The sequence below is a fragment of the Oncorhynchus keta genome, chromosome 22 (assembly GCF_023373465.1).
Source record: "Oncorhynchus keta strain PuntledgeMale-10-30-2019 chromosome 22, Oket_V2, whole genome shotgun sequence".
Classification (NCBI taxonomy): domain Eukaryota; kingdom Metazoa; phylum Chordata; class Actinopteri; order Salmoniformes; family Salmonidae; genus Oncorhynchus; species Oncorhynchus keta.
The window spans coordinates 8,951,466-9,023,554 of NC_068442.1; the positions used below are offsets into that span (position 1 = coordinate 8,951,466).

The window sequence follows — 72,089 nt, forward strand, 5'->3', positions numbered from 1 at the left end:
TATTATTATTATATTAACCTACGTCCCGACATGAACGTTTTCGCTCTCTCTCCCACCTCACACCCCCTCCCATTGTGCCTCTCTACCTGTGTGTGCACTGTTGCTGTGACTTCTGTAGCACAGACAACTTCTCCCACTCTTGTTTGCATCAGAAATTAGTGGGAAAAGTCATTAAATGATATAAAAACCATAGAAATAATTTTGTCAATGGGCATTTTCACATGAGATTCGGTATGCTGATTCAGTTCCCTGGAGCATTTGTGAGAATTTTACAGAGTATGTTTTGCTTTCACAAGACCTGAAAATAAAAAGTGCAATTAGTAAGACCCACAAACATTCTACATGTTAGTGAACTAGCTTGTTTACAACGGGCAAAAAAGTTCCATGTGACTCACACTGTGGCGTCACAATACCTGCCACTCTGGTCCTGGACCTTGTACCCACTACTCAAACAGTTCCAGGATTTGTTTCAGCCAGGGTTTGTTTGCGATTTTCACACATGTTTTATAGAGCGGATCAGGGTACCAAACATTGCATAATCCGGATCATAAGGGGATATGTGAAAGCGCCCTCAGACAAATTAATAGGTCATGATGTCTGGGAGTGTCTTCAAGATAGGTCTTCAGTTGTCAGGCTAGCTGCTATTTACAACACTAGTGTATTTACTAGTGTATTTACACTACAGCGTTGCTTTCTATTGTTGCACAAAAACTAAATTCAATTTCAACTTTCTGTGCCAGTGGGCAGGACGGTTGGTCATTAAAATGGGGGAATCTGCTTACCTTCCAAATAAAAATAAAAGTCCTGCACGTTCGCCATATGTGGACAAAAAAGGAATAACTTGTGGGGTACTTTTATTTTGACATGAGGTAAGCAGAGAGGAAATGGGTCGACAACAGACCCAAGTTTGGAAACTGTGTTTAATAATACGTTCCTTTGGATATTTTGTCTCAATCCCCCCCCGTTTTAATGACCAACCATCCAGCCCACTGGCACAGTACGTTGAAATGGAATGTTATTTAACTTCTGGCTTCCCACACTGTTTTTGTGCAAACCAACACAATAGGGTGCTAGTGTAGTGTAAATACACCAGCGTTGCTAGTAGCGAACTAGCTTGAAGTAGAATGGCACCGGAGAGGACGTTTTACATGCTCCTAACCAACTGTGTTATTTTGCTAGTTTTTCTTTTCATTGCTTGTAACTTATTTTTTTCCTTATTTCGTGCATAATGTTGCTGCTACCGTCTCTTATGACCGAAAATAACTTCTGGCCATCAGAACAGTGACTAGTCAAGAGTTTTTATCTGTATTTTTCATAGATGTCTACATACCACCACAGACTGATGCTGGCACTTAGACCGCACTCAATGAGCTGTATATACCGCAGTAAGCAAACTGGAAAATGCTCATCCAGAGGCGGTGCTCCTAGTGGCCGGGGACTTTAACGCAGGAAAACTTAAATCCGTTTTACGAAATTTTCACCAGCATGTGAAATGTGCAACCAGAGGGAAAAAAATCCAGACCACCTTTACTCCACACACAGAGCAGAGTACAAACTCCCTCGACCACCATTTGGCCAATCTGGCCATAATTGTATCCGCCTGATTCCTGCTTACACACAAAAATTAAGACAGGAAGCACCAGGGACTCGGTCAATAAAAAAGTGGTCAGATGAAGCAGATGCTAAGCTACAGGACTGTTTTGATATCACAGACTGGAATTTGTTCCTGGATTTTTTCCGATGGGTACACCACATCCATTGAGTACACCACATCTGTCACTGGCTTCATCAATATGTGCATCGATGATGTCGTCCCCACTATGACGGTACGTTCATACCCCAACCAGAAGCCATTGATTACAGGCAACATCCGCACTGAGTTAAAGGGTAGAGCTGCCGCTTTCAATGAGTGGAACTTTAACCCAGAGGCTTATAAGAAATCCCACTATGCCCTCTGACGAACCATAAAACATGCAAAGCATCAATACAGGACTAAGCTCTTACTACACCGGCTCCGACGCTTGTTGGATGTGGCAGGGCTTGCAAACTATTTCCGAGAGCTGCCCAGTGACACGAACCTACCAGACGGGCTAAGTTCTATGCTCGCTTTGAGGCAAGTAACACTGAAATATACATGAGAGTGTCAGTTGTTCTGGACGACTGTGTGATCACGCTCTCAGCAGCCGATGTCAGTAAGACCTTTAAACAGGTCAACATTCACAAGGCCGCAGGGCAGATTACCAAGACGTATATTCTAAGCTTGCGCTGACCAACTGGCAAGTGTCTTCACTGACATTTTCAACCTCTCCCTGTCTGAGTCTGTAATACCAACATGTTGCATGCAGACCACCATAGTGCCTGTGCCCAAGAACACTAAGGTAACGTGCCAAAATGGCTACCGACTTGTAGCACTCACGCCTGCAGCCATTTAGTGAATGAAGTGGGTTGAAAGTATGGTCATGGCTCACTTCAACACCATTATCCCAGAAACCCTAGACCCACTCCAATTTGCATACCGGCCGAACAGATCCATAGATGATGCAATCTCTATTGCATTCCACACTGCCCTTTCCCACCTGGACAAAAGGAACACCTATGTGAGAATGCTATTCATTGACTACAGCTCAGCATTCAACACCATAGTGCCCTCAAAGCTCATCACTTAGCTTAGGACCCTGGGACTAAACACCTCACTCTGCAATTGGATCCTGGACTTCCTGACGGGCCGCCCCCCAGGTGGTGAGGGTAGGTAACAACACATCGCCACGCTGATCCTTAATATGGGGGTCCCTCAGGGGTGCGTGCTCAGTCCCCTCCTGTACTCCCTGTTCACTCATGACTGCATGGCAAGGCACGACTCCAACACCATCATTAAGTTTGCCGATTACACAACAGTGGTAGGCCTGATCAATGACGAGACAGCCTATAGGGAGGAGGTCAGAGACCTGGCCGTGTGCTGTCAGAACACCAACCTCTCCCTCAAAGTGATGAAGAAAAATGAGAATTATTGTGGACTACAGGAAAAGGAGGACCGAGCACACCAACCTTTCTCATCGACTGGGCTGTAGTGGAGCAGGTTGAGAGCTCCACATCACCAACAAACTAACATGGTCCAAGCACTCCAAGACAGTCGTGAAGAGGGCACGACAAAACCGATTCCCCCACAGGAGACTGAAAAGATTTGGCAAAAGGTTTTACAGCTGCACCATCGAGAGCATCCTGACTGGTTGCATCACTGCCTGGTATGGCAACTGCTCGGCCTCTGACCGCAAGGCACTAACAAAGGGTAGTGCGTATGACCCAGTACATAACTGGGGCCAAGCTTCCTGCCATCCAGGACTTCTATACCAGGCGGTATCAGAGGAAGTTCCTACAAATTGTCAAAGACTCCAGCCACCCTAGTTATAGACTGTTCTCTCTGCTACCGCATGGCAAGCGGTACCGTAGCGCCAAGTCTAGGTCCAAGAGGCTTCTGAACAGTTTCTACCCCCAAGCCATAAGACCCCTGAATATCTAATCAAATGGCTACCCATACTATTTGCATTGCCCCCTCCCCCTTTTACACTGCTGCAACTCTGTTTTTATCTATGCATGGTCACTTTAATAACTCTATCTACATGTACATACACCTTCTCCATGCTTCATGGTGGGAACCACATATGCAGAGATCATCTGTTCATTAACTCTGTGTCTCACAAAGACATGGCGGTTGGAACAAAAAGACTGACATTTGGACTCCAGACCAAAGGACAGATTTCCACCGGTCTAATGTCCATTACTCGTGTTTCTTGGTCCAAGCAAGTCTCTTCTTATTGGTCTCCTTTTGTAGTGGTTTCTTTGCAGCAATTCGACCATTAAGGCCTGATTCACACAGTCTCCTCTGAACAGTTGATGTTGAGATGTGTCTGTTACTTGAACTCTGAAGCATTTATTTGGGCTGAAATCTGAGGTGCATTTAACTCGAATGAACTATCCACTGCAGCAGAGGTAACTATGGGTCCTCCTTTCCTGTAGTGGTCCTCATGAGAGCCAGTTTCATCATAGTGCTTGATGGTTTTTGTGACTGCACTTTCAAAGTTCTTGAAATGTTCCAGATTGACTGACCATATCTTAAAGTAATGATGGACTGTCATTTCTCTTTGCTTATTTGAGCTGTTCTTGCCATAATATGGACCTTCTATTTTACCAAATAGGGGTATTTTCTGTATACCACGCCTACCTTGTCACAACACAACTGATTGACTCAAACGCATTAAGAAGAAAATAAATTCCACAAATTAACTTTTAACGAAGCACACCTGTTAATTGAAATCCATTCCAGGTGACTACCTCATGAAGCTGGCTGAGATAATGCCAAGAGTGTGCAAAGCTGTCATCAAGGCAAAGGGTAGCTACTTTGAAGAATCTCAAATATAACATATTTGGATTTGTTTAACACTTTTTTGGTTGCTACATGATTCCATGTGTTATTTGATAGTTTTGATGTCTTCAATATTGCAAACCGGCTTTTTTATGGCGGTTTTGGAGCAGTGGCTTCTTCTTTGCTGAGCGACCTTTCAAGTTATGTTGATAGAGGACTTGTTTTACTGTGGATATAGATACTTTTGTACCTGTTTCCTCCAGCTTCTTCACAAGGCCCTTTGCTGTTGTTCTGTGATTGATTTGCACTTTTTGCACCAAAGTACGTTCATCTCTAGGAGACAGAACGAGTCTCCTTCCTGAGCGGTATGACGGCTGCTTGGTCCCATGGTGTTTTTACTTGCGTACTATTGTTTGTACAGATGAACGTGGTGCCTTCAGGTGTTTGGAAATTGCTTCCAAGGATGAACCAGACTTGTGGAGGTCTACAAACAAAAATCTGCGGTCTTGGCTGATTTCTTTTGATTTTCCCATGATGTCAAGCAAAGAGGCACTGAGTTTGAAGGTAGGCCTTGAAATACATCCACAGGTACACCTCCAATTGACTCAAATTTTTTCAATTAGCCTATCATAAGCTTCTAAAGGCATGACATAATTTTCTGGAATATTCCAAGCTGTTTGAAGGCACAGTCAACTTAGTGTATGTAAACTTCTGACACACTGGAATTGTGATACTGAAATATAAGTGAAATAATATTTCTGTAAACAATTGTTGGGGTAAATTACTTGTGACATGCACAAAGTAGATGTCCTCACCGACTTGCCAAAACTATAGTTTGTTAACAAGAAATTTGTGGAGTGGTTGAAAAACAAGTTTTAACTTCAACTGTAAATCATTCATATATATGTACAGAAATAAGACAGAGCTTGCTACTGTTGCCCGTTTAAGTGTTTGTTTAATAGCCTACTGATTCCGTGAGCACCAAGCCCCCTGCAATGGCAAAATGTCAAATAAAGCAAATTCACAGATTGGGCTGTTTTTAATCTTTGCTGTGCTTTAATAAAGGCTTCACATTTTGGGGGGTTAGAACAGACTGTTATTACTTATAATTGATTTAGTTTTGTTTACACTGTTCCAAACAGGAAGAAAGATCATATTGTAATCTAACAGCAGCTGTTTGTCACACATAATATGCACACATCTCTTGCTCCTATACCCTCTTTTTCCTTAATCGCCTTCTTATTGTTATTATTACAATAATTATGATCATTATAATAAGTAATGTCATTATCGTTAGTGGTCTTTGTATAGTAGCCTTGTATAACCAAAATCGAGCTGTAGGCTTAAGAGCGCGCCCTGTTTAGTCTTAATACCGTAACTTACTTAGGCCTATATTTCAATATATAGGCTACTGTATCAATCCATCATTCATTCATTCATGCCATCATACAGCATACGAGACATTCATACTTTGAAATGCAATCAAGCATTTTAGTTAGATTTTTAATTTTGATAATTAACCTAAACAATAAATAAACCGCAATTCACGAATGCATGCAACTGTTTTTAGACTGCTGAAATAAAGGCTTTATATATTTTTTATTTTTGTCGTTAGAACAGACTCTCTGGTACACTTCTTTATTTAGTGTAGTTTACTTTGTTCCAAGTGGTCATATTTAAAAAAGGAAAAGTGTAATGAATTTCCTCCTCTTCTTCCGAAGAGGAGAGGCGAAACGGATCAGAGGACCAATACGCGGCGTGGTAATTGTCCATGGTTCTTTTTAATGCGTTAAGGTACACATGAACAACTGACTACAAAAAACAAGAAATGTGAAAACTCAAAACAGTCCTATCTGGTACAGAGACAGGAACAATCACCCCCAAACACACAGTGAAACCCAGGCTACCTAAGTATGATTCTCAATCAGAGACAACCAATGACACCTGCCTCTGATTGAGAACCATACTAGGCCGAAACATAGAAATTCCCAAAACCTAGAAAAACAAACATAGACTGCCCACCCAACTCACGCCCTGACCATACTAACTAAATACAAAACACAGGAAATAAAGGTAAGAACGTGACAAAAAGTAATCTAACAGCAACTGTTTGGCACACATAGTATTCACGCTCCTATACCCTCCATTTTTTCTTGGTCTTCAGTAGTTTCCGCAACTAAGTTAAATGTCTTCCACATATCTGACTTCCCCTTTCCCTCCTGAGCAACCAGTAAACATTTGCCCGTTTTCAAGTTTATTTTTCACGTCCTGTGCATCCATTTTGCTGTCACGTGTTACTGTGTTTGGAGTTTGTTATAACCAATTTATTGATGTGATTATGATAGGCTATAGGTCAGGCCTTATTGGTCACATGCATGCGATGCTTACATGTTTAATGTAAAGAGAGCAAGGGTTGAGGGAATAGGGAATGTTTTTCCTAAACAAATGAGGGATTTTGGTAACAGAACTTTTCAGTTAGAAACAAGTAAGAAACTAAATTGCTGACATGATTTTGCAGCTTCAGCATGGACAGCGTAATAAACACTTGCTGTGCTGTGGTGCCTTTTCGCAGCAGAAGGGAGGAGAGCGAGACGACGTGTGCCAATCAGTCACTGTTATTTTTTCTTAACACAGTGGTACCATCATGGGACCATCGGGCTCTTTCTTCATTTGTGTGTCTTATTTAATCAAACCGTGTGCTTAAAGATTCAGACAAGCTCAGTGCATACATAGGGTGTGTCTATATATGGGAAAATAAGGTTAATCAATTGGTCGAAAGAACCGGAAAAATAAAGAACGGGAAGGAGAGGCGCACCAAAACGCAGAGTGGTTATAGTTTATGGTTTTTTAATAAGAAAACTCAAACATCAAGAAACTACAAAACAATAAACGTGAAAACCGTAACAGTCCTAACTGGTGCATAAAACACAAAGACAGGAAACAATCACCCACAAAATACCCAAAGAATATGGCTGCCTAAATATGGTTCCCAATCAGAGACAACAATAAACACCTGCCTCTGATTGAGAACTAATCTAGGCAACCATAGACTTACCTAGACACCTAAACTGAACACAACCCCATAAATCTACAAAAAACCCTAGACAAGCCAAAACACATAAATCACCCATATCATACCCTGGCCTAACCAAAATAATAAAGAAAACAAAGATAACTAAGGCCAGGGCGTGACATCGATAGAACAGGACGACTCTCGGTTCGACCAAGATTTCTTTTAGTGGGGACAGCCCTACATCTTTGTCATAGGAATCATTGCAAAACCTCTTGCATGATCGTATTTGGAACTTTGTTTTTTTCCAGATATGGGAATTATATTATGATCACTACATCCGATGGGTGTGGATACCGCTTTAGAGCAGATATCTGCAATATTAGTAAAGATGTGATCAATACACATGGATGATTTAGTCCCTGTTCTATTTGTAATTACCCTGGTATGTTGACTTCATCCAGATTGCAGGTGCTGGTTACAGCTTGGAGCTTCTTTATGAGTGGGCAGGTTGGTGACTACCAGTCAATATTTAGGTCACCTAGAAAATGTACTTCTCTGTTGATGTCACATACATTTTCCAACATTTCACACATATGGTCCAAATACTGTCTTTTAGCACTTGATCTATAGCAACTTCCTATGAGAATAGGCTTTAGGTGAGGCAGATGAACCTGTAACCATATTACTTCCACATCATCTGACATGAGATCCTCTCTCAGCCTAACAGGAATATGACTCTGGACATACTGTACATGGCAACACCTCCTCCATTTGCATTTGTATCTGTCCTATATATTCTATAACCATGTATAGCTACTACTGCATCATCAAAGGAATGATCTAAGTGTGTTTCAGAGATGGCCAGAATATTTAATGTTTTCTGATGGTAATAAGTTGTCAATTTCATGAACCTTGTTTCTCAGGCTACATATGGTGATAATATGGGCTATTTTTAGTCATTTTCTGGGTTCTTCCTGGTTGTTAGTACTATTCTCAGTGACATTTACATTTGAGTCAATGGTACTGAATGGGCTGCCCACAAAGGGCTTCTTCCTAAAGCAGACTGCTCCAGTGCAAACTGTGGAATTCAATTCTATCTGCGTGTGATTATTGCAGACATTATCCTCAGAGCTAACAGTTAAAGTAACATTCATTAGGTTACTTACATTTACTGCACATCTATTTCTCAGGGATATCATACGATTTCCATGTCCTCTGCTTCTTATTATGACAGGGAGGACTGGAACGCTACCAAACAGTCTCTTAAGTAGTTCACTATGTTGATGGAGATAATCCTGGAACCCCTGTGGTTAGGGTGAATCCCATCTCTTTTTTAAAGAGTGTTGATTGCTCCCACTCCAAGTCAAAATTGTCACAAAAGGAGAAATTCCTGTCTTTGCATTGTTTCTTTAGGAACTCGTTTAGCGCAGCAAGGCGGTTGTAACGTTACGAAACCCTTCTTTGGCACGGCAGGGGGCCAGAGATGACTGTTCTCTCCCCTGTGCAAACAAGGGTGTTCAAGAGAATGTTGTAGTCCTTCTTCAATTCCTCTGAAAGTGAATGTTGTTAAATCCAACGTGAGTGACAATGGTGCCAATATTAGAGAAGTTGGTTAGAACTGTGGGCAGGAGGAAATTGATGTCTTGGATACGGGCGACTGGTTGAGAGTGGACCTGTCCACAGACCAAAGGCAGGCCAAAATCTCTCATCATCTACCTGCCCATGACAATAATGGTCGTGATGGAATCTGATGGGGAAGGAAGAGGAGGAACCGAACAGGCCTGCCTTCGGGCAGGGGGGAGAAGGTGTGCTTCAACTCATGCCAGCCTGACTCACCAGCAGCAGCGGATGGCGTCTGGAATCCTCGGGTAGATGGAGAGCCCAAGACCTTGTTTCCTTTGGTCAGTGACCGGCTCAGCTGTGGAGGAAGCCCCTGGACGGCTGCTGGCTGTTGGTGTACTCCCAGGATCAGAGCTGACTCCCGGGATTGGTATCTCCATCTCCAGTGGGGCATAGCTGCTTAATAGCTGGGTCTTATCTTCTAGGATATATGGAGGTGAACAAAACTGCCTCCCACCCGACCTCCTTCGCCTTGCTATTGTCCAGTCTCCCACTGGCTGCAAAGTTGAGCTCACCATCTGTCCAGTGGATTGGAGCAGGTCAGTACTGCAGGTCAGTACGGTCACAGCCCCGCCCTGTGCAATTGGGTCCTGGACTTTATGATGGGCCGCACCCAGGTGGTGAAGATAGAAAACAAGATCTCGACTTCACTGATTCTCATTACTAGGGCCCCACAAGGGTGCATGCTCAGCCCTCTCCTGTACTCCCTGTTCACCCATGACTGCTTGGCCATGCACGCCTCCAACTCAATCATCAAGTTTGCAGATGACACAACAGTAGTGGGCTTGATTACCAACAACGGCAAGACAGCCTACAGGGAGGAGGTGAGGGCACTCTGAGTGTGGTGTCAGGAAAACAACCTCTCACTCAACGTCAACAAAACAAAGAAGATGATCATGGACTTCAGGAAACAGCTGGGGGAGCACATTCACATCAACGGGATAGTAGTAGAAAAGGTGGAAAGTTTTAAGTTCCTCGGCATACACATCACGAACAAACTGAAATGGTCCACCCACACAGTCAAAATGGTGAAGAAGGCGCAACAACAGAAGGCACAACAAATTTGGCTTGTCAGCTAAAACCCTCACAAACTTTTACAGATGCACAATCAAGAGCATCCTGTCGGGCTGTATCACCGCCTGGTATGACAGCTGCACTGCCCTCACCCACAAGGCTCTCCAGAGGGTACAACGCATCACCGGCGACAAACTACCTGCCTTCCAGGACACCTACAGCACCCGATGTCACAGGAAGGCCAAAAAGATCATCAAAGACAACAACCACCCGAGCAACTGTCTGTTCACCCCGCTATCATCCAGAAGGCGAGGTCAGTACAGGTGCATCAAAGCTGGGACCGAGAGACTGAAAAACAGCTTCTATTCCAAGGCCATCAGACTGTTAAACAGCCATCACTAACACAGAGGCTGCTGCCAACATACAGACCCAAATCACTGGCCACTTTAATAAATAGATCACTAGTCACTTTAAATAATGCCACTTTAATAATGTTTACATATCCTACATTACTCATCTCATATGTATATACTGTATTTCATACCATCTATTGCATCTTGCCTATGACGCACGGCCATCGCTCATCCATATATTTAAATGTAAATATTATTTTTCCATCCCTCTACATTTGTGTGTATAAGGTAGGGGTTGTGAATTTGTTTGATTACTTGTTAGATATTACTACACTGTCGGAACTAAAAGCACAAGCATTTTGTTACACTCGCATCAACATCTGCTAACAACCATGTGTATGTGACCAATAAAATTAGATTTGATTTGATATCATCTAGCGCATTTGATCCCAGACACAAATACCACTGGTGTTTTGACTCTAGTACTGCTAACGTTATCTTGCTTTGTTGACATGATACCTAACCACTAACTATTTTTTATTTTTTTGCAGGAATCCGGGCCTCAAAGTTGCGGTCCCAGCCGATAAAGCTAACCGCATCTCGGAATCGTTAGTTATCAGAACTTCCGATGGTTAAAGATGTTGTTGATTAAAAATGATTGAATGAAAACCATTTCATAAAAACAGCAGACCGAGTGTAGATCTGTTTTTCTAATTTCAATTAAATTATCCATCTGACATTGTTACATACAAGGATATACCATGACATTTCAAACGATTCATTTAATAAAACAAACAAAATATAGTTTTTATGATGTGCGCCCCATAAAAAGACTGGTAGTGGTAGCCTTCAGGTGTTTAGCTTGTTGTTTATGTTGGCCAATCAAAGCGACACAGAGGCTTAATGTGTAGCAAGTGGAGTGGAAGTTCACTATTGCAATGCAAGACGTAATGAAACTACAGAATTGAAAGTTAACAAGATGAGAAGGAGTAGTCTTCAACGGGGCAACAAACAGGTAGTTGAGGGAAAAGCGCAGCATGTGGCCCTAATTAGCCTAGCTAGACATAGCTAGATAGCTTCTCCAGGCTACTCCAGTCACGACAGGCACTGTTATATGGGATGATTAGCTAGTCTTGGCTGTAGCTGGGTTGCCTTGGCTGCTTCTCTCTCTCCCTCTGTCTGCTCTCTCCCATCTGATCACACACCTCTCAGCAGCTGCAGCAATAAAGCTCCAGCCTCTCGCACAGCAGTGCTCAGGTTAAAAACGTAAGTTTAAAAAAACAACCGCTTGTATTTCGAATATTGGGATATCCAACATAAATGTATGATACTGTTCAAATAGTGAAATTATTTCAAACCCCACCATCCTTGGTGTTCAGGTTACAGTACACATCCCTCCCATTAGGCTCCTCCTGTCACGTCCTGGCCTTAGTTCCTTGATTATGTCTCTATTTTAGTTTGGTCCGGGCGTGAGTTGGGGTGGGCATTCTATGTTTTGTGTTCAATATTTTCTATTTCTATGTGTTTGGCCTGGTATGGTTCCCAATCAGAGGCAGCTGAAGGAGAACCATACTTAGGCAGCCTGTTTTCCCACTATGGGGGTGGATAGTTATTTTCTGTTTAGTGTTTTTGTTGCATCTTGCAGAATTGTTTGTTTGTCGGTTTATTGTTTTTGTTTCCAGTATTCATCTTTATTAAAATCATTATGAATACGTACCACGCTGCTCTTTGGTCCTCTTCTCCTTCTCCCGACGACAATCGTTACACCTCCAATTAGTCCAAGCAAAATTCCTGCTTGAGAAATCGCATTTAGATAAGGAGCTATTTTTTGTATCTTTTTGAACCTTTTAATGGAAAACAATCATAGAAATGATTTGATATTGAGATAAAAACAGCTGCATTGGACCTTTAGTACTTGACAGAAGAGTACAACATACACTAGATTTGTATAATCCAAAACTCTTTTGAATTACTGCAATCACCTATTAACTGCCAAATCAATAATTGTATTCTAATTACTAGGTTATAACTTGGAAGACTCTTATGGTGTTGATGTATAGAATAATGTTTGTCTGAAAGTAGCCTCACAGGGCTTTGAGCAAGAGTAGGAGCAATTTTTAGGTCTAGTAATAAGGAATGTTTATTAGGTCGGTAGGATAGGCCTAGGGCACAGATGCCACCATTAACTAATTACTGGGTATTATTTTGTCAGACTTTTTGGATTCAAGGTGCTATAGGTTTTCACATAAACCACAGGCTCTGTTCTTATCAATTGTAAAAACACCCAACAAACCTCAAGACATTGACCATTGATGTCAACAATAAATCAAATAAAGAGATTATTTCAATCCAGTGTAACTTTGAATCAAACAACCTTGACTTGGCTGGAGGCAGTTTGAACACCAAGCTTTCCACCTTCCCCCCTTAGTAATGCCCGCTGGACTGTCCAGCCTCCCTCAGACATTAGGGGGCAGTAGTGTGATGATGGTGGCCTTTTGCTCTGCCCTCTATTCCTCTGCTTTCCTCTCCCATCCCCTGAATGCCTGCACAGTAGACGCATCAGCCTCGTGGTAGAAACAGGCAAGCTTGATACAGTAGAGCACAGAGGCAGTGAGAGAGAGGGAGATGTATGGTCAGAAGCAAGCACCTAGTGCTCCGAATTGCCAGCCGTTTATATTATGTTTCTGCCTCCAAGCTCCATTAGCCCCAGTAAATTAATATTTTACAGTGCGTGCAAAGAGACAGCAATTAAAGCACGTAACTCCAAGGGGAAAGAGGGTGGGACATTTTATTAGAGCTGGGTTTTTTCATTGGGTTATGTATTTATGACAAATACCTGAGCTGCATAAGGACTCAGAAGTGATGGAGAATAACAGGAAATAGGGTCGTTGCTGTAAAATATAGTTTTTTTATGCAGTAGATTACATTTTTTGTTGAAATCTGACAATCAGAAAATAGCATTGGCAAATAGTTGAAATCACCAGGCTAAAGGGTGATTCCAGGATAGCCCAAAAATATTTTTGGTATCTCAGATTTCTCTGGAAAGGATGTTTGACATACTTTTTACATGTGTGTCACATTTTTTTTTAAATTCATGATGAAATGGCGATAGGTTGTCTGAGGTCCGATACATAACTAAACATACATTACAGACAAAATACACAATTTACATACATTTAAAAACATGAACATGTAGTGTGTATATTTGTGTGTGCATCTATCAGTTACACTTACATGTCAGTACATACACACAAGTAGGTCACATAGGGGGCGGCGTTGTGCCGTGAGGTGGTGCTTTATTTGTTTTTTCAAACCAGGTTTGCTCTTCACTTGCGCAATATAAGATTGAAGGGAGATCCATACACTCATGACTCTGTATAATGTACGTTTCTTTGAATTGGTTCTGGACCAGGGGACTGTGAAAAGACCCCTGGTGGCATGTCTGGTGGGGTAAGTGTGTGTGTCGGAGCTGTTATTAAGTTGATTATGCAAACAATTTGGAATTTCCAACACATAAATGTTTCTTTCTAGTCTTTCCTCAACTCTTAGCCAAGAGAGACTGGCATGCATAGAATTAATATTAGCCCCTGATTACAATTAAGAGCAAGATTTGCGACTGTTCTGGGCCAGCTGCAGCTTAACTAGGTCTTTCTTTGCAGCAGTTGACCATATGACTGGACAATAATCAAGATAAGACAAAACTAGAGCCTGCAGGAATTGCTTTGTGGAGTGTGATGTAAAAAAAGCAGAGCTTCTCTTTATTACGGACAGACCGCTCCCCATCTTTACAACCATTTGAATATAACTGTCGGGACTCGGTAATTTACCGTTAATTACCATAAACACATTTAGCATCTCCTGGCTTCCACACATAGCCACTGATGCAGACCTTCGGAACATCTACATTTTAAAAAGTCTAATAAATCAATTTAATATAGCCTACATCTTCACAATAAATCCATTGTACTTATATTTATTTTAGACAGGTCTAAGAAGCATGATATGAAGAAAATGTAGTCTATTTCAGAAGGACATACTCTGAGTTGTCCTCATGTTAGGTCCTGATCTGGCCATGCCAAATGGCTGTGGGCTACTCTACTGTAGTTCATTTAGCAGACAAGATTTACTTAGAATTCCGCTGCATTATTTTATAGTGTGAAGAATACAATTGAACAAAGATGAATAAAATAGAAAGGATATTTTCTGCAAACAATTTGAGGGAGTGCGCACATGCGGCTATTCTGTGTTGAGCAGTTAACAAAGAAATAGGTACTCCTATATGATTCATTTAGAGTTATTAATGTAACTTTAGTTGTTCTACAATTTTTGGTCTATATGTTTTGATTTTTAATACATTGTAAGGCTGCATGATGCGACTCAAATGATGATTTGAAAGTTGCTTGAAAGACATGAGTTCTGCTTTGTTTTTTGTGCAGGCTGTACACACTACATCAGTCACTCATTCACAATTTGACAAGCACTTGATAATGCCTAGAATTCCACGGCAGCATCCCCTTTGTGTGGCCGTAATCAATGCTTTTTGCAGCCAGTGGCCATGGTGCTGCTTCTCCCTCAGTGCTGTGCGCTCCATCATGTTTCTCACAGGCTACAAGTGGAGACAGACACATCGGGGACATAACTGCATGCCTTATCCAATTCCGAGGTTGAAGATATTGGTAGAACTGTCCCCATTTACTTTTCGTCAGCCAACAATATGAGTAGGTCTAACGAACAGCAAAAGCACTAGCCTATGTCATTCTACTATTCCCCATAGTACAAAGGTCTACCTATTATATTCTGTGCGAGAAATAAATGTTCCAAACATAGTCTGGGACAGTTGTGGGATGTGATAGATCCCAAATTAATACAACCACTAGCATCAAAAAAATTTTTTTAGCTTAAAATGTTGATAAACTATTAGGCTCTTTCTTCACATTATAAGGGCAGCAATGCACACATGGTAGTAGGCTATGAGCGCAAATGTTCTATTAGCGGGAAACACCAAAAGTGACCGCAAATGCAATTATGCATGTAATACTTTTATTATAAAGGTGCATTTTTATGGTGAACATTATTTACCCCAAACTTGAAACTCACACGCTGCTCATGTATGCCAGTTAGGCTCTACACCCTAAAGCGGATTAATGTCCTTAATTTTAAGAACTTATTTGGCCACCTATGGGCTAGGCTACATGATGTGTGCGACTATGACTCGAAAAAGTCACAAAAACAAGGAATTGTTTCTTATACTGAGCATAATTTGCAAGTGCTAATATATAATCCACAAGTGATATGCTAATATTGTCACCCATCAGACTATTCTTGATTTAATCTTGTCTCTACATATACTAAATAATATGTGTGAAATTAGTTTTGATTTATAATGGGTTATTATCATGCACCTGTATGGAAACAGGGTCAGTGGGGAAAAATACATGTCATCTATGCACTTAAATAGAGAATGAAGGACTCTTTTCCCTGTGGTTTATTTTCATGCCAGCCAGGTAGGTTATACTCTTGTTGTAAATACTATCAATGTGCTTAATATTAGGAAAGTTGAAAAATAAATATAGTATGCCTAGCCAATAGAAAGCTGATCCTCCTATTTTTAGTAGAGGCCATCAAATCAAATCAAATCAAATCAAATTTATTTATATAGCCCTTCGTACATCAGCTGATATCTCAAAGTGCTGTACAGAAACCCAGCCTAAAACCCCAAACAGCAAACAATGCAGGTGTAAAAGCACGGTGGCTAGGAAAAACTCCCTAGAAAGGCCAAAACCTAGGAAGAAACCTAGAGAGGAACCGGGCTATGTGGGGTGGCCAGTCCTCTTCTGGCTGTGCCGGGTAGAGATTATAACAGAACATGACCAAGATGTTCAAATGTTCATAAATGACCAGCATGGTCGAATAATAATAAGGCAGAACAGTTGAAACTGGAGCAGCAGCACAGTCAGGTGGACTGGGGACAGCAAGGAGCCTTCATGTCAGGTAGTCCTGGGGCACGGTCCTAGGGCTCAGGTCAGTTGAAACTGGAGCAGGAGCATGGCCAGGTGGACTGGGGACAGCAAGGAGTCCTCATGTCAGGTAGTCCTGGGACATGGTCCTAGGGCTCAGGTCCTCCGAGAGAGAGAAAGAAAGAGAGAAGGAGAGAATTAGAGAACGCACACTTAGATTCACACAGGACACCGAATAGGACAGGAGAAGTACTCCAGATATAACAAACTGACCCTAGCCCCCGACACATAAACTACTGCAGCATAAATACTGGAGGCTGAGACAGGAGGGGTCAGGAGACACTGTGGCCCCATCCGAGGACACCCCGGACAGGGCCAAACAGGAAGGATATAACCCCACCCACTTTGCCAAAGCACATCCCCCACACCACTAGAGGGATATCTTCAACCACCAACTTACCATCCTGAGACAAGGCCGAGTATAGCCCACAAAGATCTCCGCCACGGTACAACCCAAGGGGGGCAACCCAGACAGGCCGACCACAACAGTGAATCAACCCACCCAGGTGACGCACCCCCCAGGGACGGCACGAGAGAGCCCCAGCAAGCCAGTGACTCAGCCCCGTAACAGGGTTAGAGGCAGAGAATCCCAGTGGAAAGAGGGGAACCGGCCAGGCAGAGACAGCAAGGGCGGTTCGTTGCTCCAGAGCCTTTCCGTTCACCTTCCCACTCCTGGGCCAGACTACACTCAATCATATGACCCACTGAAGAGATGAGTCTTCAGTAAAGACTTAAAGGTTGAGACCGAGTTTGCGTCTCTGACATGGGTAGGCAGACCGTTCCATAAAAATGGAGCTCTATAGGAGAAAGCCCTGCCTCCAGCTGTTTGCTTAGAAATTCTAGGGACAATTAGGAGGCCTGCGTCTTGTGACCGTAGCGTACGTGTAGGTATGTACGGCAGGACCAAATCAGAGAGGTAGGTAGGAGCAAGCCCATGTAATGCTTTGTAGGTTAGCAGTAAAACCTTGAAATCAGCCCTTGCTTTGACAGGAAGCCAGTGTAGAGAGGCTAGCACTGGAGTAATATGATCAAATTTTTTGGTTCTAGTCAGGATTCTAGCAGCCGTATTTAGCACTAACTGAAGTTTATTTAGTGCTTTATCCGGGTAGCCGGAAAATAGAGCATTGCAGTAGTCTAACCTAGAAGTGACAAAAGCATGGATTAATTTTTCTGCATCATTTTTGGACAGAAAGTTTCTGATTTTTGCAATGTTACGTAGATGGAAAAAAGCTGTCCTCGAAATGGTCTTGATATGTTCTTCAAAAGAGAGATCAGGGTCCAGAGTAACGCCGAGGTCCTTCACAGTTTTATTTGAGACGACTGTACAACCATTAAGATTAATTGTCAGATTCAACAGAAGATCTCTTTGTTTCTTGGGACCTAGAACAAGCATCTCTGTTTTGTCCGAGTTTAATAGTAGAAAGTTTGCAGCCATCCACTTCCTTATGTCTGAAACACATGCTTCTAGCGAGGGCAATTTTGGGGCTTCACCATGTTTCATTGAAATGTACAGCTGTGTGTCATCCGCATAGCAGTGAAAGTTTACATTATGTTTTCGAATAACATCCCCAAGAGGTAAAATATATAGTGAAAACAATAGTGGTCCTAAAACAGAACCTTGAGGAACACCGAAATGTACAGTTGATTTGTCAGAGGACAAACCATTCACAGAGACAAACTGATATCTTTCCGACAGATAAGATCTAAACCAGGCCAGAACTTGTCCGTGTAGACCAATTTGGGTTTCCAATCTCTCCAAAAGAATGTGGTGATCGATGGTATCAAAAGCAGCACTAAGGTCTAGGAGCACGAGGACAGATGCAGAGCCTCGGTCCGATGCCATTAAAATGTCATTTACCACCTTCACAAGTGCCGTCTCAGTGCTATGATGGGGTCTAAAACCAGACTGAAGCATTTCGTATACATTGTTTGTCTTCAGGAAGGCAGTGAGTTGCTGCGCAACAGCCTTCTCTAAAATCTTTGAGAGGAATGGAAGATTCGATATAGGCCGATAGTTTTTTATATTTTCTGGGTCAAGGTTTGGCTTTTTCAAGAGAGGCTTTATTACTGCCACTTTTAGTGAGTTTGGTACACATCCAGTGGATAGAGAGCCGTTTATTATGTTCAACATAGGAGGGCCAAGCACAGGAAGCAGCTCTTTCAGTAGTTTAGTTGGAATAGGGTCCAGTATACAGCTTGAAGGTTTAGAGGCCATGATTATTTTCATCATTGTGTCAAGAGATATAGTACTAAAACACTTGAGCGTCTCTCTTGATCCTAGGTCCTGGCAGAGTTGTGCAGACTCAGGACAACTGAGGTTTGGAGGAATACGCAGGTTTAAAGAGGAGTCCGTAATTTGCTTTCTAATAATCATAATCTTTTCCTCAAAGAAGTTCATGAATTTATCACTGCTAAAGTGAAAGTCATCCTCTCTTGGGGAATGCTGCTTTTTAGTTAGCTTTGCCACAGTATCAAAAAGGAATTTCGGATTGTTCTTATTTTCCTCAATTAAGTTAGAAAAATAGGACGATCGAGCAGCAGTAAGGGCTCTTCGGTACTGCACGGTACCGTCCTTCCAAGCTAGTCGGAAGACTTCCAGTTTGGTGTGGCGCCATTTCCGTTCCAATTTTCTGGAAGCTTGCTTCAGAGCTCGGGTATTTTCTGTGTACCAGGGAGCTAGTTTCTTATGAGACATTTTTTTAGTTTTTAGGGGTGCAACTGCATCTAGGGTATTGCGCAAGGTTAAATTGAGATCCTCAGTTAGGTGGTTAACGGATTTTTGTCCTCTGGCGTCCTTGGGTAGGCAGAGGGAGTCTGGAAGGGCATCAAGGAATCTTTGTGTTGTCTGTGAATTTATAGCACGACTTTTGATGTTCCTTGGTTGGGGTCTGAGCAGATTATTTCACACTGTTTTCTCGCACAATTACATAGCCGATTGAAATTTTGCGCAACTTGAGCTCATGAGCTCTCATGAAGTGTTTGATTAGATTTCCGAACACATTTGCATTGATGTCAGGGTGATTAGAGGGACAATAGAGTGCTGAGTACCAGGCAGTTAGCAAGTTTGCTAGGCTACTAATGACCATCAGCGGCATCAGAGCTTAGAGAAGCCTAATTACCGTGACTAAATGGTCACATGGTATTTGAGTGCCTTCATGACTCGTGACCGCCGGTGTAGAGGTAATACGGTCTCCTTAACTGCCCTAGCCATAATACATACAGTACATAAAGTCAAAAGTTTGGACACACCTACTCAAGGGTTTTTCTTTATTTTTACTATTTTCTACATTGTAGAATAACAGTGAAGACATCAAAACTATAGTAACCAAAATAGTGTTAAACAAATCCAAATATATTTAAGATGAGATTTTTTTTAAGTAGCCACCCTGATGACAGCTTTGCACACTCTTGGCATTCTCTCAACCAGCTTCATGAGGTCGTCACCTGGAATGCATTTTAATTAACAGATGTGCCTTGTTAACAGTTAATTTGTGGAATTTCTTTCCTTAATGCTTTTGAGCCAATCAGTTGTGTTTTGACAAGATAGGGGTGGTATACAGAAGATAGCCCTATTTGGTAAAAGACCAAGTCCATATTATGGCAAGAACAGCTCAAATATGCAAAGAGAAAAGACAGTCCATCATTACTTTAAGACATGAAGGTCAATGAATCTGAATAATTTCAAGAACTTTGAAAAAACTATGAAGCGCTATGAGGAAACTGGCTCTCAAGAGGACGGCCACAGAAAAGGAAGACCCAGAGTTACCTCTGCTGTAGAGGATACGAGTTCAAGTAACAGACACATCTCAACATCAATTGTTCAGAGGAGACTTTGTGAATCAGGCCTTCGTGGTCAAATTGCTGCAAAGAAACCACTACTACATGACACCAAAAATAAGAAGACTTGCTTGGGCTAAGAAACACGAGCAATGGACATTAGACCAGTGGAAATCTGTCCTTTGGTCTGATGAGTCAAAATTTGACATTTTTGGTTCCAACCGCCGTGTCTTTGAGACGCAGAGTAGGTGAACGGATGATCTTCGCATGTGCGGTTCCCACCGTGAAGCATGGAGGAGTGGGTGTGATGGTGTGGGGCTGCTTTGCTGGTGACACTGTCTGTGATTTATTTAGAATTCAAGGCACACTTAACCAGCATGGCTACCACAGAATTCTGCAGCGATACGTCATCCCATCTGGTTTGCTCTTATTGGGACTATCATTTGTTTTTCAACAGGACAATGACCCAAAACACACCTCCAGGCTGTGTAAAGGCTATTTGACAAAGAAGGAGCATCAGATGACCTGGCCTCCACAGTCACCAGACCTCAACCCAATTGAAATGGTTTGGGGTGAGTTGGACTGCAGAGTGAAGGAAAAGCAGCCAACAAATGCTCAGCATATGTGGGAACTCCTTCAAGACTGTTGGAAAAGCATTCCTCATGAAGCTGGTTGAGAGAATGCCAAGAGAAAAGCTGTCATCAAGGTAAAGTGTGGCTACTTTGAAGAATCTCAAATGTAAAAGATATTTAGATTTGTTTAGCACTTAGTTGGTTACTACATCATTCCATATGTGCTATGTTATAGTTTTGATGTCTTCACTATTATTCTACAATGTATAAAATAGTAAAAAATAAAGAAAAACCCTTGAATGAGTAGGTGTGTCCAAAATTTTGACTGGTACTGTACATTTTCTCAACAATAGGTTATGGTCAATTATATATAAAAGGCTGCGCTGAAATCTAACAGTACAGCTCCCACAATCTTCTTAATATAATTTTATTTTAACCAGTCATCAGTAATTTGTGTCAGTGCAGTACATTTTGAGTCCCCTTCTCTATAAGCATGCTGAAATTATTTTTTACATTTATGACTCGCCACCTGGATTCAGTCTTATGTAGCAAAATTAGAATTTCTGTTTTTTACATTGGATAAAAGTAGAGACTCAGCTACAAAATGGTATATTATACACTGCAATCGAGGAACAATGGTTAAGTAATTCTGCTTTGAAAGTTAAACTTGAACACTCACTTTTTGAGAAAATGGCATTTTAGTGTTTCGGTGAGAGAGCTCTTCTTTGTCTACACCCATTCAGCATCGTTCACACCCTCTTAAGCCTTAGCCCCACCCATCTCGTTTCTTTCTAGGAGAGTTCAGAGCACACACTTGACGCTCTGGCTGATGATTCGTTTACCTCTGGATAACATGAAAACAGTCTAACTGGCTCTGCAGGCAACAATTTCATAATGCTTTTTTTACTGACACCTGCCATATTCAACGGTGTAAGATTCAAACATGTGAGACCACACACATCACGTCATGTTAGCTAACGAGCAAGCCACCTAATGTTAGCTAGTTAAACAACAATGAACAGCGCCAAATCATGTCATTACTACCCTGCATGAATGCTGGGAGCTAACATTAGGCTCAAACGAGCAAAGCTAACGGATCTGGGATACGAATAATAACGTCATAAACGCAACGTTAGCTAGGGAGCCAGCCAGCTAACATTAGCTAGCTAACAGTACACTTTAGCTTAAGACATGTAGCTAGCTAGGTAATCAACGTGTAATATCACACACATCATAATGTAATCTAACGAGCCATCCACCTACAAAAATGAATAATAACGATATACACATAGCGTTAGCAAGGAAGCCAGCCAGCTAACATTAGCTAGCTAGCTAACAGTACACTTCAGCTTGAAATGAAACCACTTTCTGTCAAAATAAGAAGTGTAATATCTGAAAATGTTGCTAGCTTGACTATACATCATCATGCAAGATGTACGTGTCTCTCTGTCACGGGATCCATGCCACAAGTGCCCTTAGTTTGAAGATGTCATCTTTTCGCTATCTCTATCATACTCTATTTTCAAATCTCAAGCCTCCAGAAAGTGGAGAGAAACACTTATGCAGCTACATTTAAAAAAGCTACGTTCGACAGGATTACCAACACAAATTGAGCTCAAAAGAAGCCTTCTATTTGGCAGACCATTATCTCAGCCAATCGCGGCTAGTGGGAAGGTTGCTGACTTTTTCTGTGGTTTACCAACAAGGCTAACAATTTAACAATTTTGTTTTGTATTTACAGATTGCATACAAGTTTGTTCACATGTTCCAGAAGGCATTTCTGCCAAAAAAACACATTTTGATAAAAAGTTGTTTATTTTAATCAAATTGCTCTCCTGTGAAGTTGTGACTTGCGACATACACCTAGTTTCCTGAAATGGGTCACATTTATACAAATTTTTCCCCAACTGTTTGCTAAGAGCTGGCAGCAAGCTGATAGGACTGCTGTTAGAACCAGTAAAGGCCGCTTTACCACTCTTGGGTAACCAAATTCTCTCCAGGCCTGAGGACAAAGAACTTCCTCTAGGCTCAGATTAAAGATATGACAAATAGGATTGGCTATAGAATCAGCTACCATACTCAGTAGCTTTCCATCTAAGTTGTCAATGCCGGGAGGTTTGTCATTATTGAGCGATAACAATAATTTCCCCACATCTCCCACACTAACTTTACAAAATTCAAACTTGATGGCTCACTGTTCGTTGTTGGCATTTCTTGCCTAAATTTGCCCACTTTGCCAATGAAGTAATCATTAAAATAATTGGCAACATCAAATGGTTTTGTGATGAATAGTCTGATTCGATGAAAGATGGAGTTGAATTTGTCTTTCTGCCCATAATTTCATTTAAAGTACTCCAAAGTTTTTTTTCCATCATTCTTTGTATCTTATTTTTGTTGTATAGTCACAAATGTTCTCAATTTGCAGTAAGTCAGATGTGCAGCCAGACTTATTAGCCACTCATTTTGCCCCATCGTTTTCAACCATACGGTTTTTCAATTTCTCATGAATCCAAAAAAGCCTTAACAGTTCTAACAGTCCGTTTCTTAACAGGTGCATGTTGATCTATAATTGGAAGAAGCAATTTCAGAAATTATTCAAGTGCAGCGTCTGGATGCTCCTCATTAATCACATCAGATCAACAAACATTTTTAACATCATCCACATAACAGTCACAGTGAAATGTTTTGTATGATTTCTCGTGCACTATTTTAGGCCCAGCTGTTGGAACTTTGGCTTTCTTCTATATATCCACTATATTGTGATCACTGCATCCAATGGTTATGGATAAAGCTTTAGACCAAATTTCTACAGTGTTAGTGAAACATTTGATCTATACATGTGGATGTTCTTGTTCCTATAGTGTTTGTAAACAGCCTGGTTTGGTTGATTAATAACCTGAACCAAATTACAGGCACTGGTTTCACTGAGAAGCTCCCTCTTGAGCGGACAGCTTGATGAAAACGAGTCAATATTCAGGTCCGTAAGAAAGTAATCCTCTCTGTTTACATCACATACACTATCAAGCATTTCACACATATTATTTAGATACTGACTTTTAAATCCTTGTATTGCTACTGCTGTATCATCAAATGAATTATCCAAGTCTCAGAAATGACTAGTATATGAATGTTATCAGATGTTAGCAATATATGGATTTCATTAACCTTATTTCTAAGGCTACATATATTAATATGGACTATTTTCAGCCCTTTCCTGTGTCGCTTATAAGAGATAGACATAATATGTGAAAGAGCAAACAGAGCAAGAGAAAAAAATATACATTCAGCAGTCCATTAATCAGTTGATGTTTGTAAGTACTGTATGTGTGTGTGCTGCTGGGCTGAAGCTAAGTAGGCTTGGCTCTCATCCCTTCCAGGCTTTTGGGAGGAAGGGTGGGCAATGAGCCTGTCATAGCGGATGTAAGGAATGTCCCCACGAGCTCTGGCAGCTTTCATGGGTGGGATAAGTTATTTTCTCTTCTGGCACACAGCTTCAGGATAGTCCTCATTGCAGAAGATATATATTCCTCTCAAGTTCTTGGCTCTTTCCAGAACAGCTATCTTGTCCTTGAACCTCAGGAACTTGATCAATATCGGCCCGGGCCTGTCATCTGGGCCGGTGGTGGGTTTTCCAGTCCTGTGGGCACGCTCTGCCTTAATCTTCCACTGGTCCATCTTCAGATTCTCCAAATTAACTTCCCCCACTTTGTCCTCAGACTCCATCCAGGTCTCGTGGATATTCTGCAATTACGTCCACAACCATGTTGTTCAGCCTTGATTGTCCCTCGAGATAATCCGATTTCTCTGTCATTGTTACCATGGATTTACATAGAGAACTGATATCCTCTCTCAATTTATTTTATTTACCTTTATTTTATCTACCTCAATGACTTACAGATTTCTGTTATCTTGCCGTTCTCCTGTTTAAACTCGTTGAGCTGACCTTGGGAGAACTGCAAACTGTTCTTCAGGTCCTGGACCTCTCTGGTCAGGTCATCCATTATTTTATTTAGTTGACTCCACCAGTATTTGGACACAACACTTGAAGTTATTTTTGTTGTTGTTGTAATGACTGCTTGTAGAAATATTTGTGTTTGTTTAAAAGATCCTTCACCTGTGATAAAGAGACACCACTATCCTCAACGGTAGCAAAGTAGGTTACGCCGTTACTCCTCGCAGTGCCAGACAAGGCAGGTCACATGGACGGTTGGAAAAAACAACAACAAACAGCAGGGAGCTAGACAGCCACAAGCCCGGGAAAATCAGAAGTCCCAGCCACAATGGCTAACTACGTTGTGGGTTGCGTTCAAGCCCTCAACCCTGCTAGCTAGCTCCCTATCAAGCTAGCAGGATTGAGGGCTTGAACAAAACCCACGACTAGGCTAGCTGCTACGCCAAGCAGCTCCTCAGACCCGGCATCACTGGACAGATAGTAGCGGTCCCAGCAACTGATGCCACCGGCGTTGCGGGATCCATACTCAAAAAGTAGGTAGCTAGTTAGTAGCCAAACTTTTTCAATAGACTTTCAAAAACAACAAACTTTCCAAAATAACAACGCAAGCTCTACATCGGGGAGGGGTGGCAATATCTGAGGTGTCCTTCAAAATGTGCACCAAAGTGCCAATATCAGGTAGCGTTGGTTTGGATATTTAAGAACAACCTAAAGCTGGTCTTAGCGGTAACGCGGTTGGTTACGACATGGATTTTGACAGCAGAAGCGCATCCTTTCAAGCCATGGCGTACAGTGCTCATCTGCACATGGATCAAGATAGATGTGTTTTTGTGCCTGTAAAGCTTGTATTTAGAAACAAAAAACAAATGTTTTTTCCCATTTCATTTAATTTGTTTTAAAAACCAAGCATAGCCTCTCCTCCTCTGAAGGCAGCTTTTTTTGTCCTGCCTAATGCAAGAACAATTAGTCAAGACTATCGATAAAGGGTTTGGCCTGTGAGACCGCTTTGAAAAAAATCTTAATCACCAAAGTTTTATTGTAAGATCAAATTTGGGGGCAGCTAAACAGTAAGTGTACATCCCCTGTTTATCTATGTAGGTTATTGTACATTATTTTTGCCAGGTCCTGTTATTATGTAGGATGTGCTCAAAAGACCCTCCAAGTAGGCTATATGCGACCCGTTTCAAGAAGCTAGTGCCTTCGGAAAGTATTCAGACCCCTTGACTTTTTTCAAATTTTGTTACGTTACAGCTTTATTCTAAAATGGATTAAATAAATAGAACATCCACAGAAATCTACACACAATACTCCATAATTATAAACCGAAAAAATGTTTTAAGAAATGTTACAAAATGTATAAAACATGAAAACAGAAATACCTTATTTACATAAGTATTCAAAACCGTTGCTATAAGACTCTAAATTGAGCTCAGGTGCATCATGTTTCCGTTGATCATCCTGGAGATGTTTCTACAACTTGATTGGAGTCCACCTGTGATAAATTCAATTGATTGGACATGATTTGGAAATGGACCCAACTGTCTATAAAAGGTCCCACAATTGACAGTGCATGTCAGAGCAAAAACCAAGCCATGAGGTCGAAGGAATTGTCCTTAGAGCTCAGAGACAGGATTGTGTTGAGGCAAAAATATGGGGAAGGGTACCAAAATATGTCTGCAAAATTGAAGGTCCCCAAGAACACAGTGGTCTCCATCAAAGTTTGGAACCACCAAGACTCTTCCTAGAGTTGGCAGCCTGGCCAAACTGAGCAATCAGGGGAGAGAGGCCTTGGTCAGGGAGATGACCAAGAACCCGATGGTCACTCTGATAGAGTGGCTCTGTGAACCATCTCTGCAGCACTCCACCAAAGTGGAGACCGTTATGGTTTAGTGGCCAGACAAAAGCCACTTTTTCAGTAAAAGGCACATGACAGGAGTTTGCCAAAAGGCATCTAAGACTCTCAGACCATGAGACACACGTTTCTCTGGTCTGATGAAACCAAGACTGAACTCTTTGGCGTGAATGCTAAGCTTCACGTCTGGAAGAAATCTGGCACCATCCCTATGGTTAAGCATGGTGGTGGCAGCATCATGCTGTGGGTATGTTTTTCAGTGGCAGGGACTGGGAGACTAGTCAGGGTTGAGGGAACGATGAATGGAGCAAAGTACAGAGAGATCCTTGATGAAAACCTGCTCCAGAGCCCTCAGGACCTCAGACTGGGGTGAAGGTTCACCTTCCAACAGAACAATGACCCTAAGCACACAGCCAAGACAGCGCATGAGTGGCTTCGGGACAAGTCTCTGAATGTCCTTGAGTGGCCCAGCCAGAGACTGGAATTGAACATCTTTGGAGATACCTGAAAATAGCTCTGCAGCAATGCTCCCCATCCAACCTGACAGAGCTTGAGAAGTTCTGCAGAGAAGCATGAGGACAAACTCCCCAAATACAGGTGCACCAAGCTTGCAGCATCATACCCTAGAAGACTTGAGGCTGCAATTGCTGCCGAAGGTGCTTCAACAAAGTACTGAGGAAAGGGTCTGAATACTTTAGTTAATGTGATTTTAATACATTTGCAAAAATGTCTAAAAAACTATTTTTGCTTTGTCATTATGGGTATTGTGTGTACATTGATGTGGGAATTTTAATATATATATATTTTAGAACAAGCCTGTAACGTAACAAAATGTGGAAAAAGTTAAGGGGTCTGAATACTTTCCGATGGCCTGTATTTCTGATACATCCCCGGACCTTATAGTGTAACCTCCAGCTCTAATATTTAACATTGGGCCCTATAAGTACATGATATTTCCAGAGTGGGTGTAATTTCTAAGTAATGATACATTTTGAGCACCACCAACACGTGAATGGGAAAATAGATTAAAAGGGAACTCCCTCTGCTGGTGATTTTCTGAATGTGCAATACCAAAGGAGGAATTTTATTGGTTAACGACCTATAACGTCAATTTCTATGCATAAAATGGTTTATATCTTCAAAATTAGCAGAACACTCTTGAAATGTGATGTACTTGTTGAGTATATTATTCCAAACAATGTCTTGAAATGAACTAAATCAAAAAGGGTACTTTAGAGATATTACTATTCATATTATGTACTTTGAATAAATTAAAGTGAACATTTTTCATTCAGAATCTAGACGTACTGCATATTTTAGAGCACACTACAAGGAGTATATTGATACCAAGATGTTGCCTGTATAATGTACGGTTCACAGATCAAAGGGTCTTATAGGTGGCATGTATACTGTAGGTCTAAACATACCTAAAATTGACACTTTCTAAAAAAAAATAGTTTGTGAAACAAATGTAAAAAAGCATGTCACCCACCCTTTCCCCCAATGAGGTTTCTATGTGAGAATTGCCAGAACAATCTGAGATACCAAAAATGATTTCAGGCTATCCGGGTGTGGAATAGCCCCATAGCGGGTTAAAACCGTCTCTGTTCAGTGTAGCAGTAGGTCTATTAGTTTCATTTTAAACTGGGTGTTACACAGGAGGCTACCTGGTCCTGTGTTTGACAAAAGCACTCAGGAAAATGTGTGATAACTATCAGCATGGGCTAGTAGGGCTGGAGATGGAGAGGTAGGCTATTTTCAAGGCCACGATCCACAGCCAGACACTTCACACCTGTAAGCATCCAGCGTATAGCACTGTCACAATCAGACCACAAAGTGGAGTTGCACATGCAAACCCTGTGGGACTCTGTCACCACCGTGGAAACAAGCAGCTTCTCCAGGATTGCTTTGATTTCCTCCAGACGAGAGAGGGCCAAAAAGCTGTTTCAATGGTGTGGAGATTTTGTAATGTTCTTTAGAAAGAGGGCAATGTCTTTTTCAATCAAAAATGTTGACTGAGTCAGTTCCTCACCCCATCCATCAAAAAAAACAAGAACCATGTCTGGAGCGTAGGAGCCTGACCACTGAATGTTTTAGCAAATGACCTTCCCCTCAGCCTTCTGTTGAGTCTTTGCCCTTTTAAACTGTAACACTGCCATTGGTCAATAATTATTGGAAATAGACTAGCTAGACAATAAAGCAGTTGGCCCTAGTGAATGATGTCCCCTCAGTCACAAAACAAATTGCTGCTTCAGATTTCAGTGCAAAGAGCTGTTAATGATTCTTAATGATTCTCTCAATCAGGAAGTTATTTTTTATCTTGTTGTAAAGTTGCTGTTTTCTCAACCCTCTGGTCCTATTCAGATTGTCCAATTACAAAGCGAAAACAAAAACACAAGAAAGAAAAATATTTGGAGCACAACCGCCCTTACATTTTAATTAATTCAGCCATTCTTTTTTTGTGTTACTTAAAATTACAAATATAATTGTGGTGGACAGTAATTGGCCTGCCCGGGACCGTTGGTTATTGTAGTTTAGTATCACCCCATGCATCATTACCCAACTTTGGAAGAGGTTCAGCTTCTGAACTACAGCGACCATACAAAAACACAAACACACACACACGCAATGGTCTGCTTGCCAGTGCCAGTTTATAATCACCATCCAGGCGAATGTTTGTCAGGAAAGATCTAAGTAGTTTTCCAAAAGCCCCATCACCACCACCTCCCTCCTCTCCCATGGCCAGATCAGGACCATCACTAATCGGTAGCCAAAGCCTGGACTTCATAGACCTGCAGGAGGAAATGAGAGCGGTTTTGTGTGTAAGGAAATGCACGCAAACAGGGACATCAGTATCCAGGAGAGAGCAGGGACATACCTCAGGGCCAATCTGAGAAGTACATGAGGATGGGATCCTTCCATATTGATGTTAATCAACGGATGACATAATGCGGATATCGCTATACCCCCTCGTCCCTCCTAACGAAACAACAATAAAACGCAAAAGAGAGCAAGGGTGGTATCGCTACTGCTTTTGGCTGGAGGTGTTGTGGGATGGCTTATGCCCTGTTCTCTGCCCCAAAGCTGTCTGGGATAACAGATCTGTCCTCTGTCCCTTTCTGTGTTGCCTCAATCTATTTTTGTTTGCTGTACTCAGCCTCGTCTGGTAAATTGTCCAGAAGAAGAGCATTGGTCCATCAGCAAATTACCCAGAAAATGCTGTCAGTGCAGGTTGTGACATGGGCTTTTTTTTCACTGGCAAATTGTCACAGACTACTGTGGTCTAATTAACCTAGCTTCTGTCTAGTGTGTATAAGCCACCATCACCCCTCTTACTCCCACACCTCTCCCATCCCACCCACCCCTCTACCATCTCAAACAAAGTACAGGTTCATGGGACTGATGACTGCTGTTATTTTGGTCATTGTTTCTGTTGTGATGGCTGTTGTCAGTCTTGTCGTTGTGACTGTCTAACCTGTATTTTTCCTGTCCTCTGTCCTGGCTGACAGTATCACCCAGACAAGCAGGGCCCAGATGTGTCAGTGACTGAGGCAGAGGAGCACTTACACAGGTTCATTGAGGTCAACCAGGCTTGGAAGGTCCTGAGCAACAAGGAGACAAATTGTCATTTTCTTTCAACCTTTATTTAACTAGGCAAGTCAGATAAGAACAAATTCTTATTTACAATGAGGGCCTACATTCGGCCAAACCCGGACGACACTGGGCCAATTATGCGTCAGCCCTATGGGACTCCCAATCACAGCCGGTTGTGAAACAGCCTGGATTCGAACCAGGGTGTCTGTAGTGACACCTCTACCACTGAGAAGCAGTGCCTTAGACTCGGGAGCCCAGCAAAGAGAGGGTGTGATCTGCAGTTACGTGGTACATTCTCCTCCTACCATAGTTCACAGAGTATTTCAGAGAGCACCCTGCAATCCAGGAGGACTCCGTTATGAAACGGTCACTCTCACATAATGTACCTTACATTAACACTAGCATACTGTACTCTCACCACTCTCTAATGCTCTTCTTACAGCCACTATCTCATTCTTCTCACTTACTTTTGATAGCTCTCCTATAATTCATTTGAACATGAAGCATGATTTAATTTCATTACACGTTGGAATTGTATAGCTTTATTTATTCTTCCCGGTTTGTTCATGCTCAATTAATCCCATAGCAATTCCACTTTGGACCATCTCTTGCTTAATATTCAGTGATTCACAGTGAAGTATGACATTAGTCACTAAGGCCACATATAACTAGTGGGACTATGTGGTGTCTGAAAAGGTCACACTAAATGAGGCATGAAGCAATCCAGTTTGCATAACTTCGAGGCCTATTTCCATTTCCAAGATTTCCTTAAAACCTGGCTTACAAATGATTGTAAACATCGGGCTGAGCTTGTCAGAGTGTAGTTTAGACCATAAACACAACTGGCCTGTTTTACAAAGTATGTTCCCGTGATCCTTCTCACTTATCCGAATGCACGAGAAAGGGCCGAGGGGGGGGGTTTCGCAAAGACCCACCATCCACCCACCCAATAGTCTACATGAATAAAACAGGCAAAAGATTGTGTCCGTCTCCAGACAATGGTTGTGTTTGCTGCCGTCCCTGTCCCTCACAAAACACCTCCTTCTGGAAGGAGGAGGAAGAGTGGCGAGCGAGGAAATGTAGGTCAGGCATGTCACACATGGCCTAGCGTTACATGAAGTGATAGGCTGCTTACCCCCCCCCCCCCTCCAGGAAAAAGGTCTCCCTAGCTAGCTCTCCATTAGGACCTTCAATAAATGTACATCCAGGCCCTCTGTGTGTGTGCACCATTAGCAGGGAGAGCTCCCATCGCCTTTAGGGAGGGAGGGACAACACTCACAGTGTCGCTCTGGAAGCCAACACACTCCAGCCACAGTATTGACATGTAGAGAGCATCTGTAGAAGAAGGAAAACCCTGTCTGGCCTTCATAGATGGTATTGACTTTGTCTTCCATTGTATGCTGTCATACAGCTTTTTAAATAATTATTTTTCCACTCATCCCCTGAATAGATGCAGTAAAGAGGTCAATGGAACTTAACAAAAACAATGGAATGCCATGGAAACGTGTGGGAGAAAAATTGGGATTTTCCTCATTGCCCCGTATCAAAATGATCCTAAATTTAAGCTATTCTTTATATGTGTATTTCAGACTGTGTTGAGGTAACAAATTGGAGTGGAAAATGCTTGTATGGATGTCAACCCCAATACAATGTCATGTTATTGTCACCAATCAACTGCATTAGAGTTAAAAACAACTTTGACTACCACCACCGAGTTCTGTATGCTAGTTATGCTACCAGCTCATACTAAAGGAAGTTAGCATTTAGCAGTCACTTCTTCTAAACTTGAAGAGGGACCCTTTCTAAATGTTATGCAGCGAAAACAGCCAAATATATCCAAATCGGACTTTAGTAATCACATTGCGGACCTGTTACAATACATAAATCATTTTGGATTTGACAAATATCCACTTAGTGGCAATTGATTTCAAAGTTTAACACACAATACAAACCTATGCACAAGGACTACTTTGAACAACTTACACTAAACATTTTACACAAACACATTAACTGGAAGAACTGTGTAAATGCAAAGTTTGGTAACAGCATTGACGTAAAATGTCCCTGTTTTTTTGGTGTGTCCTTGTTTTGCAAAATACTGCGGTGTCAGCTATGACATGACACATTGACTTATCTTTTGGTTATTGACCTACAGTAAGTGAATGTATATACACACACAAATGTATAAATATGCTATATCCTCCTTTGCATATTTGGGTATTATTCCACTCCCTGGCTATTATTTTAATTAGCTCTGACCCCAAACAAGACCACATTTTGTTGGTCTGGACCAGACCATATCTGAACCGATCATAGACCTCTATGTTTCACATCAAAGTACAGCACAAAACTGTAGAGTTCAGTACTGAAGAGTTCAGTACTGAAGAGTTCAGCAGAGTTTAGTACAGGAGAAGTTCAGTAGAGTACATTAGAACATAGTAGAGTACAGTAGAGTATAGTTCAGTGCTCTACGGTGTACATACTGTACATGCACACACTCACTACTGTAAGTCCAGCTGGATAAGAGCGTTTGCTAAATTACTCACATGTCAATGTAAAATGTACTGATCTCTACTGTGTTGTACTGAACTGTACTTTTCTTTACTGTGCTGTACTGTGGTGTGCTGTACTGTGCTCTCCAAACATGGAACCAAACTCTGTTTTGGGACTACTATGATTTCCCATTGTAGCCAATTCAACAGCAGAAATTCAGTGATCAATATTTTGGATATTTTGCGTTTTAATCCCTTAATTCATAAACAAAAATTGATATCAATAAAAATACTATTGATAAGTCTACCTTTACCCGTGCTTAAATGTTTTTATCTGGATGTGCCGGGACAAAACAGGTGGGTGACCTGGGGAGCTCTGAGGTACTGAAACGCATCAAAATAATGTGTCTTCATAATAAAGTATTTCATGCGTTGACATCACTTTTGCGTAGTGACATAGAGTAGAGTAGAGTAGAGGCGTTGCACACATGGGGAGCATAGACAAGCGTCTGGGAAGAATTTGGGCTTTTATGAACGCATTTCATACAATTCTACATGACTGAATCTTTTTTTAATATCACACAAATGACCGAAATGACAGGCTACTTTGACATTGACACACTGAGAATCTGAGATCAATAAAAATGACCTCTTCTTGAATCCAACAATAGCCTAGGTGTGTGGGGACATATTGTACCATATGAGCGGGAAACTAGAGTCCTAAAAAAAGCTTTCCAGGATTGACTCACAAGCCTATCTCTCTCTTGTTTTACTTTGTAGAACAATGCTGTTCGCTCAATAGGTCTATTTGGAAGATACAATATTTTGATAGCCTACAGACAGATTAGTGTCCTCTTTCCAGAAGGAGACATTTGTTTTCCAACCTGTCTGTCCCAGGTGTTTTGGCCTGTTTTGGCTAAATTACAGGCCTACTCCTGGTGTAGTACTCTGAATTATTTCATTTCAATAAATCTCACTGTAGTTATGTGAGAGATTCAGGCACACTTTTCTTTCTCACCACAGCAACTGCCACGTGTTGGTCTGTCTCTAGGCTACAATGTTGCGCAAACCATACACCCTGGCTGGCCGAACATGAATCAATTCTAAGAATATTAGGCGCATTTTCTCATTTAGTGTTTTAGGGGGCAGGAGAATTACAGAAGAGGCAACTCGGACTATTGGATTTCTTTCATTTGCAAACAATAAAAATCATGCCAGGAGAGGTACCAGATCCCGACAAATGGGTTCCGGAATGATACAGTTCGAAACTGAGAGATGCAGGAGGATCATATTCTGTCAGAATTAAGCACTGACCGTTACTTGTTACTTCTGTGAACTTTCATTATCCTCCCTCCTGTTGTCAGACAGAAATGAGAAAATATCTTACTGAAACAGTATGTGGGTTTTTGGTAATGGCACAAGGCAATGTTTCTTAAACTTACAGAAGGCAGAAAATGTTCTCAAAAACTAAATATGTATTGATATTATTTGTCAGGGGCCTTTACTTCAACTTTATTGGGTTTGTATGCATTTCTGATATCTTTTAAGACTTTTTCTAGTCAATGTTTTCTAAGCTCCCTTTTCCATGTGTTTGACCAGAAATCAAAGCCTTTTCTTATTCCAAATATGTTGGGTGGAAAATGGTGGAAACATGTATTTTAATAAAAAAAATAAAAAAATTTAACCCCAATTTTAACCCTAACCCTACCCTAATTTGACACCCAATTTGACATGCTCTTATGAACTTCACATGTTGGTGCTCATGGGTCCTTTTAGATGGAAATGACCTTTGTTAGGTCAGATTTGTTGAATGTGCACCAATGACAGGGTCACAGCGTCCCGTGTTCCATTGACCTCTTTACTGCATCGGTATCAAACATTTTAGATCTTCAGTGACAGTTTGTTGTCCATTTATAACCTATCAATGGATATATTAATATGCCATTGAGTATGAAAGAAGTGAAGGTTGTGTTGTCTTCTTTTCACATTTGGGTTGGCAGGTAACCAAGAGCATTGAGCCAGTAACCAAAAGGTTGATAGATCAAATCCCCAAACTGACAAGGTAGAAATCTGTCGTTCTGCCCCTGAACAAGGTAGTTAATTAACCCACTGTTCCTAGGCCGTCATTGTAAATAAGAATTTGTTCTTAACTGACTTGCCTAGTTAAATAAAGGTCAAATAAAAACAAATAAAAACAGCACGAATACCATGTGTCCACCTTCCCTTTTTAATAAAACAGAGTCAGAGTTTTCCTCTTGAACATGAAATCTGAGCCTTCTTTGATCGCTGGTCTGTGAGAGATTGTTGTAAGCACCCAATAGGGAGGGTGGGCTAGCAGACTAGCAGCACACTGCTCCCATCTGTCTGGCTACTATAGACCTCTGCAGTGTTCAGTCAGATCTCCACTAGTAAACATCACCATGGTGTTTTAATGTTGCCCAGCCATTTAGACGGACTGGCTCATCCTCCACTGTGATCAAGTGGGGATGTTAATTCAAACAAACACTTGGGTTCTACTGAAGCCAGCTCAAAATGCCTGTTTCATCCACATTTCACAGAGGAACTCGGTCCTCATCTTGTTTATTAGAGAGACGGCTGAAACTCTAAAGGAGTGTCTTCTTGAGGAACTGTTGCTATCTCCTTTTGAACTTCAGCATGATTGGATTGTTTTATCTTCATACTCATTAGAAATGAAGGGGGATGGATATTCATTCATTACTCATCCCCATGTGTATTAGATCTGGTGATACACAGTACCAGTCAAAAGTTTGGTCACTCCTACTCATTCCAGGGTTTTTCTTTATTTCTACCTTGTAGAATAATAGGGAAGACATCAAAACAATGAAATAACACATATGGAATAATGTTGTAACTAAAAAAGTGTTAAACAAATCAAAATATATTTTATATTTGAGATTATTCAAAGTAGCCACCCTTCGCCTTGATGACAGCTTTGCACACTCTTGGTTCCAACCACCGTGTCTTTGTGAGACGCAGAATAGGTCTGTACATTGAAATGCATTTCAGGTGACTACCTCATGAAGCTGGTTGAGACAATACCAAGAGTGTGCAAAGCTGTCATTAAGCCAAAGGGTGGCTACTTTGAATAATACTCAAATATAAAATATATTTTGATTTGTTTGACTCTTTGTTGGTTACTCCATGATTCCATGTGTGTAATTTCATAGTTTTGATGTCTTCACTATTATTCTACAATGTAGAAAATAGTACAAATAAAGAAAAACCCTTGAATGATTAGGTCTGTTCAAACTTTTGACTGGTACTGTATATACCCCATGAAAGTCACGGGATATTAGATACCAGTGTGACAAAGAAAATGTCATGGTTAAAACCCGTTGGTTAAAAGTCCCTTGTTCGCTGTTAAATAGTCTATATCATAAACAACTGGCAAATCAGCTCCGTGCTGAGACCAGGGTTGCATTTCCCCTGTGTTTAGGCAGACATGTATGGTAATTACTGGGGAAGGTAATTGTGTTGTGTGGCGGAGGGAGACGTCTGTGTGTGTGTGTGAGCAGGGTGGACGCGTTTTGCTCCGGGTCTCTGACACACCGTTGGGTTGTCGGGGAGACGCTGTGCAGCCGGCCCTGACTAACACTAAATCATCTCATCCTCAATGTGCACCACCTCCGCCGCCCCATCGCCAAAGACACAGTGGCCGTCTTCCCGGGCTGTTTCAGGGCACGTTGCAGCAGCAGCCCATTGGAGAGGCCTGTGAGAAGCTTTTTTCACTCTCCAACTCCACCTCCCCAACACAGACCATAAACCTCCATGGCCAAGTATCTTGAGCCAAACAACTAATAGCGCTTTAATGATATTGTCCATGTGACCTGGCAGAGCCTCTTTGAGCTCTCTCAATCGTGACTGGCTGTCGTCTGGGCCTTCTGGGCAGGGTGCATCAACTGGCTTAGTCACCCTATCATTGGAACATGGTCCCACTGACTCCCTCAACCCTAGCAAGACTACAGTGTTCTGACAAAACTACAGTATTCAGAGTAGTTGATCTGCTTTTGATTCATTTGCAAAACATTTTGAAGGCTCAGATCGGACTTGAAAATCAATTAGCCCAATATTGTTAGCTTAACTGTGAAGCACTGTGACTTAGGTTCCCAAGTGAATGTAAAGACTATAATTTGCACCTGACCACTAGCACCTTAAGAAACTATGGTCTCACAAGATTGCAATGCCTACGACAGACGTGAACCAAATCCACATTTTGATGGGTGTATCTGTAATTTGAGCCTCATCCGTGAAATGGTACAGTATATCGGAGTATGAATTAACAGACACCTTTAACTGAGAATTTACTGACACCTTTCCTCAGTCTTACTGTACAACTTCTTAAAAACCCCATGGGAAGAGCAGGTGAAAATTCTTACACCAAACCTATCAAATGATATCCCTACATAGCTGTGAGCTTGGCCACCTAGGATTGTCTCCTGACTAATTAAAGACCAACTTTAAAGAGTGGCATCAAAACGTGCTAATTACCGTTTCCTCACAAAGACTGGTGCAGGGGTACTGTACTGCTAGAGATGGAAGGAAGTGTTAATATCTATTACATTTGTTGTCTTTCTCCTTTGTTCTTATACTGACAATGGGCTGCCTATGTTACTGCCAAATGTCTGACTCAGTTCAATGTACAATACATAGACAATATCCACCATATCCTCTAGTCAGTGGATACCTTTTAAGTTCATGTCTTAAAACATTTTTACTCGTTTTACTGTATGTTCCCCTCATTTCAATCCATACTGAGACAGGCATATTGTCATCATTTTATTTCAGCAATAAGGCCTAATGTTACCTAAGAGCATGTCAGGGAGGTTCTGAGTGTCACCTGAGAATGCCTCATGAGTTACTACTCTGCAGACAGGGCAGGAGGTAGCCTAGCGGTGAGAGAGCCTAGCGGTGAGAGGTAGCCTAGCGGTGAGAGCGCTGTGCCAGAATCCCCGAAGCCGACAAGGTGAAAAATCTGGTGATGTGACCTTGAGCAAGGCACTTAACCTTAATTGTTCCGGGGTCGCCGTTGATAATGCCAGACCCTGGCCGTGACCCCACTCTCCGTGAGTGTGTCAGGGAGAGTCGGGATGTGCAAAAAGCTCATTTCCAATTGACATGTGTAATAATACACACTTAAAGTTGAAGTTGGAATTTATATACACCTTAGCCAAATAAGTTTCAACTCAGTTTTTCACAATTCTTGACATTTAATCCAGTAGAAATTCCCTATTTTAGGTCAGTTAGGATCACCACTTTATTTTAAGAATGTGAATTGTCAGAATAATAGTAGAGAGAATTATTTATTTCAGATTTCATTTATTTCATCACATTCCCAGTGGGTCAGAAGTTTACATACACTCAATTGGTATTTGGTAGCATTGCCTTTAAATTGTTTAACTTGGGTCAAATGTTTTGCATAGCCTTCCACAAGTTTCCCATAGTAAGTTGGGTGAATTTTGGCCCATTCCTCCTGACAGAGTTGGTGTAACTGAGTCAGGTTTGTAGGCCTCCTTGATCGCACACACCTTTTCAGTTTTGCCAACAAATTTTCTATAGCATTGAGGTCAGGGCTTTGTGATGGCCACTCCAATACCTTGACTTTGTTGTCCTCAAGAGTGGAGAGTGAAGAGTGGAGGCACTGGCTGGAATGAGCCGAACAGCCATTCCTGGTCTGGACCGACCATAAAAACCTGGAATATCTCCATACACCCAAGCGCATCAACTCCAGGTAGGTCCGGTGTGCCCTCCTGTTCACCAGATTTAACTTCACCATCTCCTACCGCCCAGAGTCAAAGAATGTGAAACCTAACGCCCTCTCCCGCCTATACAGTTCCTCTGCCACAGCCTCAACCTCTGAAACCATTCTCCATACCTCATGCCTTGCTGACACTGTAGATTGGGGCATTGAGAACTTGGTCCACGAGGCACAACGCTCCCAGCCTGGACCTGAAGGGGGCCTTGCTGTTGGGGGCCCGGCTAACCAGCTGTTTGTCCCTACTCTGGTCCCGGGTCCTGGAATGTGCTCATTCCTCAAGGCTGACCTGTCATCCAGGATCCTGTCTTTCACTAGCTTTCCTTCAACAACGTTTCTGGTGGCCCACAATGGTCCCTGATGTCTCTGCCTTCGTCACTGCATGCACTGTGTGTGCTCAAAACAAGACTCCACGGCAAGCTCCTTCTGGCCTCGTGCAGCCACTACTTCTCATATATCTCTGGACTTTGTCACTGGGCTCCCTCCGAAACACTCATTCTGACGGTAGTCGATCGGTTCTCATTTCATCCCTATCCCCAAACTACCTTCTGCCAAGGAGGCGGCCCAGCTTATGGTGCAGCATGTCTTCCGGGTCCATGGACTCCCGGTAGACATGGTCTCCGCTCGGAGTTCTCGTCTCAGTTCTGGAAGGCATTCTGCACCCTTATTGGGTCGTCGGCCAGCATGTCATCCAGATTCCATCCCCAAACTAACGGTCAGTCAGAGCGAGCAAACCAAGACCTGGAGACCACCTTAAGGTGCATGGTCTCAACTAAACCCACTACCTGGAGCCGTCAACTGGTCTGGGTGGAGAATGCCCGGAACATTCTTTCAGTTCTGCCACGTGACTCTCCCCTTTCGAGTGCTCCATGGGTTATCAGCCTCCACTCTTCCATGAACAAGAGCAGGAGGTCAGCGTACGCTCGGCCCAGATGTTTGTCCACCGCTGTCGACGTACCTGGAGAAGAGCCAGGGCGGCTATTCTCAAGACCAACTCCAGGTATCGTCGACAAGTGGACCATCGCTGGACCCCAGCTCCCCGCTACCACATTGGATACGGCTGTCCACACTGGACCTTCCCCTTCGGGTAGACTCTCGCAAACTTTCCCCATCTCCAGAGTCCTGAGTTCCATTGCTGTCCGTCTCTTGTTACCCGCTACCCTCTGTATTCACCCTACGTCCCATGTGTCTAGAATTAAATTTGTGTCTCAGTTCTTTGTCTTCTGTCCCCAGGCCTCCTCCTCCCCGTGTCATTGATGGCCATCCAGCATAGACAGTGAGACGTCTCCTGGGTGTTCGACCACGGGGCAGGGGTTTCCAGTACCTGGTTGACTGGGAGGGTTACGGCCCAGAGGAGAGGTGCTGGATTCCCGCTAGAGACATCCTGGATCCAGCCTTCATCACCGACATCCACCGCCGACACCCCGGTGACCAGGTATGTGCCCAGGTAGGAGGGGGGTTACTGTCACACCCTGATCTGTTTCACTTGCCCTCGTTATTGTCTCCACCACCTCCAGGTGTCACTTGTTTTCCCAAGTGTATTTATCCTTGTGTTTCCTGTCTCTCTGTGCCAGTTCGTCTTGTATGTCCAAGCCTACCAGTGTTTTTTCCAGTTGTCCTGCTTTGTCTTTTCTCCTTTTTCTAGTTCTCCCAGTTTTGACCCTTGCCTGTTCTGGACTCCTTACCCGCTTGCCTGTCCATTCTGCCTGCCCTGACCTCGAGCCCGCCTGCCAGTCTGTACCCCCTGGACTCTGATCTGACCTTTAGATCTCACCACTAGGTGAGACCTCAGACCTTTTGCTTGTCCACAACCATTCTCTTGCCTATTCCCTTTGGATTTATTAAACATCTTAAACTCCAACCATCTGCCTCCTGTGTCTGCATTTGGGTCTCACCTGGCATAGCCATACTCCCTGTGAGCCACCCCCCAAGACATTTTTGGGGCTGACTCTCAGGCTTCCATCTGCGTCGCCGTGCAGCTTCCTCATACCAGCGCCTCTCCGCTTTCGTCGCCTCCAGTTCTTCCTTGGGGCGGCGATATTCTCCAGGCTGAGCCCAAGATCCTTCACTGTCCAGTTCGTCCTCCCATGTCCAGTACCTCTCTCGCTGCACCTTGGTGCGGCTACACTCCCCTGGTTTAGCCCAGGGTCCTCTCCCGTCGAGGATTTCCTCCCAAGTCCAGAAATTCTTGTCGCGCTGATCCTGCTGTTGCAGTTGCCTGTTACCACGCCAATTGGTCCTGGTGTTGTGGGTGGTTCTGTAACGGCTCTCTTCTATCTCCTCCTCTGACGAAGAGGTAGAACAAGGATCGGACCAAAATGCAGCGTGATGATGATTCATGATATTTTAATGAAGGAAAAACTTACATACAGAAACTACAAAAATAACGAAATGAAATAACGAAAACCGAAACAGCCCTATCTGGTGCAAACACAAAGACAGGAATAATCACCCATGAAACACTCACAGAATATGGCTGCCTAAATATGGCTCCCAGTCAGAGACAACGATAATCACCTGACTCTGATTGAGAACCGCCTCAGGCAGCCATAGACTACGTAGACACCCCACAAAAGCCCAAGACAAAAAACACACCACAATAACCCATGTCACACCCTGGCCAGACCAAATAAATAAAGAAAACACAAAATACTAAGACCAAGGCGTGACACAAAGTGATAAGGAAATGTGTTTTAATAAATTATTAGAATGTTACAGTCCTGAAACCATAGGTCTGATACCATGTGATTGTATGCAATTAATTTGAATCATTAGATTATTAAAATACATGTGTGTAAGTGTTAGACTCATTCGATGATTATATTATAATACTGTGTGTGGTTTTAGTCAGAATCAACGTTTGGGAACAATGTGTCTAGTGTTTTGAGAACAGACTATCTGCCTGAGCCAGATCCGGGGAGACCTTGGCTGGGACACTGAGAACTTCCCAGTCCCAGGTCTCTCCCTATCTTAGGGGAGGGTAGGAAGACACTATTCTCACGTAGTCCCCTAGGCTCTATTGGCGGGCGGATTTGATGGTTGGTGTGGAAGTATGTGTGTCGCTATAAATTGAAGGTCCTGTACTGTACACGTCAGAACGTTCCCGTGAATAAACATTTAACTTTGGTAGACTGGGCCTCTGTCCATTTCCTTTTCTATCAGTATCTTCCAAATCCTGAAATAACAGACTAAGGGTAACTTAATTGAATTGGTAAATGAACAGGAGTATAGAATTCTCCTAACACAAAGTAACACAATAAATGTACATAACAATAACGAGTCAATGAGGGGGTGTACAGGTTAGTTGAGGTAATTTGTTTGACCACCCCCATTATTTTTAATGTAAGTAGTTTGGGTGGCCATTTGATTAGTTGTTTATCAATCTTATGGCTTGGGGGTAGAAGCTATTAAGGAACCTTTTGGTCCTAGACTTGGCGCTCCGGTACCGTTTGCTGTGTGGTAGCAGAGTGAACAGTCTATGACTTGGGTGACTGAAATCTTTGACAATTTTTTGGGCCTTCCTCTGACACCGCCTAGTATATATGTCCTGGATGTCAGGAAGATTGGCCACAGTGATGTACTGGGCCATACGCACTACCCTCTGTGGTGCCTTATGGTCAGATTCCGAGCAGATGCCATACCAGGCGGTGATGCAATCGGTCAGAATGCTCTCGATGGTGCAGCTGTAGAACTTTTTGAGGATCTGGGGACCCATGCCAAATCTTTTCCATCTCCTGAGGGGGGAAAGGTGTTGTCGTGCCCTCTTCACAATAGTCTTGATGTGTTTGGACAATGATAGTTTGTTGGTGATGTGGACACCAAGGAACTTGAAACTTTCGACCCGCTCCACTTCAGTCCCATTGATGTTAATGGGGGCCTGTTCGGCCCTCCTTTTCCTATAGTCCACTATCAGCTCCTTTGTCTTGCTCACCTTGAGAGAGAGGTTGTTGGTCTCTGACCTTCTCATTATAGGCTGTCTCATCGTTGTCAGTAATCAGGTCTACCACTGTGTCGTCAGCAAACTTAATGATGGTGTTGGAGTCGTGCTTGGCCATGCAGTCGGGAGTACAGGAGGGGACTAAACACGCACCCCTAGGAGGCCCCAGTGTTGAGGATCAGATGTGTTGTTGATGAGCTTTGTGTGCACTGTGGTGTTGAACTTTGAGCTGTAGTCAATGAATAGCATTCTCACATAGGTGTTCCTTTTGTTCAGGTGTGAAAAGGCAGTATGGAGTGCGATTGAGATTGTGTCATCTGTGGACCTGTTGGGGTGAATTGTAGTGGGTCTAGGGTGTCTGGCATTATGGTGTTGATGTGAGCCATGACCAGCCTTTCAAAGCACTTCATGGCTACCAACGTTAGTCCTATGGTGCGGGAATCATTTAGGCAGGTTACCTTAGTTTTCTTGGGCACAGAGGCTATGGTGGTCTGTTTGAAACGTAGGTATTACAGACTCAGGCAGGGGAAGGTTGAAAATGTCAGTGAAGACACTTGCCAGTTGCATGCTTTGTGTACATGTCCTGATAATACATCTGGCCACGCAGCTTTGTGAATGTTGACCTGTTTAAAGGTCTTGCTCACATCGGCTACGGAGAGCGTGATCACACAGTCATCTAGAACAGCTGGTGCTCTTATGCATGCTTCAGTGTTGCTTGCCTCGAAGCAAGTATAAAATGCATTTAGCTTGTCTGGTAGGCTTGCGTCCCTGGGCAGCTCGCGTCTGGGTTTCCCTTTGTAGTTCGTAATAGTTTTTGAGCCCTGCCATATCCGACGAGCGTCAGAGCCGGTGTAGTAAGATTCAATCTTAGTCTTGTATTGATGTTTTGCCTGTGTGATGGTTCGTCTGACGGCACAGCAGGATTTCTTATAAGTGTCCGGATTTGTGTCCCGCTCCTTGAAAGCGGCAGCTCTAGCCTTTAGCTTGATGCGGATGTTGCCTGTAATCCATGGCTTCTGGTTGGGAAATGTACATATGGTCATTTGCCAAATGGAGGGCGAAAGAGAGCTTTGTATGCTTCTCTGTGTGTGGAGTAAAAGTGTTCTAGAGTTTTTTCTCCTCTTTTTCTCCTCTGGTTGCACATGTACCAGACGTAGATGCTCTGTCCTCCTGAAACACAGAAAAGCCAGCCAGCTCTATATTATACGTGTCGTTGTTCAGCCAAGTCTCGGTGAAACGTAAGATACTAGTTTTTTTATTTTTTATTTTTTTATTGTTTTTTTACTCCTTTTTCTCCCCAATTTCGTGGTATCCAATTGTTTTAGTAGCTACTATCTTGTCTCATCGCTACAACTCCCGTACGGGCTCGGGAGAGACGAAGGTTGAAAGTCATGCGTCCTCTGATACACAACCCAACCAAGCCGCACTGCTTCTTTACACTGCGCGCATCCAACCTGGAAGCCAGCCGCACCAATGTGTCGGAGGAAACACCTTGGTTAGCGCGCACTGCTCCCGGCCCACCACAGGAGTAGCTCGTGCGCGATGAGACAAGGACATCCCTACCTGCCAACCCTCCCTAACCCGGACAACGCTAGGCCAACTGTGCGTCGCCCCACGGACATCCCGGTCGCGGCCGGTTACGACAGAGCCTGGGCGCGAACCCAGAGTCTCTGATGGCACAGCTGGCGCTGCAGTACAGCGCCCTTAACCACTGCGTGAACCAAGGATGCCCGGTGAAAACGCACTGTGTGACCCAGATGAGATTTGGCTAAACAGAGCCGAGAACCGGACACCCTCATGGTGATAACTCGAGACCCTGAAACGGAATACTCTGAGATGGAGTCAGACAGCTCTTTTTCTGGTTTCTTATGAAGCCTATAGACTGAATACGAGACAGTAGCATCGATGTGTGTAACATTGCATGCCCCCTCAACTCAGCCGCCACCAGAAATCCGGTTGTAATAGACGGCATCTCGTCTGCCGTTCCAGATCTTCACAATAAGAACCACTCTCATGTCTTGCTTCTGAAGACAGGAGGATATTTCCTCCCTCAAAACGGGCGCTGAGGCCTCAGGAACAGTTGACGTGATGATGCTGCTGAAGCTTGGGGGACACACAACAAATTGTAGCCTGTACCCTGACATTGCATGATCGCATGATCCAGGCCAACACTGCGCTTGCGCGCCATTGGTCGGAGCAGACAGTGAGACTCCCATGAAGTGCCATCTGAAGGGGCGGGCATCACCTTGTGGACTGGAAGAGATTGGTTATTTTTCCATGTTCACCTCTCTTGATAACCATGTGTCTGAACGTGGAGAAAGGACAGTTTTCATCAAACTCACTTGCAGGAGACACAACACTTTTGACACCCATGAAGACTGTGATAAGAGTTGCCTAAAGCCTGGCCCACTCTGTGTACCCGGGCTCCGGCAATCAGTGAAGTACCCCAAATGGCATTGCAACCTGGGGGCACTGTTGTCACAACGAGCCTCACTTGGTTGAGGCGGTAAGATGCATTCTGGAAACCGGCTGGCACCCAGTGCTGGACAACACACACAAAAAAATAGAACCTGGGAAAATAGCATTTTCATGGAGGTTACCCTACCGAGTAGTCATAGGTGCTGGCAACAAAGTGCCTTGTAACCTAGCTGGGAGTGGACAGACGGCTCTGAAAAATGTACCCCTTCTGTGGTGAATGGTTACTTGCATCGTGGAATCTTTTGTTAAGACATGTAGCTAGCTAGCTCGGTACACAATGGACCACAATCCCAACTCCTGACATTACAACCCTGCATGAATCTGTAGGTAGCTAACAAACCAGGTTCAATGTTAGCTAGCTAACATTAGGCTATAACTAGCCAAGCAAATGGCTCTGAGATACTAATAATAAGATCATACACATAACGTTATCTAGCGAGCCAGCCAGCTAACGTTAGCTATCTAGCTAACAGTACACTTTAACTTGAAATGAAAATAACTTTATCAAAATTAGAAACGTATAATATCTGAAAATGTAACTAGCTAGACTATCTTACCCATTAACCATGGTTGGATGCTTCTCCCTGTAACGGATGCCATGGTTGCCCTTAGTTTGAAGATGTAATCCGGCAACAAGTGTTTTCTCCATCGCCTTAGCTATCATAATCTAATTCCACTGATTTCAAAACTTCAGAAAGTGGAGAGCAACACATATAGTTCTACTAAGATTTTTTTTTAAAGCCACGTTAGACAGGATTACCTAAACATACTATCCAGCTCAAATAGATAGAAGAGTGCTACATGGCAGACCAATCTGAACTCATCTCTTGGTATGTCCGGGAAGGTTGCTGACTTTTTCTGTGGCTAAACCAACTAGGCTCATAATTTAACAATTGTACTCGTATTTACAGATGGAATACAAATGTGTCATTAAGGCACATGAAAGTTCACATGTTCCAGAAGGCAATTTGATAAAACAGTTTAAATGGCTCTCGTGTGAAGTAGTGACACGTGGCATACACCTAGTTTCCTGAAACAGATCACAACTGTGAATGGTCCTGGCGCACCAAAAAAAAGTGGAAGCCAGCTTGGATCTCATTGAGAGCATACGTCCTTGACATAAAAACTTTAATTGTTGCATCTCGTTGTGTTGTTGTCCTCTGGTGGCTAGCTAGCCAGCTAGCTAAAATAGTGCCTTTCCTAAATTAGCCATGGATGGAGATAGGATTGGGACTTGTGGTTTTACTTAATTCTCCGTACTGGCCAATGATCATAACGGCGATTCTGATCCAACCATTAATTCAAACATTGTTGTGCCCCTGGCCTGAGAGGATGGAAGTTCAATATGTAGTTAGATGTAGAAAGCTAGTGTTAACTAGCTAACGTTGCCCATGAATGAAATTTAGGCTAGCGAGCTAGGATTTTAGCCAGGTAGCCTAGGACAACAAAAAATTCATGCATGTATTCTATGAATGTCGTCTACGTGAAAGAGAGGATGGCATTGACATTTCTCTATAATTAGGGTGAGTCAACATGTTTCTCTACTTGCACGAACGCGCACGCACACACACAGAAATCAGAACCATTTACAGCCACATCATATTTAGCTATATTGGACTAAATTGTTTTTGGTATCTTTTAGTTATCACTGTATTAGACTAAGCAGAGGTGATTTAATGATGTTGAAGTGTTGAAGTTGAAATGGTGCTCGAATATTGGAGGCAGCTGCTATTTTCTTTGAGACTTGTGGTAACTCTCTGTTCTTCTAAATAAATAGTTGTTTCGTGGTCCAAAAATGTCCAAAACATTAACTTGCTTGATCATGCTGTAGGTCATGTAAATGTGTTTTACTGTACATGCAATATGCTTTGTGAACTTCAGTGGAAAGAGGTTGCGATCCGTTTTTGTGATAAAACAAAGGTGTGGTTGAGTTTATTCTGTGACTGTGTCTTATTGTTTCGGGCCTTTAGGCCTATATTTCAGTCACCATACATATGAATTAACAGGTTATAGAGGAAACAACACAACTATCCCCACACAGGTTGTAATATGGAGTTTTATCCACATACCGCTACTGGCACGCTTGTGGACAGAGACCAAACCTATCACTCTCACCCTGGGGAGATTAATATATACCTCTTGAACACTGTGGACCGTATAGCCCAGTACATGACTGGGGCCAAGCTTCCTGCCAATAAGCCCCCCCCGCCTTTTGTTTTAACACTGCTGCTACTCACTGTTTATTATCTATGCATAGTCACTTTACATTTACATTACATTTTTACATTTAAGTCATTTAGCAGACGCTCTTATCCAGAGCGACTTACAAATTGGTGCATTCACCTTATGACATCCAGTGGAACAGCCACTTTACAATAGTGCATCTAAATCTTTTAAGGGGGGGGGGGATTACTTTATCCTATCCTAGGTATTCCTTAAAGAGGTGGGGTTTCAGGTGTCTCCGGAAGGTGGTGATTGACTCCGCTGTCCTGGCGTCGTGAGGGAGTGTGTTCCACCATTGGGGAGCCAGAGCAGCGAACAGTTTTGACTGGGCTGAGCGGGAACTGTACTTCCTCAGTGGTAGGGAGGCGAGCAGGCCAGAGGTGGATGAACGCAGTGCCCTTGTTTGGGTGTAGGGACTGATCAGAGCCTGGAGGTACTGAGGTGCCGTTCCCCTCACAGCTCCGTAGGCAAGCACCATGGTCTTGTAGCGGATGCGAGCTTCAACTGGAAGCCAGTGGAGAGAGCGGAGGAGCGGGGTGACGTGAGAGAACTTGGGAAGGTTGAACACCAGACGGGCTGCGGCGTTCTGGATGAGTTGTAGGGGTTTAATGGCACAGGCAGGGAGCCCAGCCAACAGCGAGTTGCAGTAATCCAGACGGGAGATGACAAGTGCCTGGATTAGGACCTGCGCCGCTTCCTGTGTGAGGCAGGGTCGTACTCTGCGGATGTTGTAGAGCATGAACCTACAGGAACGGGCTACCGCCTTGATGTTAGTTGAGAATGACAGGGTGTTGTCCAGGATCACGCCAAGGTTCTTAGCGCTCTGGGAGGAGGACACAATGGAGTTGTCAACCGTGATGGCGAGATCATGGAACGGGCAGTCCTTCCCCGGGAGGAAGAGCAGCTCCGTCTTGCCGAGGTTCAGCTTGAGGTGGTGATCCGTCATCCACACTGATATGTCTGCCAGACATGCAGAGATGCGATTCACCACCTGGTCATCAGAAGGAGGAAAGGAGAAGATTAATTGTGTGTCGTCTGCATAGCAATGATAGGAGAGACCATGTGAGGTTATGACAGAGCCAAGTGACTTGGTGTATAGCGAGAATAGGAGAGGGCCTAGAACAGAGCCCTGGGGACACCAGTGGTGAGAGCGCGTGGTGAGGAGACAGATTCTCGCCACGCCACCTGGTAGGAGCGACCTGTCAGGTAGGACGCAACCAAGCGTGGGCCGCGCCGGAGATGCCCAACTCGGAGAGGGTGGAGAGGAGGATCTGATGGTTCACAGTATCGAAGGCAGCCGATAGGTCTAGAAGGATGAGAGCAGAGGAGAGAGAGTTAGCTTTAGCGGTGCGGAGCGCCTCCGTGATACAGAGAAGAGCAGTCTCAGTTGAATGACTAGTCTTGAAACCTGACTGATTTGGATCAAGAAGGTCATTCTGAGAGAGATAGCGGGAGAGCTGGCCAAGGACGGCACGTTCAAGAGTTTTGGAGAGAAAAGAAAGAAGGGATACTGGTCTGTAGTTGTTGACATCGTAGGGATCGAGTGTAGGTTTTTTCAGAAGGGGTGCAACTCTCGCTCTCTTGAAGACGGAAGGGACGTAGCCAGCGGTCAGGGATGAGTTGATGAGCGAGGTGAGGTAAGGGAGAAGGTCTCCGGAAATGGTCTGGAGAAGAGAGGAGGGGATAGGGTCGAGCGGGCAGGTTGTTGGGCGGCCGGCCGTCACAAGACGCGAGATTTCATCTGGAGAGAGAGGGAAGAAAGAGGTCAGAGCACCGGGTAGGGCAGTGTGAGCAGAACCAGCGGTGTCGTTTGACTTAGCAAACGAGGATCGGATGTCGTCGACCTTCTTTTCAAAATGGTTGACGAAGTCATCTGCAGAGAGGGGAGGAGGGGGAGGGGAGGAGGATTCAGGAGGGAGGAGAAGGTGGCAAAGAGCTTCCTAGGGTTAGAGGCAGATGCTTGGAATTTAGAGTGGTAGAAAGTGGCTTTAGCAGCAGAGACAGAGGAGGAAAATGTAGAGAGGAGGGAGCGAAAGGATGCCAGGTCCGCAGGGAGGCGAGTTTTCCTCCATTTCCGCTCGGCTGCCCGGAGCCCTGTTCTGTGAGCTCGCAATGAGTCGTCGAGCCACGGAGCGGGAGGGGAGGACCGAGCCGGCCTGGAAGATAGGGGACATAGAGAGTCAAAGGATGCAGAAAGGGAGGAGAGGAGGGTTGAGGAGGCAGAATCAGGAGATAGGTTGGAGAAGGTTTGAGCAGAGGGAAGAGATGATAGGATGGAAGAGGAGAGCGTAGCGGGGAGAGAGAGCGAAGGTTGGGACGGCGCGATACCATCCAGTAGGGGCAGTGTGGGAAGTGTTGGATGAGAGCGAGAGGGAAAAGGATACAAGGTAGTGGTCGGAGACTTGGAGGGAGTTGCAATGAGGTTAGTGGAAGAACAGCATCTAGTAAAGATGAGGTCGAGCGTATTGCCTGCCTTGTGAGTAGGGGGAAGGTGAGAGGGTGAGGTCAAAAGAGGAAAGGAGTGGAAAGAAGGAGGCAGAGAGGAATGAGTCAAAGGTAGACGTGGGGAGGTTAAAGTCGCCCAGAACTGTGAGAGGTGAGCCGTCCTCAGGAAAGGAGCTTATCAAGACATCAAGCTCATTGATGAACTCTCCGAGGGGACCTGGAGGGCGATAAATGATAAGGATGTTAAGCTTGAAAGGGCTGGTAACTGTGACAGCATGAAATTCAAAGGAGGCGATAGACAGATGGGTAAGGGGAGAAAGAGAGAATGACCACTTGGGAGAGATGAGGATCCCGGTGCCACCACCCCGCTGACCAGAAGCTCTCGGGGTGTGCTTTACCCCTACCTACATGTACAAATTACATCGACTAACCTGTACCCGCACATTGACCCAGTATATTCTATTTATTGTTACTTTTTATTTTATTTTTTACTTTAGTTAATTTAGAAAATATTTTATTAACTCTATTTCTTGAACTGCATTGTTGGTTAAGAGCTTGTAATTGTGCATTTCACGGTAAGGTCTACCCCTGCGGTATTCGGTGCATGTGATACATACATTTGATTTGAACACGGGTAAACAGAGGAGGCAGCATCTGCAGCTCTGGAAATGGCTTACGTAGTACTGTCACGCCCTGACCTTAGAGAGACGTTTTATTTCTCTATTTGGTTAGGTCAGGGTGTGATTTGGGGTGGGCATTCTATGTTGTCTATTTCTCTGTTTTTGGCTGAGTATGGTTCCCAATCAGAGGCAGCTGTCTATCGTTGTTTCTGATTGTGGATCATACTTAGGCAGCCCTTTTTCCCACTTTCTGTTGTTGGATCTTGTCTATATTTTGTTGCCTGTCAGCACTAGTTGTATAGCTTCACGTTTCGTTTGTTCGTTTTGTTGGTTTTGTTCGGTGTTCATTTATTAAAGAAAAATGTACGCCTACTACGCTGCACCTTGGTTCATTCCTTACAACGATTGTGACAAGAACCCCGTTTAGCTAAATGTGAGGGCACCGTTGTCACAGTAATGTTTTGGCAGAGGGGCGCACTGGTCACTCAGGCCCGTGCCAAGGCCCCTCGCACCAGGGGCTACCCCACAGCCAAGTACTCGGGCTGCTTCTTCATTGTAGATTCACGCAAACCCGGTTTCCTTATAGGAATCGGGATGCCATAACACCGAGGGAAATCTGTTAAGTTTCACTCGCCGGAAGGTAAGCATGCTAGCTGACTTTAGCCAGGAGGCATTTTAGCATAAGCTATGCTAGCTAGCTTCTTTGACCGCAGCACAGACCGTTTAGAATAACCAAGCGACTTAACTCTACGTATTCTAAACAAGAGAGCTACTGCAGCAATTCCACTGTGAGGAGGCAGAGATACAATTGAAGTCGGAAGTTTACATACACTTAGGTTGGAGTCCTTAAAACTCGGTTTTCAACCACTCCACAAATTTCTTGTTAACAAACTATAGTTTTGGCAAGTCGGTTAGGACATCTACTTTGTGCAAGACAGATTATTTCACTTATAATTCACTGTATCACAATTCCAGTGGGTCAGAAGTTGATATACACTAAGTTGACTGTGCCTTTAAACAGCTTGGAGAATTCTAGAAAATTATGTATTGGCTTTAGAAGTGCTGATAGACTAATTGACATAATTTGAGTCAATTGGACGTGTACTTGTGGATAAATTTCAAAGCCTACCTTCAAACTCAGTGCCTCTTTGCTTGACATCATGGGAAAATCAAAAGAAATCAGCCAAGACCTCAGAAAAAAAATCATAGACCTCCACAAGTCTGGTTCATCCTTGGGAGCAATTTCCAAATGCCTGAAGGTACCACGTTCATCTGCACAAACAATAGTACGCAAGCATACACACCATGGGACCACACAGCCGTCATATCGCTATGTTTGGAGGGAAAAGGGGTAGGCTTGCAAGCCGAAGAACACCATCCCAACCGTGAAACACGGGGGTGGCAGCATCATGTTGTGGGGGTGCTTTGCTGCAGGAGGAACTGTTGCACTTCACAAAATATCATGAGGAAGGAAAATTATGTGGATATATTGAAGCAACAGGAAGTCAGTCAGGAAGTTCAAGCTTTGGCGAAAAATTGGTCTTCCAAATGGACAATGACCCAAAGCATACTTCTAAAGTTGTGGCAAAATGGCTTAAGGACAACAAAGTCAAGGTATTTGAGTGGCCGTCACAAAGTCCTGACCTCAATCCCATAAAAAAATTGTGGGCAGAACTGAAAAAGCGTGTGTGAGCAAGTAGGCCTACAAACCGGATTAGGTTACACCAGCTCTGTCAGGAGAAATGGGCCAAAATTCACCCAACTTATTGTGGGAAGCTTCTGGAAGGGTACCCAAAATGTTTGACCCAAGTTAAACAATTTAAAGGCAATGCTACCAAATACAAATTGAGTTTATGTAAACATCTGACCCACTGGGAATGTGATGAAAGAAATAAAAGCTGAAATAAATAATTCTCTCTACTATTATTCTGACATTTCACATTCTTAAAGTAAAGTGGTGATCCTAACTGGCCTTAGACAGGGAATTTTTACTAGGATTAAAAGTCAGGAATTGTGAAAACTGAGTTTAAATGTAGTTGGCTAAGTTGTATGTAAACTTCCGACTTCAACTGTAGCTAGCAATAGCTAGCATGCCTTGGCAAGCTAGTGTAGCTAGCCCGGTCTCGAAAGTCCATGTAGGACCGGATCACTTCATCAAAAAGTCTGGGAAGAGAGGCAAGCGGTGCTTGACCGAGGCAGACAAAGGCGGCAAGGGGCCCATCACACCTGACCTCCCTCTTGTGGTTGCCTGACATCTCTCCATCCAGCTCTGTGCTGTTAAAGAGGATAATTTAATCTTCCCATAATCGAGTAACCTGCCAGTTTTGCTAAAACAAGCTGCTCATCAAACTACTAGGCTAGCCAATGATCTTACAGTATTTCCATTTGACATTTAAGACTTCATGGCTTTTCCATAGGTATTGTCCTCCGTGACATTTACATGTTTCTTCTGCGTCTCAATGCAGCCGGTGAACTGAATCAAGGTTGGCCAGTCGATGCCCGTGTCAGTCTGGACGACATGACTTCCGATGACGGTGAGTGAGTCAAGCTATGGTCATCTTCCTTTGTGTTGATCATTTCATCGTGCTCTCTTCTCTCCTGCCATTGGAGTCATAGTGGATGCATCCATCAAATCACACTCCACTTGTCTCGTCCCGTGTAGCCCTCTGCTCTTACCTGTATGACAGTGTCTGTGTTCTCTTTTAAGATAACGAGGTGTATGCCTATGGCTGTTGCTGTGGAGGGGAGTTCTCCATTGGAAGAGAGGCAGAGGATGAAAAGGCCATTGTGACACCTGTTCCCTCAGCATAAGAAGTCAAGAGGACAAATTGACTGATTGGTCTCGTTGTTGCTCTTTGAATCCTGAAGAACTGTTTGACGTCAAGGAGGTTTCAAACTTTTCTCTTCGTCTACATCCACTGAACACGTGTCCATATTTTAACCGTGCATTTATATGGACAACCCCGCGGGGCTTTTCTGGTGGACAATGAGTGGAAAGTTGTTTTTGCTCTGTAACAGACAACCTCCCCTGTTCTTTTAATACCATGTACTAAAATCATGGTGTCAAATTCAACGAGCAAACCAATTTAATGAACTGTCTTATGATAATGGCTATGTGAGTCGCACATGCACCATTTTCATTTGTCTCTAGTAGACCCTGAAGTTCTATTGAGTAGAGGAATCTGCTGTTTGTTTGCGCCCCACCCCCTTCCATTGTGAACAGCAAATGGCTCGGTAACCTCTTAGCTCTTGTTAACTTTGCATGTAAATAAATGAGGTTTTTTTCCCTCAACTCACAATGCAGTTACAAAGGGCCTCCACACTTCACCGCAGAAGACCCCTCTAGTGAATGACAACCTTTTTTGTCTTATTGTCCCTCATCCCCCAAGTTGGCAGATAGGAGAGGTTACAGCAACGGGATGGGGTCATGGGTTCATTATACTTCAAACAGAGTCATTAGGCTGTTCCCTAAAATCGGTCCTCTTTTAGCAGAAACAGCTTGAGCTGGGCGAACCACGCTTTTCATCAACGTCCTGTGGTCTGAACCAGGGCTAGACCTGCCAGTGGGCCAGCATCGGACCGAACCCTAATCGTCTGTGGCATCAATTAGGAATAATCTCATCACTTTTAGAGAGTGGGCTTGTCAAAGCTCTAATGAAGTTCTATCTGTCCCCCCCTACATAGCGCAGACAAGATCAACAATACATTATGGTACCGTGATGGACATCAGAATCCCCGGGGCGATTTGTGTGGACGTCACTTTTAACCTGGTGTAAGCACAGGTCTCAGTTTGGAGATTCACTTGATTATTTGGAAAATGTGTTCAGTATGTTCAGTATTGATTCAGTTACTTTCAATAGTAGTTGGAGTGAACAGTCGATATGATGGCATTTTGAGCTTTGTTTTTTCGTGATTTTGAAATGTAATAGATTCCAACGAGTCTAATAAATTTTGGCTTGAAAGGATCGAAACTTAAAGGTACTTCTATTAAATGTGTACTTCAGTAAACAAATCCTCTAACAGTAAAGTGGGCCACTATAATATTGTAAGATGTTTTTCCTTCTAAGCTTCTAAGAGAAATTCTGGACAAAAGAAAGGACGAGTCTTCCCCAACTCTCTCCGACAGTTGTTGTGACGATACTGGAGGTGAAGGAGTCCTGTAGCTCTCTGTGGCTTTCAGTGTGAATGGCAGCCGTAACCTGAACCCCCTGTCAAGTGTGAACTGAGCGGAGGAGAGAGTTTCACAGATCTCCTTCCAAGTTCACAGGTATCTTTGAAAAGAGAGCCTGAAAGAGAGGCTCAAACTCAAAGGGCGGAGGGAGATAAAGCCACTCTTTCTCCTCATCAACCTCCATGGATTTTCTTCTCTCATTTTTCCTCTGGAACTCCGACTTAATCTCAGACAAACAAAGGAAGGACCCCCCCATGTAATTCATAACCCAACACACAGATCTGTAGAAGTAGTGCTTCCCTGTTTGGGCTAGGCCCGCAAATGGAATTGCCTCTCCCAGAGACTGGACAAAAGGTGGGCTCCATAGTACACCGCAGGTGTTACTTTCTTTGAAAATCACATGCAGTATGTAAGATTGCAAGATTGATATTAGAAACCGCTTATCCTCTCGCACAAATACTTCATGAAGAACTTTTACCATTTCTTACGTACCATGGTTGTTAGACCAGTGTTGGAGAAGTAGTCATATCTAGCAGATCCTCTGAATGACAAGTAAATTGTTTGTCAATATGTTTACTCCCTCCTTTCAGTTGGAAGCGAGCATCTTGTGTTGTGCTATCTAATACCTCCTCATCATGGCATAATGCAGACAAGGGCCACCAAGACCTTTGCAAACAACACTGCCTCAGAGAAAACAACCCTAGTAAACGCTCTGCTTGTTTATTTGGAGTTTGTCTGGAGCCTCGTGTCAACACCGAGGCTTGTTTGATGGTGAGAGAGACTGTGAGAGTGACGGGCTGTCAGTACCTCAACCCACCATGCTCGCCCCCCCCATGTTTACCATAGAGATCAGTGGGCATCCATCCCTCTTTACACAGAGCCCCTCTTAAACCAAACGGTAAACAGAGGCGTTCCACAATGTGACATTGGCCCCATGCTTTATCCTAGCTGCCAGGAGGGGACAGACAGAGAAGGCTGGATAGAACATTGAAAAGTCGACTCTGTTTGACTACTACTGCTGAATGCAGGACAAAGCCAATACACAGATGTATAAAACCCACCTTTGGAATCATTGAGTTTTCTTCAGGTTAAAGGAACAACAATAATGCACTATTTTTTTCAGAATTACATTTGAATGACTAATCAGAATCGCTAAGGCGACGTTGGTGTTTGGGGTGTTAAGATACTCCTTTTTAATTACCGGGGTAGTATTGTGGTTTGTCAGTAAGGCCAGTCAGTATTGTGACAGCTACAGTATAGTAGTTTGAGACGGACTCTTTGCTTATTGCTGAGACTGTTTCAGAGCCAGAGGTTTTACTGCCCATCCCATCAGCCTGTCTACTCGGCTGGAACTAATACTGCAATTGCAGACGTGTTTGTGTGTCTGTGTGTGTTTTGAAAGAGAAAGTGAAAGGGATAGACTAATGAGAATAGGGTTACTGGTGTCTAGTTGAATAAGACATTTCCAAAATAACATTTCTAAAGGACTTATTGCACTGTTGGTTGCTTTCTGGTGCAGGTAGTCTGATACATTTTTTCATATTGTATTATTCTTCCCACGGCCGTTGTGAGCTGAGACTAATATTGTATTATTATGAAATTATAACATGGACTGAACAACAAGATCAGAGGTTTTAATAAAAGCAATTTACTCAACCATTGTGGGAGTGCTGGTGAGGGTAGGATTACTTGGTTGAACTCCCCTATGTACTCTGAGGCAGAGTGAGCGACAGCCATTTTGGTTAGAGAAGCCAAATAGCCCTTGGGTTTTGCCTGCAACATGTCAGGACTTGCACATGAACATAACTGCAGCTTGTTAGTGACACAGGAGCCCCCACCCTGGCATCCCCAGCTGATCACTAGTCTGTTCAGAAATGCTCATTATACGCAAACTAACCTTACACCTCCCTGTTACTAGTACCACCCTAAAATCAGGTAGCCCAGTAGGCACGCACAAAATGACTTACCTCACCTTTTCAGGGAAATCCTGAGAATCCTCACACTGGGAGATCTACTGACATAGAAAGTAGCCTCTGACATAGAACATTCCATCCCAATATGTAGGCTATATTACAACCCATTCCCATAACACACTGTAACCTCTCCCCCCAGTATATGTAGGAGGATGACTCCGCATCAGCTTGTTTTTTTTTGGCAGGGTATTGAGTTCTGGACTTTTCTCCACATTGCTCCTGTTGATGGCATTAACTAAAGCAAGCAGAGCGGAAACCACCGGGAGCTTTATGAATGGCATCCTACAGATGAGAACGGATTAGGCCTCGCTCTCATCCAGTTACAGCGCCAGGTGGCTTTTTTTTCCTCCAGCAAAGGTGTTACACTTAATCCCATTACGTCGCTGCTAAATCTCACAGACATCAAAATGATCACCCACCCTCTCTCTCTCTCTCTCTCTCTCCCTCCCTGTCCTCCTGCCCCTCCCGTGCAACCTACCCCCTCCTGCTCACTTTCCATCCATTCTCTTTCCGAGTGACTGGAGGTGGCTTCACCTGAAAAGAGTCCAAATCTACAGGCAGCTGCTGTTTTAGCCGCCGCGCCGACTCGCTGCGAATGCCAATCTTGATCCAATTTCAGCGCGCTGGTGGCCCCTTATTCCCCCGTCCAATAACTTGTCTGCTGGAAAAATCCCACTGCTACAAATCAAGTCTATAATCCTAGCAAGGGACCTCATGTCAATCTCGTCTTCCAAACCCATGCTGCAGGTTCCCCCTTCTTTCTCTCTCTCTCTCTTTCAGTGTATTGCTGCTTGGCCTCTGGGGACGGTCCTTAAGTCCCACGTCTCCTTAGAAGAATAGATCAGCGATCACGAAACATGACCTCCCAAAACCTTGATATGGCAATATTGTGACCCTTGGGGCATTAGACACAGGTGAGGATTAGAATTTTGCATAATAAGATTAGACGCTGACTGAATGATATCAAGGGAGGATCCATATGTGACCGGCTGGCTCACTGTCGCCTGCTGTAGGCTGAGGGATACGTGTCACAGAGGGGGGCAGCTGAGGAGCTGCTGGAAATCAAATGGGATTGGGTTCTGAATTAGCTGGCCATTCCCAGCCACTGGTGTCCCATACTCACAGGGTCAGACTCCATCCCCCACAGCTGCATGTGTGGGGGTTAGGTTGGCTTACATTTACAGTCCAGTTACTCAAATGTAGGTTTCTCCCCACAACCACAGGTCGATGTCAAGTCAGCTTCACTTATAACCCACTTGAATTTGGTTTACCAATAAACACTTTAAGAAGGCCTGAATAAAGCCTGGATAAAGGAGATTAAACAATTGATGACTTTTTTTTGTTTCTCAATGTCTTTAGAATGTGGCATCCGGTGTATTTGCCACTGTTGTATTCTATATACATATGTACAAAATTAATGCTTTATTGAATAAATCAGTAAGTGCCACGACCACAAGTAAATCCACTATGAGCCGAACCTTTCTCCTCTCTGTACCGGTTCCTTACCCCTCACAGAAAGTTGTGTGACCGTGCTTCTTGCTCCACCACAGGGTGACCCCAGGGTGTGGGAAACAGGCCCGTCCATCCCCTCGCTGAGCGGATCTATAAGCATTGGACACAATATCGACCGGCCGTCCCCCCAAATGACCATCAGGGAGTGAGCGTTGGCCTGCAGCTCAGGATATTCTACAACTGGTGGACACACAGGACAAGGGAAACACTTTCAGGCAAGGGGTGCAAATGGAACAATTTGAGTCAAAACGTAACACATAATATAGTGGGTAAAACAGTTGACTTTGCTCCTCCTTTACTGAACAGTTAGACTTGGTTAGCATTCTAACGGCGGTGTTAACAGGATCCTATTTGGATTATTTTTTACGTGTTTGTGTGTCAAGAATAATCAGCCCATGTGTTTGATGTTCCCCAGGCTGAGATTGAAAGAACTGGACTGGCACGCTAAATCATTAAGTTGACCATAAGCACTGATCTTTATGGCTGTTTAAATAGCACCATTACAAATGAGGGTCACTGCCTACCATCACGAAAACACATGTCACCTGACTATCTCCAAGCAGAATCACGGGAACGTATGGAAACCAGAGTAGAGATGGCCTGTCTTCGACCCTGCTGCAGGATCGACCGTGTTCCCCTGATGCCCTGAGGCGGTGATAGATAGTGATCAGTGGTAATCAGGCTGTTATACCCACACAAGCCAGATGGAAGGAGCTGACTGACATGCTAGAGAGGGCCAGGGCCAGCGAGAGTGATGCAGGCAGGCTGCCTGCTAAAAGCTAGGGAGACATGCTCCCATTACAGTTCTAAATTAGTCAAACATGAGAGGAGAGGGTCCGGGCTAAGCAGCTGAGGAGGAGGCAAAGCGGATTACAGGAAGCCCCGGACCCGTTTCGCATTGTTAAACGTGATAATGAAGCAGAGCAGAGGGATCACAGATGGGAGTCTGGAGACAGGAAGAGACAGGAAGAACTTGGTTAGCTACAGGAGGAACGTCTGGCGTAAATTACGTTGAGTATTGACGTGGCGTTGAGACCATTTGTTGTTTATTCGTTTTGACAATCTTGTACAAACCCTATGTGGCTGCTGTGAGGACTGACATTATGTTGGACACATTCAGAACTGTTAACTAACACCACAACTCATTTGTGTGAGACATATTATCTTAGGCCAAATAGTTTCGAAAACTATTGACTTTGAACGACGACTTAATGGACTCCCTGATTAACTAAGCAGATTGTGGCTAATTTGCCTATCTCATGTGATTTGTGAATTCCTGTGTTATCTCCTCCTGGGGGTAGTACAAGGCGTTACTCCCCTTTGGCCACAGCTCTGTGTGTGTCGAGGCTGAGATGAGATGTACCCAGACTGTAGGCAGGTTGGTCTAATCATGATGTGGGTTTAAGGTGAGGCTTCCAGTGGTGTTCACACTACTTAGTGTATGGAAGGATGTCAGGGGAGGGAAGCAGACACCTGCCTCAAGTCCCCTCAGTGAAGTTCACACTGCACAGTTCACCTGAAGTGTTCACACTTCGCGCTAACCCTTTCCCCCCCTCTGGATCTGAGAGGTTTAAGAAAGGACATGTTGTTCTTCGCTATTGTTTGATTGATACTTAACATTGTAAATGTGGACAGGAACTTAGTCAAATAAATTGTTGTTTTAACATTGCAGTAACTTAGAAAGTTGTTTTGTCATTCGAAAGCGTAATGTATGATGAGGAGATATCTGTCATTGGTTGCCAGGGTACAGAACTGGCAGGTGGTTTGAAGAGAATGTGGGCCAACCATTTCCCATTGATGCTGTGGAATCCGAACCTGTGGGTGTCGAGACTGAAGACGCTGACCTCAACAGGTCTTACAATATCACTAAAGTCTCTGGCCTCTGGGACTCTTTTGTAAAGCCCAACCAAGAGTTTATTCACCAATGCAAAGCATCTGAGAGCAAAATGAGCAAAGCCTTTTTCTTGAGAAAGGAGCCAGGCCACAACGGTTGAGATGACTGATCTGTGGTGGAAAATGTCATTTTTACCCCCCTACCACCATGAGAGGAGTGGCCACCCCTAAAACAATCCTGGGCCGACTAATGGCTCCTGCAGATTTCATTTGTTAGACGCCATAGAAAGCTCACCACAATAGGCTCCATCTTGAGAAGGCCCATCTGGAGGCCTTTTAGATCCTTTGAACAGCACAAAGGGTCGCTGACCTAGAAACCCATCAATAAAAGACAATCCCTCCGAAGACAAATTGAAGAGCAGGGGAATCTCTTGTCTTTCTGCCTATAGCTCTCCTCGGTTGTGTGGGTGACACAGACATTCTGAGAGGGCTTGACTGTCCCACCCATCACTCAAACCTCTCAATCCAGCGTGGAATATCATTGTATGTACTGTCACTGATTGATAGTCAGTGGCATGCCCATTTGATATGTGTGTGACCCCACTTCCACTGAAAAGGATGTGATGAGATGCTATGTCACCGTGTTTAGTTCCCCAGGAAATGAAGGCCAGATGACCTAACTGACACCCCTGTTCTGTCACAAGATTGTCGTGACAGCCCTGTTTGAGACATCATTCTCTCACCTCTGATGCACCTCTGGGACTCATGCAGTATGGTGCTGAACCACGTTCACGTTCGTCCTCACCTTTATCTCTCTGGGCTCGCGGTTACAAGCAGCAAGTCCCTCACACATAAACATTCATGCCATCAACACAAACTGTAGGACAGGGGTCTCAAACTCAAAGCCCTCGGGCACGAGATGCTTTTTTGTGGCCCCAAATTGATTGTTTCGGAACGCCTTTTCAAATGTGCCCTTGTTGTACATTCTTTCTACATGGGCTCTACATGGAACTGAAAAGGGTTCTATAGGGACAGCAGAATAACCCTTTTCGGTTCTAGAGAGCACTTTTTTTTCTAAGAGTGTAGACATCAAAACTTGTTGTGAAGGTCAAACTGAACCATTGTTAAGAAACCATGTGCCAAACAAACCGATTTAACCGTTTTGTCTACTTTTAGACCAATTAAAGAAACATGGGCACAGTGGTAAGTGCTTTATCATTTACCATCCATACTGTATATCAAACTAAATGTGCATATTAGTCATTAGAAAACAGTGTCATCTCAGTGTGTAATTAAGCAATAATGCCCGAGGGGGTGTGTTATTATGGCCAATATACCACGACTAAGGGCTGTTCTTACGCACGACGCAACACGGAGTACCTGGATACAGCCCTTAGCCGTGTGTCACGGGCGTCGTAAGAAGTGGACCAAGGTGCAGCGTGGTTAGTGTACATATTCCTTTTTATTAGAATGTCGCCAACAAAAACAATAAACAATATAAAGACCGTGAAGCTTAACAGGGCTATGATGCCTCTAACAAAGTTAACTACCCACACTGAAGGAGGGAAAAAGGGCTTCCTAAGTATGATTCCCAATCAGAGACAATGATAGCCAGCTGTCCCTGATTGAGAACCAAACCCGGCCAAAACATAGAAATAAAGAAACATAGAAAACAAAACATAGAATGCACACCCCACATCACACCCTGACCTAACCAAATAGAGAAATAAAACGTGACAGTACCCCCCCCAAAGGTGCGGACTCTGGCCGCAAAACCTGAACCAGTAGGGGAGCCGCGATGGCGGCTCTGGTGCGGGACGTAGACCCCTCCCCACCTCTGGCTCACCCCACTTTGGTGGCGCCTCTGGTGTGGGGTCCCTCGCCGCCGACCCCGGACTAGGCACCCTCGCTGCGGGCCTCAGACTGGGCACCCTCGCTGCGGGCCCCGGACTGGGCGCCCCTGCCATGGATCATCACTGGAGGCTTCTTGCCATGGATCATCACTGGGCTGGAGAGACACACAGGAGGCCTGGCTCTGGGAGCATGCACAGGACTCACCAGGCTGGGAAGACATACAGGAGGCCTGGTTCTGGGAGCATGCACAGGATACACTGGGCCGTGGAGGTGCACTGGAGGTCTCGAGCGTAGAGCCTGCACAACCCGTCCTGGCTGGATGGTTACTTTGGCCCGGCAAGTGCGGGGCGCAGGCACATGGACGCACCGGGCTGTGCAGACGCACCAGAGACACAGTGCGCAGAGCCGGTGCAGGATATCCTGAGCCGTAGAGATGTGAGCCGGCACCCTCCAACCTGGCTGGATGCCCACTCTAGCCCGGCCGATTCGGGGAGCTGGAAGGTAGCGCACCGGCTGTGAACGCTCACTGGAGACACTGTGCGCTCCACCGCATAACACGGTGCCTGACCAGTACGACCCTCGCCACGGTAAGCACGGGGAGTTGGCTCAGGTCTCCAACCTCACTCAGCCAAACTCCCCATGTTCCTCTCGTGCCTGCTCCGTTGCCGTGACTCCTGGTAGCAAAGTCATTCCTCCCTCGCTACTTCAGCCTGTTTCCATGGCAGGGTCTTGTCCCCTGCCATAACCTCCTCCCATGTCCAAGATGTTCTCCATTCTCTCTTCTCCCGGGCCCAGGATCCCTGCTCCTCCTGGCCACGCTGCTTGGTCCCTTGGTGGTGGGTAATTCTGTCACTTGTGTCGTAAACACCAGGATCCCTGCTCCTCCTGGCCACGCTGCTTGGTCCCTTGGTGGTGGGTAATTCTGTCACTTGTGTCGTAAACAGTGGACCAAGGTGCAGCGTGGTGAGCGTACATATTCCTTTTTATTAGAATGTCGCTTAACAGGGCAAAGTGCCACAAACAAAGTGAACTACCCACACTGAAGGAGGGGAAAATGGCTACCTAAGTATGATTCCCAATCAGAGACAATGATAGACAGCTGTCCCTGATTAAGAACCATACCCGGCCAAAACATAGAAATAAAGAAACATAGAAAACAAAACATAGAATGCCCACCCCACATCACACCCTGGCCTAACCAAATAGAGAAATAAAACCTCTCTCTAAGGTCAGGGCGTGACACCGTGGTATATTGACCATATACCACAAACCCCTGAGGTGCCTTATTGCTATTATAAACTGGTTACCAACGTAATTAAAGCAGTAAAAGTTCATGTTTTGTCATACCCCTGGTATAGAGTCTGATATAACATAGCTGTCAACAAATCAGCCTTCAGTGCTCGAACCACCCAGTTCATAACTGTCTATAAGATGTTCCATCGTTGTATGATGTGGTGTTGACCCCTGGAGGGAGACAAGGCTGGGTCAGTGATTGACAATCAAATGATAGGCTCCCGAGGTATTTCCCTAATTCCCAAAATGCATGAAAATGAACAGCAGAGATGAACTGCAATATTTAAGGCAGTTGTGTGTCTTTTGAACGTGCATTGCAATCTATGGTTCAATCAGGGCTCTTAATAATGACCTTTTATCTTTTTTTTTTGGTCAGTAATCAGTAAAGGTCGTCGGTGATCGCCCGTCATGTCTGTGACAATGCGAGCCGGTAACAGATGTTAATTTTTGGACCATTACTGTCCCTCTCCCCTTGTTTTCCCCTGTTGGAGGAGCCCTGTATGTGCCCTATGGCAAACAGCGTTGCTTCTCCCATGTGGTGAGAGAGAAAATCTAACAGACTGTAATTACCCCTCTGCTATGAGACTGATGGAGACGAGCCCCATCACCATCACCTACCTTAGATATCATATTTTACTACCCACCAATTTATCCATCATGGCTAAAAGCCTTCGGGGTCTCTATTGTTGTCGGAGATGAGATGACGGAACGCAGATGGTGGGATTTCAATCTTCAGAAATTACACTGTTTTGGGAGAAAGACAAATATGTTCAAAGTGATGGAAGAGAGCATTCCTGTTGGTGGCTCCCCTCTGTACTTATTTGGACAGTGAAAATAACGTTTCATTTGGCTTGCTACTCCAGCATGTTGGATTTGAGATCAAATGTTTTATATGAGGGGACAGTACAGAATTTCGCCATTTGTATTGTCTTTTCATACACACCTGTTTTACCATTTAGAAGTGAATGTACTTTATGTATCTAGTCCGGGCCATTTGTCATAAGTATTTGCACAAATTGACTTATAGTGTATTTCATTTAGTCCAAAGTTTAGTATTGGGTCCCATATTCTTAGCATACAATGGCTACATCAAGCTTGTGACTCCACAAACTTGTTGGATGCATTTACAGTTTGTTTTGGTTGTGTTTCAGATTATGTTGTGCCCAATAAACATGAATGTTAAATAATGGATTGTGTCATTTTGGAGTCACTTTTATTGTAAATAAGAATAAAAATATGTTTCTGAACACTTCTACGTTAATGTGGATGCTACCATGATTACGGATAAGCATGAATGAATTGTGAATAATGATGAGTAAGAAAGTTACAGAGGCATAAATATCATACCCCCCAAAAAATGCTAACCTTGATGGTAATGGTGAGAGGTTAGCATGTTTTCGCGGCATGATCTTTATCCATTTGTAACTTTCTTTGCTCCCTCCAAGTACCTTGAAATGGTGGGATTTAAATACATAAAGAGCATTCATTTCCAAACGGTAAAACAGATATGTATGAAAATTCTCTCAAAAATCGGCATATGTATGAGCCTAAAAAATAGTTTTAGCTTCACTGTCCAAAAAAATACGCAGGGTAGAGTTTATCTTCACCTGCACTACCAGTCAAAAGTTTGGACACCTACTCATACACAGGTATTTCTTTATTTGTACTATTTTCTACATTGTAGAATAATAATGAAGACATCAAAACTATAAAATGACATATATAGAATCATGTTGTAACCAGAAAAAAATCTAAATATTCTATATATTTGAGATTCTTCAAAGTAGCCACCCTTTGCCTTGATGACAGTTTTGCACACTCTTGGCCTTCTCTCAACCATGATTAGGTGTGTCCAAACTTTTGACTGGTACTGTATATGACTGACAGATCTTGTAACAATTAGTTTGTTCGTCAAGGCTCCAAAGAATGTATAGAATACTTAGATATTCTGTTTTAAGACTGTATGGCATATTGCAAATATTTGGTCATCATATTTGGCATTTGGACGTTAGAGTCTACAGGACATTATTGAGAAAAAAAATCTCTCTTTTATCAGTGTGTTACTACCACCATTTGTCTTAGATTATGGAATAGGGTAAATATTAGCATGGATCACAACATTGATGTTAGTTATCCAACCCCTTGCTCCAGACATGTTGACCGATCTGTTCTCAGATACCTAATTGGTACTGCACTTGTGACAGTGGCGAAGCATTGAAACATACCTGCTTGTTATAGCTATTCGTCTAATTCCAACTTTAACTAGCTATAGTCATACTCCACCACTTATCCAGAGGAATAACCTTGTTAGACCCGTAAACGGTCTTCACGTAAACACTCTGGATCAGTCAGGCTGATCTGAGGGTTCTAAAGCTCGTTAATAGTGCTCTGTGTTATGGCTTCCTTTTAATGACACCCCAGAGTATGGAGTGGAGTGAGGGGGTCACATTGTGTCTGTGTTCGCCAGGACGCAGGAACAGGGTGGTGGAAGCTGGTGCACATCAGCAGACAGATGGAGGGTCATTGTGGATGGTTTGATTGATAGTGGGTGTGGGGTCAAACGCTTAACCTCCTGGTTCCTACGTATGTTAAAGATGGGGCAGGGCAAGTCTGGCACTGTTTGTCTGGGAGAGGTGATGTGGTATAGATGTGTATGTTTCTTTCCTTGATATGCATTTTTAAAGAAGTATGTTATATTTTGTTTCATATGATAGACTCTGAAGGGCGTGCAGTTGTGTGAGTGCATGCGTCCTTGTGTGTGTGTGCGCGTGCGTGCAGCATTTTGGTGTTGCCTTTTTGTGTGTAATAAGGGAGAAAGGTACTTGTCAGTATGTAGGTTGCTCAGTCCAATGAGATGTCTCACTCTGTCAGATCGCTCAAGAGTGACTTCGAAACTGGACGTATAGCCATGTCCACATTAGGCTAGTTGAGAACAAGTTCTCATTTACAACTGCGACCTGGCCAAGATAAAGAATAGCAGTGTGAACAGACAACAACACAGAGTTACACATGGAGTAAACAATAAACAAGTCAATAACACAGTGGAAAGAAAAAAATAGTCTATATACATTGTGTGCAAAATGCATGAGGAGGTAGGCGGATAATTACAATTTTGCAGATTAACACTGTAGTGATAAATGATAAGATGGTCATGTGCAGGTAGAGATACTGGTGTGCAAAAGAGCAGAAAAGTAAATAAATATAAACAGTATGGGGATGAGGTAGGTAAATTGGGTGGGCTATTTACCAATGGACTATGTACAGCTGCAGCAATCGGTTAGCTGCTCAGATAGCAGATGTTTGAAGTTGGTGAGGGAGATGAAAGTCTCCAACTTCAACGATTTTTGCAATTTGTTCCAGTCACAGGCAGCAGAGAACTGGAAGGAAAGGCGGCCAAATTAGGTGTTGGCTTTAGGGATGATAAGTGAGATACACCTGCTGGAGCGCGTGCTACGGGTGGGTGTTGCCATCGTGACCAGTGAACTGAGATAAGGCGGAGCTTTACCTAGCATGGACTTGTAGATGACCTGGAGCCAGTGGGTCTGGCGACGAATATGTAGCGAGGACCAGCCGACTAGAGCATACAGGTCGCAGTGGTGGGTGGTATAAGGTGCTTTAGTAACAAAACAGATGGCACTGTGATAAACTGCATCCAGTTTGCTGAGGAGAGTATTGGAAGCTATTTTGTAGATGACATCGCCGAAGTCGAGGATCGGTAGGATAGTCAGTTTTACTAGGGTAAGTTTGACGGCGTGAGTGAAGGAGGCTTTGTTGCGGAATAGAAAGCAGACTCTATATTTGATTTTAGATTGGAGATGTTTGATATGAGTCTGGAAGGAGAGTTTACAGTCTAGCCAGACACCTAGGTACTTATAGATGTCCACATATTCTAGGTCGGAACCATCCAGGGTGGTGATGCTAATCAGGCGTGCGGGTGCAGGCAGCGAACGGTTGAAAGGCATTCATTTGGTTTTACTGGCGTTTAAGAGCAGTTGGAGGCCACAGAAGGAGTGTTGTATGGCATTGAAGCTCACTTGGAGGTTAGATAGCACAGTGTCCAAGGAAGGGCCAGAAGTATACAGAATGGTGTCGTCTGCGTAGAGGTGGATCAGGGAATCGCCCGCAGCAAGAGCAACATCATTGATATATACAGAGAAAAGAGTCGACCCGAGAATTGAACCCTGTGGCACCCCCATAGAGACTGCCAGAGGACCGGACAACATGCCCTTTGATTTGACACACTGAACTCTGTCTGCAAAGTAGTTGGTGAACCAGGCAAGGCAGTCATTAGCAAAACCGAGGCTACTGAGTCTGCCGATAAGAATATGGTGATTGACAGAGTCGGAAGCCTTGGCTAGGTCGATGAAGACGGCTGCACAGTACTGTCTTTTATCGATGGCGGTTATGATATCGTTTAGTACCTTGAGCGTGGCTGAGGTGCACCCGTGACCGGCTCGGAAACCAGATGGCACAGCGGAGAAGGTACGGTGGGATTCGAGATGGTCAGTGATCTGTTTGTTGACTTGGCTTTCGAAGACCTTAGATAGGCAGGGCAGGATGGATATAGGTCTGTAACAGTTTGGGTCCAGGGTGTCTCCCCCTTTGAAGAGAGGGATGTCTGCGACAGCTTTCCAATCCTTGGGGATCTCAGACGATATGAAAGAGAGGTTGAACAGGCTGGTAATAGGGGTTGCGACAATGGCGGTGGATAGTTTCAGAAATAGAGGGTCCAGATTGTCAAGCCCAGCTGATTTGTACGGGTCCAGGTTTTGCAGCTCTTTCAGAACATCTGCTATCTGGATTTGGGTAAAGGAGAAGCTGGGGAGGCTTGGGCGAGTAGCTGCGGGGGCGGGGCAGGGGGGCGGGGGTGGGGGGGGTGGAGCTGTTGGCCGAGGTTGGCGTAGCCAGGAGGAAGGCATGGCCAGCCGTTGAGAAATGCTTGTTCAAGTTTTCGATAATCATGGATTTATCGGTGGTGACCGTGTTACCTAGCCTCAGTGCAGTGGGCAGCTGGGAGGAGGTGCTCTTGTTCTCCATGGACTTTACAGTGTCCCAGAACATTATGGAGTTTGAGCTACAGGATGCAAATGTCTGCTTGAAGAAGCTGGCCTTTGCTTTCCTGACTGACTGCATGTATTGGTTCCTGACTTCCCTGAACATTTGCATATCGTGGGGACTATTTGATGCTATTGCAGTCCGCCACAGGATGTTTTTGTGCTGGTCGAGGGCAGTCAGGTCTGGAGTGAACCAAGGGCTATATCTGTTCTTCGTTCTGCATTTTGTGAGCGGAGCATGCTTATCTAAGATGGTGAGGAAGTTACTTTTAAAGAATGACCAGGAATCCTCAACTGACGGGATGAGGTCAATATCCTTCCAGGATACCCGGGCCAGGTCGATTAGAAAGGCCTGCTCGCAGAAGTGTTTTATGGAGCGTTTGACAGTGATGAGGGGTGGTCGTTTGACTGCGGACCCGTAGCGGATACAGGCAATGAGGCAGTGATTGCTGAGATCCTGGTTGAAGACAGCGGAGGTGTATTTGGAGGGCCAGTTGGTCAGGATAACGTCTATGAGGGTGCCCTTGTTTACAGATTTAGGGTTGTACCTGGTGGGTTCCTTGATGATTGGTGTGAGATTGAGGGCATCTAGCTTAGATTTTTTAGATTGTAGGACTGCCAGGGTGTTAAGCATATCCCAGTTTAGGTCACACTTAAAATTAGTAGTTCGAACTGTTTGGGTATGGACCTGGAAAGTATGACATTACTTTGCAGGCTATCTCTGCAGTAGACTGCAACTCCTCCCCCTTTGGCAGTTCTATCTTGACGGAAAATGTTAAAGTCGGGTATGGAAATCTCAGAATTTTTTGTGGCCTTCCTTAGCCAGGATTCAGACATGGCAATACTATTACCATAAAGTAGGCTTGGGTTTTACTCGGGCATTGCGACGGGATGGTGGATGGGCGTAATCCCATTATTTATTTTTAATTGGACGTTTGGAGCAACTCCAAAAACATTCAGATAAACGTCTAATTCTGCAGTGAGACTGTGAGAGCTTGTTGGTCTCACCTGGGACCCCCCCTCTTTTTTGTCATATTAAACCTGACCACTGTGAAGAGTGTGATCTCCTAGGGGAACCTTTATCTCAGGGCTGCAGGACAGCATTGGGGGTGAGGGCAGGGGGGTGGGAAGCAACAGGTAAGCCCCCCTACACACACACCCACACACATGCGTAAACACACACACACAAACACACACAGACACACACACACACACTCAGAGGCCGCAAACTGAAACAATGACCAGCCCTGGGAGTTAGATGAGCATTTAAACAGGAATTACCTTAATGACAGGCGACAGGGCACTGGTGGCCTTGGCTGCTGATTGGTCCTGGCTCCTAGCTGGACTAATGAGGGGGAGCTGGTGTCAGGAAATGTGGCTGCACTAATTTAAGGTGTTATTTGCGAGACAATAGCTTGTTTTTGTTATTGTTATTGCATTGGAAAGGTGACGCTCCAAGGGACATTGAAGCATCTCACATCTTTCTTTCTTTCTCTTTCTCTCTCTCTCTCTCTCTCTCTCTCTCTCTCTCTCTCTCTCTCTCTCTCTCTCTCTCTCTCTCTCTCTCTCTCTCTCTCTCTCTCTCTCTCTCTCTCTCTTGCCGGTTCCTCATCTTTTTCTCTACATCTGTGAGGACGTTGATGACTTTAGGCCACACATTAGGCCTATGTTCTGCCCAGGTGTCCTATTTGTTCCCCCTAATTCATGTTTACAGTGTGTCAAAATGTCTCACATTTTTCTCACACTCTTGTGTTATTTATATATTGTGTGTGTTAATCAAGAGCCCAAAAAAGTACACTTTCCTGGCTATTTCCTGAACTCATGCAAAGCAGCAAATCAGCAGTTCTCTGTGCTATGGTGTCCTTTTAACTGCAGTGGTTCCCTCAGAATTCTGTTTGTTTTACTGTGGCAGCAGTTGAACGCTTGCCATCGTAGATCAGCCGGGCTGATACCAGATGATTGATTTGAAATGATGCCTGAATGAGGACGCGGCTAAAGTTGTTAGCGTGTTTATTTCCCATTAAGATAAATGGAGTGTTGCCTCAGCAGCCGCTCCCAGTCAAACACAGAGCCCCTCATAAAGATGATTGAAAGCTCTGTACACACATTCATCCACGTGCTGAATTACACATAACGACACCAGACACAAAGCGGTGCAGGCAATTGAGAACACTGGAGCCCTGAGCAATCCCTTTCTTGTGCTCAAATCCTCTAGGAGTCATATTTTTGTGTGAAATGTTTGCAGTTGGTGAAGGTGTAGTGTGGTATAATTGTGTGTAATGGGTGGGGGGTATAGGGGCTTGTAGTGAGGAGCACAGAGGGGGAAAGGTCCACCGCACTGAGGACTGACAGCATGGGCAGGCCCTATTAATGGGCCACTTTATAAAAACAATTACAGATGCTTGAAGGTCCTGGCTCTGTTTTGCTACTTAATCTCACTTCGCTGACCACAATTGGACAGGCATATGAGTGAGCACCATAACGCCTTGTTACATGACACGCCTTTTTCCGTTTCTCGGCATCCGTACGGTTTTCTGAATGTAATAAAAAAAAAAAAAACTTCTGAATGGAGCCAATAAAATGGTTTATCCATGTGTTGGAGAGTGTGTGGCGAGCACTTGTGATTTGTCCCAAACCACTGCACCCTTTGTGGTTGTTCTAGTGTGTGTGATGGTCAGACACAAAGCTTATTTAACTGGTCGCATTTATTCCACTGCACAATCTGTTCACTTAGTCGCCATTACGGCTTGTTCAAAGAACAATGGATGTGGCTCTCGTGTCAAAAGTCAATAACTGAGTCTGTTCGATGACATAGGGGCCTGACAACATCAGCAGAATGATGAAGTACCGTTATTGCAGGACCGGTTCCATAAACGAATGACCCACCTACGTAACCAGGCGGTTAAGGCTTTCTAAATCAAAATTAAAAGGTGCCGTTGTCCTTTCAATAAGTCATTTGTCTACTTGAGGCAATATTTAAACTGTCACAGCATGAAATCAATTTTCTGCCTTGGTTCATTTCAAACCGTAGGTTTCTAGCACATTAGTATCGCAATTAGAGGCCTGGGCTATCGGAGTCTAGTCTCTCTGAGAGAGCCGTCTCTACTGCTGACACTTTCCTTCCCCCTTTCTTCTCCCCTCGACCGTCCCTCTAAGAAGGTGACAGGCGCGCAGCCTAATCGCCACTGATAATAAATTTATCAACTCTTAAAACTCCTGAGAGCTGAATGGGCTTCACCCCAGCCATTGAGCGCGGGCAGATTACTCACGCTTAGTTGGCTCTAGGTAGGCTTTTGCAAGCTTCCCCACCAGGCCTGGGAATCGGCTGTATTGAGGCCCATTCACAGTCCCCTGACACAGAGCATGCTTTTACCGCAGACTGTTGTATTATGAGGGAATCCCAGCCGCCCACCCCAACTTGTCCCAGCTATACTCTTTCTTCTGCTTTAAGAAAGGTTATCCCCTACCTTAATCCATATTGCTATGTGGATTAGAGGGAGGGGGGGGTGCTGCACACCCCTCAGGATTCCCTCAGAGCCCTCCTCTCCCTATTTCTTCCTGCTTTTCCTTCTTTACAAAGTGCCAATAGGCCCTGCAGAGGATTTGCATCTGAAATGGGCAACCCGGAGCTCCCCTCAATGAAGACATCAGATCAAAGTTCAGCCAGTCAAGGCCCTGCTAAAACGTTAAGGAGGACGGCCCAACACAAAGGGAAAAGATGAGCGGCGACTAAAACACATTGGGTTCCCTTATCCAGATTAAGAGTGGATTATAGCATCCACAATAGACCCGTTTCATTTGAAATCTCAGATAGAATGATTTTACTTATTTTTTTTTTCAGCCATACTGAAATGCTCATACTCTCATGGACACGTTGCTAAATTTCGCAATCTAACGTTTGTGTGACAATATATTGAAGACTAATTCACAACGCATTATGTACTTCAGGTTTTGTTTGGGCACGTAGTATAATATGTATACTGTACGTAAATGGTATTGCGTTATCTAATTATGTTGCGGGAAAGTGTGTTTACGCGACACAGACTACCACTCACCTTTAGAGGACGGTTATGAAGTAGTATGTATGTATAAGGGGAGGTGGACCACAAGGTATACAAAACAAGGATGTATCCGTTATCCCACGTTTCTCTATTTGCTTTATTCCTTAGGCACTATATACCTCACTCATAATAACTCATATAATATAGCTACACTAGCTGTATTCTTGTATGTGCATCTTTCTGGAGCGGTTCAGCTAAATTACACAGAGCCTCACACATATCTGACAGTGCGAGCCCTGACAGAGA

The 72,089-nt window shown here is 43.9% G+C and overlaps 1 protein-coding gene across 1 annotated transcript; it reads left to right on the forward strand.

Annotated features, from left to right (window-relative positions):
* The first annotated feature begins 2,134 nt into the window (after positions 1 to 2,134).
* On the forward strand, positions 2,135 to 57,897 carry LOC127910562 (dnaJ homolog subfamily C member 24-like). Its single transcript, XM_052474615.1, has 6 exons — positions 2,135 to 2,209; positions 30,040 to 30,154; positions 30,383 to 30,412; positions 52,558 to 52,626; positions 52,800 to 52,879; positions 57,787 to 57,897. Exons 1-6 carry the CDS (start codon positions 2,135 to 2,137, stop codon positions 57,895 to 57,897), a joined length of 480 nt encoding a protein of 159 aa, XP_052330575.1.
* Positions 57,898 to 72,089: the final 14,192 nt, after the last annotated feature.

Excerpts from the sequence above, each read along its gene's own strand:
- LOC127910562 (XM_052474615.1), top strand. The coding sequence starts at position 2,135 with ATGAGAGTGTCAGTTGTTCTGGACGACTGTGTGATCACGCTCTCAGCA. Across the intron at positions 30,155-30,382 it reads GAGCAACAAGGAGACAAATT|CAAAGAGAGGGTGTGATCTG; the intron begins GTCATTTTCTTT and ends TCGGGAGCCCAG. Across the intron at positions 52,627-52,799 it reads CGACATGACTTCCGATGACG|ATAACGAGGTGTATGCCTAT; the intron begins GTGAGTGAGTCA and ends TTCTCTTTTAAG.